This window comes from Photinus pyralis, unplaced genomic scaffold (genome assembly GCF_008802855.1).
Source record: "Photinus pyralis isolate 1611_PpyrPB1 unplaced genomic scaffold, Ppyr1.3 Ppyr1.4_LG9, whole genome shotgun sequence".
Lineage (NCBI taxonomy): Eukaryota > Metazoa > Arthropoda > Insecta > Coleoptera > Lampyridae > Photinus > Photinus pyralis.
The window spans coordinates 6,048,408-6,108,538 of record NW_022170878.1 but is presented as its reverse complement, the minus strand read 5'-3'; the positions used below and the strand labels follow the sequence as shown (position 1 = coordinate 6,108,538).

Genomic DNA, 60,131 nt, shown 5'->3' with positions numbered 1-60,131 from the left:
AAGAATGACAAGGAAGAGTTAAGTAAAGGGGGCGTGTAGAAGGCGTTAATGAAACGTAAGAAGAGGATGAATTGAGAGGTAAATAAGAACAAGTATAAATTGTGCACAACTCCTGTGCAGATAAAGCGCATTTTTTAAACCGAAATTGTTTTGTTCCACTCCCCCCCCCCCCCCCCCCGTACTTTGATAAGACAACAGAAAGAAGGGCAGTAGTTTGTAGAAAACGGTTCCTTTGTTGAGACCGTTAATTAGAATACAATGAAAGATAAAATTAATTTTTAACCCTCCCTCCCTCAGACCCCGTCGCTGACTAATCTCGAAGATCAGTCGCACGAGATAGATATAATTTGTACAAACCAATTTATTTCGATGAGACCTTTCATTAGAATACCATGAAGGGTAGAACATGTGCCCCCTCCCCCTCCGTCCCATTTTCTAAAGTTTAACTTGGCACCACTAAAGGCATGCGTATGCAAAATCAAAAACAGCATATAGGAAATAATTCGTGGGGGGGAGGGGGCCTTTTAGACAGCGAAATTTGATGACCGTCTGGCACACGTTCAAAGTATAAGCTACCTATTTCGCAAAAAAATTCAGGACTGTAGTCTCTAGGACCATTCCCCTAGAAATACTTCGAAACGGCAGAAGTGGGTCCGGACGGATGGACGGACAAAACGCAAACAATAGCACATTTTTTTTAATTCTTAAAAAATGCGCTAAAAAAGCGTAATTACGATTTGAAACAGGCACCAAAACAGATGCAAATAGAGAGAGAGAGAGAGAGAGATGCGAGAAAAGCGTAAATGAAAAGTGGGAGCGCAAAGGAAAACGAATCGCGAAGAAGACTCGATGGAGATTTAAATCAGACCGAAATGGGGAAGCAAAACAGGTAGAAGTATGGAAGACTTAAAGAAGGTGCGTAGGCGACGTATGGAAGAGGTGAAAGAGATGTCTATAGAGGACGTGAAGGCGTGAAGGAGGAGTATAGAACGGAGGCCAGGAGACGGGAATGAGACGAACAAAAACGCGAAGAGAGCCTTTTAGGAAGCGAAAAAAAATGGCGAGTAAATGTATATAGTGGGTTGGGTTGGACTGGCAGAGCGGCCTTGGTTGAAACTCCGCCCACTCAAAAATAAAGGCAAATCAAAAATAAGTAAACATCTTTTAAAATGGGTTTTTTAATGTTTGAGACGGATTTTAGAGTTCCCCCGAGTTCCTGACAGCCCAATTAAAGGTCCTGAAAGGCTCACAAAAGCTCTTACCGATTCCGGTCTCAAGGCGACGACCCTAAAAGCTTCCGGAAGACTCTTTAAGGCCCTCGGTGACGCATAAAGACCAATAAAATCTTTTATAGGCTTTTGAGTGCTCTTCAAGACAAACACTTCTAAGGCGTATTAAAGACTTTTATAAGTAGTCTAAAAACCAATACAACATTTTCAAAAACTCTTAGAAGGCTCTTTGAGTTTTTTGCTTAATCTTGAAAAGCTTTGTGTGTTGGAGGGGAGGGGGGTATTCCATATCCGTAGCGATTTTTATTCAGTATGGGGGGAGGGCATGGAATACCCCCTAGCCACAAAAGAGAGTTGTTCAATTTTGGCTGGGGGGCATTACATGCCCGTAGCGATTTTTATTCTAAATAATGGGGAATATACCAACACCAACGGGAGGGGGGGGGAGTTATAGGATACCCCATCCACAAAAGAGAGCAGATTATTTTTTAGTTACTCCTCTCTGGCTGGGAGGGTATTTCGTACCCCTAGCGATTTTTAATTTGTATAAGGAGGAATATACCCCTGGGGGCCATGAAATACCCCCTCAGCCACAAAAGAGAGTAGTTTAATTTTGACTTACTCCCTTCTTACTGCGGGCTACTACATGCCCGTAGCGATTTTGTAAATAAGAGAGAATATACCACCGGGGGCCATGAAATACCCCCCAGCCACAAAAAAAAAGTAGTTTAATTTTGAGTTATTCCCTTTTGCCTAAGGGGTATATTCCATATACCCGTAGCGATTTTTATTCTAAATAAGGGGGAATATACCAACACTAACGAGGGGGTAGGGTGTTATAGGATACCCCCAGCCACAAAAGAGAGCAGATTATTTTTGAGTTACTCCCCTCCGACTGAGACGTATTGCGTACCCCTAGCGATTTTTATTCTAAATAAGGGGGAATATACCAACACCAACGGGGGGTTATAGGATAACCCCATCCACAAAAGAGAGCAGATTATTTTTGAGTTACTCCTCTTTGGCTGGGAGGGTATTTCGTACTCCTAGCGATTTTTAATTTGTATAAGGAGGAATATACCCCTGGGGGCCATGAAATACCCCCCAGCCACAAAAGAGAGTAGTTTAATTTTGACTTACTCCCTTTTGGCTGGGGAGTATTACATGCCCGTAGCGATTTTGTAAATAAGGGAGAATATACCACCGGGGGCCATGAAATACCCCCCAGCCACAAAAAAAAGTAGTTTAATTTTGAGTTATTCCCTTTTGGCTAAGGGGTATATTCCATACCAGTAGCGATTTTTATTCTAAATAAGGGGGAATATACCAACACCAACGGGGTAGGGGGTGTTATAGGATACCCCCAACCACAAAAGAGAGCAGATTATTTTTGAGTTACTCCCCTCCGGCTGGGAGGTATTTCGTACCCCTAAGCGATTTTTATTCTGAATAAGGAGGAATATACCACCAGTGGATATGGAAAACCCCCCAGCCACAAAAGAGAATAGTTCAATTTTGGACGGGGGTTTTCCATACCCGTAACGATTTTTATTCTAAATAAGGGGGGATAATGGCACCGGGGGAATGGAATACCCCCAGCCACGAAAGAAAGTAGTTGAATTTTGAGTTACTCCCTTTTGGCCGGAGGGTATTTCACACTCGTAGCGAGTTTTATTCTGAATAAGAGGGAATATACCACCCCAACGACAAAAGAGAGTAGTTTAGTTTTGAGTTACTCCCTTTTGGCTGTGGTGTATATTCCATACCCGTAGCGATGTTTATTCTGATTAAGGGGGAATATACAAACACCAACCCGGGGGGGGGGTTACAAGATACCCCCAACCACAAAAGAGAGCAGATTATTTTTGGGCGGGGGTTTTTGCATATCCGTAACTATTTTTGGGATTGGGGATAATATCATCGGGGGAATGGAATATCCCCAGCCACAAAACAGAGTAATTAAATTTTGAGTTACTCTCTTTTGGCTGGGGGGTATTTCATACTCGCAGCGATTTTATTCTGAATAAGGTGGAATATACGACCGGAGGGTATGGAATATACCCCAACCACAAAAGAGAGTAGTTTAAATTTTGAGTAACTCCCTTTTGGCTAGAGTATATTCTATATCTGTAACGATTTTTATTCTGAATAAGGGGGACTCTCGTCATAGGAGAACTTGATAGTTCTTTCTCTATTACCGCTAGCACTATTATAATGTTAGCGAAAAGGTAATCAAATTTTCGTAATGCTCCCCGGTACTACGGTCTCTCACAAAAGCGGCCAGTATCCTTAACTCCTTTGATACTTTTCGAGAAAGAACAGTCGAATCTTCCTTTCCTGAGGAATATTTTTTACTATACAGGATCGTAGTTTTGCCTCTAAAATGATTCATAACTACCATTTTTGTAAAAGAACGTATTACCGTGGTGGGGGGGGGGGCGGTGTCTGGGAGTATGTAATACTCACCCACCCCTTCCCCCGCAGATAGTACCCTTGCCAAAGGAGGAATTGATAGTTCTCTCTATTACCCCTTTCACTCTTATGGCAGTCTTAGCAAAAAGGTACTTAATCGAATTTTCGTAATTTCTGTAATGATACTCCCCAGACCTCTCGGTACTACGCTCTCCCACAAAAGAGCTCGGCCTCAACTCTCGTGATACTGGTTAAGAAAAAAACAGTCGAATCTTCCACTCCTGAGTAATTCATTTTGGACAGAATCGTAGTCTTGTCTCGAAAATTATCGTGGGAGTGATAACTTTGCCGTTTTTTGTAAAAGAACGTATTGTCGGGGGGTCTGTGGGGTCCCCCACCCTGCAGGGAAAACTCTAGTCATAGAAGAACTTGATAGTTCTTATTATCCCTAGCCCATACAACACAGTCCTTCCACTATGTTACGTTCACTTTGGGCCAACGTGACAAAATTACCTTAGATAAGCACACGGTAAGCTCAGGCAAAGTAGAGGTGGGTCGGGGTGAAAATGGGGTCCTTCTATACACACACAAATAAGCCAAAAAGGGAAGGAAACAGTAAAAGTAATCCGGATAGGCGCCACTTAATCTTTGGTAAATTTAGAGAGAGAGGACTACTAAAGGGATGAACAAGGCAGACCAAGAGATCCTTGTTCTCGTCTTACTAAACTCAAAGGAATACACAATTATGGGGAAAACAAACAGTATTTGATGTATAAATGCGGGTAGTTTAGTAACAAAGATCTCAAAATATCACAAATCTGACACTGTAATATATCGATCTAGTATAACAAACTGGGAATTTAACATAATCTCTAATAAAACAAATGAGAAGCCAACACATAGCCTGGGAAAATATTTATCCAAAAGGGCTTCCGCAGAAACAACGGAGCTATAATCATTAAGTGACTTTCAAACAAAGTAATAATCACAACTCGTTAGTATCAACAACCAAAATGTAATCAAACGTTAAAAGGGAAAAACGACGAAAATAACTAAATTTACCTTGAACTCCGGTCGCAACCTTCCGAGCTCAGAGGACGCGAAACTGCAAATCTGAAACAGTCAGACACAAACACAAAAAAAATATAAGAAGGGTAGTGATTCGCGTTGCACAATATATCACCTAAGCAATGGTTAACGTAAGACACAAATGGTTATTCTTGTACGTAGAATTGCAATCAATACTAAAAAGAATCAAAAATTCAAATGACTTTACGACAAAACAAAATTTGGTTCGACTAAGGGTTGGTTTTCACAATCGGTGTGAGATATCAAAAAGTGACATAAAGGTTTAAGAGAAAAATACTATAAAATGTACAAATAAAATAACTGAATCTATCTTCAATGACAAAGCAATCTTATCAATTCAAAAGAAATTACACGAGCAAGTTCTTCAAAGTAAAATACATAACGTTAATTAAAAATTTACACAGTACCAACTCCACACGTCTCGTTAATTAAGTACTTGCGTTTCGGAAGAATGAATCGTAGGTCAACGAACTTCGTAAAATTGGGTCAGCAGTTCAAATATCGATTTCACATGAAATGGCGGTGATTCTTCAGTCAATTCTTCAGTCGGTAAGGTAGAAATATGTAGAGCGTTTTTGATTGTAATGGCGTCGAAACTTCAATGGAATTCTATTGCACCATATGGCAAATCGGGTATTCGCGTTTCCACGTCAAAATATCAATATACAGTCAGGAAAAAATTGGTAAAACCAAAATAATAAGTAAAGGCCGTATTAGACGATGCAATTTTTATTGCAATTTTTGCAGCAATTCATTGCCGCAAGAAATTGCACGAAAAATTGCTCCGTGTATGTTAAAATTGCACGTGCAATTTCTTGCACCAAATATTGCAGCAAGACATTCTGCAATTTTCTGGTTATAGAACTTGTTCTATTTTTCTTGCAATTTTTCTTGCAATTAGGAACTATTTTAGTAACATTTAATTTATAAAAAAAATAAAGTGGTATGCACTGGAGAACATTACCTCCTTATGCTATATACAGGTTTGTTATTTAAAGTTAAAACTGAAATAACCTATTTACGAGGAATTCAAAAATGGATATTGCTGCCGCATCTTTAGTTATTGCTTCTGCTGTTGCTCTTTTAAAAAAAAAGAAACAAAGAAGACGACGACATTTTTGGACCAGGCAGTGGCTTGTCAATAACGATTTCACAAAGGGAAACCTAAACTTACTCAATGAATTTAACGAACCTGATGGCCGTTTACACCGACATATTTAAGCCGGGCTTAGCTTAAGCGTAGCTTAAAATCCATGGCAACCATTGTCTCAATAATCGTTGCCATGGATTTTAAGCTACGCTTAAACTAAGCTCCACTTAAATTTGTCGGTGCAAACGGCCATGAGTGTGAATAAGTGCGTGCAAATATAAATAATAAATTGCACGGCCTTCAACAAAGGAAACGTCACAAAACACACGTTTCCTGGTCTACAACAGACGTGAAGTTGCTTTCAAGTATTTCCCAGTGATGCCAATTCCACTTTCATTGGCACCAATACATGATTAGAATTGGGTATAAAAAAATTGCCAAATAAATTGCATAGTGTAATCATTGCATCTTTTTGCAATATTTACTGCAATAATAGCAGCAATAGTTGCTGCAAGGATTGCAATAAAAATTGCATCGTCTAATACGGCCTTAAGAAAACTTAGGGAGTACGAAAGTAGCCGTAAAACGGCCTTAAACTTGTAAGATAAATCCGCAGCAATGCGTCATCAGCGAAATTGGAAGTAAGATGATAAGAGAAAACTTCACTAATCTTAGTACAACACCACTATTTAATCCCAAAAAAAGGTAGACGAATATGTCAAGTAAGTGTAATGGCGTGTAGTTCAAATACAAGTCAAGATCGAATCGAGTTCTTCAACAAGGACTGCACGCGTCGACAGTGAGTGGGAGAAGAATAACCGCGCCAATCAACTGAACACTAGACAAAAGATTTTTTAAAAGAAAACTATATCGCAAATAAAGGATCGGGTTATAATGTGAACACCTAGATGGCGTAAGGATTGCTATATAAAGGTAAGAGTTCGCATAATGTTATTCGAGGGGGATTCCATATAGTAATTCAAATATAAGCCAAAGCAAAGATTACACGGTAAAGAAAATAACGTCACAACTAGACGTCCACATTTGATCCATTTTACGTTACGACGTCCATGTAGCAACAGTGTATACGTACACAGGACGTCCATTGCTCCATCTTATGGGATATTTAACAGGTGGTCCATAAAATAATTACAATTTACGTCCACTGGACGTATGTTATCTAATACTACAAGTATATAAGGTACTTTTTAACACAGTAAGTTAAGTTTATAAATGACGGATTTAGATTATAGGTTATGTTTTGCCGATTTTTGACCCAATATAAAAGTACTATTTGTGTGTCAACCCTGTTCAGTGGCTACGTATTTACGTACAGGTATCAATTGTAAATTAGATCTCATTAATACCATTTTTGTTTAAGACATAAAATCAATCTCTATATGACCCAAAAGAGCAAAGGAAAGGATGTGAAATTTTTGTTACATTATTTTGTATCCCCGTTCTTTTAACAGTTTTTGAATAGATATCGTTTTCAATGTACGTGTTTTATTTGTTAATCTAGTGCAATATAAGAACTTCCATAGGACGTACAGTATGACGTACATAAGCTGTCCATATCGTTGACATTTGGATATACAGTGGACGACCAATGTACAAATGGTGTGTACCTATACCCGTACGTATACAGAAGGTCCACGTATGTACATACAGTGGATGTTTAATGTATGTCTGTCTGTTGTGTGGGAGCACTCTTATGGTAAACTTAATTAATTTGGAAATCGGATTTTGGTAGAGTTACAAATACAACTGCACGTTTTAAACTCGCCTTTCAATTTAGAAAGTAATCAATTGGCCCCTGACGTTAGGCAACCTTATCTACAGATGTGATAGGCGGGCGCCAGCGCGGCTCCCGTTTTGTTCGGAGACGTCATGGCAACATCCTCAGGAAGCACGCTTCTCACCAGATTGCCACAATTTTCTGTGTAACAGTAAATAATAAAGTTCAGTTCATTCGGATTTTTAATCACTTCAACATGTTTGTTTTAATCCCCGGAAAACAGAAACTTCCGGTAATTCCCTTACGTAATCCACCCCGTATGATACGGAACAAGTGAAAATGAGAGGGGAGAAAGCAAAAACATTCAACTTCTATCGACCTAACTATATACAGGCGGTACAATAACGATGGCGACCCAGTGACTGCGCCACAGCGCGGAAGTGTGGGTGTCGGTGTTTTTCTTTTGTTTCTTTACAAAACCAATCGGAGCACCCATTGATCCCTTAAACGAGTCCTTTTCGGGTAAGTTATCGTCACCTTTTTTTTTATTTAGACGGTTGATGATTATCGATTTTCCATTACTGTTGTTATTAAAGGGTTGGGCAGAACGAAATCTGTGACAGTTGCGACTGTTTACTTATCTACCAAAAAAAGGGTGGTAAAGCTCGTTGTCTACATTCTACATTAGACCCTTTCGCGCGTGGGTACTCAACTTTAGACGCGCTTGATTAAAGCGTTATAATCGTGACCAATTCCGTTTTGTTTTCGACCGTGACAATTTCACGGCCAACTATTTTTAGGTCGCGATTTGTACTAGAGCGAAGGCGAATAAATGCGGCAAAAAAAATGTAATCAAACAAAACGCCAAAACACGACCGCTCTAAACATACCTCAATTACCTGCCCGAAAATTTAGAGCACGGATATTTATATCCATCCTCTGGGAGAATGCGTTATTTTTGGGTCTCGCCGCGTACAAAATTTACATGCGATCTCCTTGTCTTACACATGTGTTTCCATTGCAGGCCGCGCGTAAGAAAAAACTCCGTCGATCAGCGCCAGTAATGAAGATTCAATCTAGAATGGCGGTGTCATGGATAGGGACTGGGCCGAATCTGTAGACGATTTAATTTGTACGTTCGACGGTGTCGGCGACAGAACAATGGACACCTTGGCGATGTTCGTGTTCGGGTGGATTTTGGCCGCCCTCTTCCTACTATGGCTCGGCAAGCTGCTGTACTCGAAGTTCGTGCTCAAGGAAAAATCGACCGATACGACCAAGACGAAAATCGAAAGTGCTACGACCGAAAAGTTAAGTGAAAAAGTGATACCGGCCGCGGACGTAATCGACGCGAAAGTTGCGAAAAAGCTCGGCGCGGGTGTTTCGAAAGGGAAAAGCGCGGCGCCCACGCCGCCCGTCAGAAAGAGATTGACGAGACAATCGCCCGGGCCCGATTTGAGAAAGGCGAAATTCATACCGGCACCGCAGTGTACCGGACCGGATAACGTCAGTGTTTTGTGGGTGAATGACGTTTTCCAGTGGCTTTACAATGACTTGGTTATCGTCAATGAACTACTAAACGTTTGGATACAGTTCTTGAACGATTACAGCAAGAAGTCGGTCACTGAGGTAAGCAAATCGATTGGGTCGTTCAACTGCACGGAAATTATTGGACTGGCGTAAGTGGATTAGCGCCAATGAAAGTGAAAGACTTCCCAAATACCAAAGGTCGCCCGTTTTCGGTTGGATGACACGAAAACGTACATTTCTGCGTGACTAATCCAATACGCGCTTATGTCATCGCCCAACTTAATCGTCCAAAGCAATTACTCTTTCAGTCCTGTCATATTTTTACCTTTCCCATGAGCCGTGAAATGGCATCATATTTCGAGTCATATCGTATTCGATCAAACACGGCCTTTTTTTCCCACCAGCTCCCCGAGGGTATGACCTCGACCTCGAATTACCGACACCTTCGGGTACTTGATCCGCAAGTTTCCTCGGTTTCCTATAGCTTTCTTCGCCCATGATTGTTGGGTTTCGCCGATTTCCTATGCTCCTTCGAAGTCAGTTCTTCCTCGGTTTTTAGACTATCGGATTCCCTAGTCCCAAGTAGATTTAATTTATGCTATATGCGATATGTATGTTTTTACTTTTTTACTAGAAGCGTCTATGGTTAAAATTTAAAAGAAAGATGTTTATAGTAAAAAAATTTGGGACTTTGCAGTCTGCGTATGCGCGTATTTGATATTTACTATGGGCGATGTGTTTGCTTTTGCAAATGACATCTGTAGTCCTCGATTTTTACTATATGTGATGTTTTTCTCTCGGTTTTTCTCTACTAGAAGCATCTATGGTTCAAATTTTAAAGAAATATCTTCATAAATACGGAAATTGGAACTGCGCATGCGCAGTGGAAAGAGCGTTAGGTTATAAATCCGGAGATTGGGTGTTCGAACCTGGGTTGAGGTGAATTTTTCATCTGTGGTGGAGATGTAAATTACCTTAGACCAGTTCCGAGCATTCTGCCGGCTACTCCAAATTAGATTTTCCTGCAGTTTTCCTAATTCGTAAGGTAAATACCGGAGTAGAATAGACCAACTTAAGACCTTCTGCAGAGGCACCTCTAAATAGCATTATGCGGGTCACTCTGTAATTGGGCGCATGCCTGTTGAGGGCCCAAAACTAAGAGAGGGATAATAAATAAATAAATAGACGGCGTATGAGCACATCGAGGAGCACATCTTGTTCAAAAGCATCTGTGATTAAAATTCCAAAGATATATCTATAAATAAGAATGCGATATGTTTGCCTTTACTCGAGCCTTTACTGGAAGTATCTATGATAAAAATTTCAAAGAAATATATTAATAAATAACAAAGTCAAGATTTTTCTTGCCTCAAGTGGCAGAGCTATAATCTACCGAATTCGAAAAGAACGAATTAAATATATTGAAAACTGTAGCAGTAGTTAAGGCCTCGGGCGGACAGAGAAAGTGGCTGCAACAACGCCCCCTTTTCGTTTGGAAATGCGCTAAAAATTAGTACATTCTAAGATCTTTTTTGAATCTATTGTATAATTAGAAGGGAAGTTCTCTAAAGCGCCTTCTAAAAACTGTCACTACGATTTTCCAAAAAAAAAACTAAAAGATTTCCAAAAATTTTTAATTTCGAAGGTTTACAAGGAATGTTTGTAATTTTTTAAAATATTTTTTAAATTTCCGAGATCTTTTTTGAATTAATGATATATAAATTTTTCTAAATTTAAATTTTGTAGAAAACTAACAAAATATCAACAACAAAGTTTATACAGAAATGTATAATTTTTTAAGAGGACTTATTGATTGAATTGATCATATATAAAATTTCCTAAAAACTGTTTAAAATAAAATATTTCTAAAAGGATTTTCCAAAAATGTGTAACATTTGCAAGGAATGTTTATGATTCTCTAAAATAATTTTTAAGATTTTTAGGAAACACTTTTTTTGAATCGACCATAAGTACATTTACAAGGAAAGAATCACTAAAGCGATATCTCAGATTCTTCAAAAAACTGTTTAATACATACCGAGATACATGCTTACTACGATTTTTTAGAAAGCGTCTAGAATATTTTCAAAAAGTCGTAAGATTTACATGTTTTTCATTTTTAAAAAATATTTTAAGATCTTTTTTGAATTGATCATCTTTAATTTTCCTAAAAACTTTTTAAAATTGAAAATTAATATTTCCAAAAAGAAAAAAGGTCTAAGGCGAGGTCTAAGGTTTACAAGGAAATGTTACTAATTTTTTAAAATATTTTTTTTTAGTTGTTCGTATATAAAGGAATGTTTCTACTTTTCTAAAATAAGTGGCAGACCCTGCGAACTTCTTTTTCTTGGGAGCATACCTGGCGAACTTATTACCGCCCATTAGTCAATGTTTCACCTCGCGCACCGGGCGAGTCATCTAAAAATCTAGAGGTACGAATTACGAAACTAGGATTTTCTAGAAAACTCCTAAAAGTATTCCAAAAAAGATTTTCAAAAATTTACAAGGAATTTCTCTAATTTCTTTAAATATCTTTTAAGATTTCTAGGAAGATATTTCTCGAAGTGATCATATAATTAGAAGGGAAAATCTCCAAAGAGATTTCTAAAAGATTATCCTACAGACTTTTCAAAACTACGGCTTTGTGGGGAAGTTTTACGAATATTTTTTAAAAGTTTCCAAAACATTGTAAAATTTGCAGGGAATATTGCGAGGAATACATAAATTCTAAAATGTTTTTTTTTTTAGAATTTCTAGAACGCACTTTTTTGAATGGATCCTATAATAGGAAGGGAAGGTCCTCGGGAAGGTCTCTATAAAACGTTTTAAGGAAGATCTGTAAAGCGATCTCTAAAAGATTCTTCTAAAAGCTTTTTTAAACCAAAATGTTGTAGAAAACTAGGAATATTTCCAAAAAGCTTTTCAAAAAATTTCTAAGATTTGAAGGAATATTTCTGATTTTCCAAGATAATTTTTTTAAAAAGTTTCCAAAAGATTAGTAGGTACAAGGAAAGTTTCAAATTTTTTAAAATTCCAGTGCATCTTTTTCGAGATCTTTTTTAAGATCTATTGAATACACTTTTTAAATCTCGTTTTAAACTAAAATTTTGTAGAAAACTTCCTCGAAACTTCTAGGATTTCCAAAGAATCTCTCAATTCTCGCCTAATCTCTACTACCAAAATAGCAAAGTGGCCCATACAATCCCACTCGATTTGGTACACCCTGTATATTCCTTCGCAAAATAAATTGCCTTTTGTAAGCCAAACAAAATACACATACGTACACCGTAAATATGACCTAGGCTCGGAGGGTCTCAGGAGTTGTGCAATATCTGTTCAAAAACTATATACAGGGTGCTCAAGTATACAAGTGAAGTGAGTACATGTGAAAGTTCTGTTTTGAAAACGCGAAAACTTATTTTTTAACGGAAATCGCCTTCTTTCTTTTCATCAATGGTTATTACTTTGCGACTTTCTCCACATATCGCTGATAAATTAATGCAATCTTCCTTGGCCAAGTAATCAAATTAATTTGTCTTTTTGATGGCTTGAATCCAAACCGACTAAAAATTATAAATGCTTACGCTGGCTGCATAACTCGCTGCATAATTTGCGCATTTTCAAAACTGAAAACTGTCGCATGTATTGCTGAGCACCCTGTATATATTTTATTAACTCATCTCATTCCGTAAGAATCCAATATGGCGTCCATAACAACTAAGAAAGTAATCTAGCGTGTCATTTCCGACCTTTAGAGCTAGGGAAAATGAAATCGAAATTTGACATTTTCAGTTTCTCGGTGAAATCTGATATTTTCACAAATTTTTCAAAAATTTCAAATGCGTTTTTTTAGTGACAAAAAGGGGCATCTGTGCCACGAATTTGAACCACCCTGTACAGTTCGTGCAGTTCAAGCCGCGCGGGCCCGAGTGAGTACGACAGTTTCTTGGGAACGAGAGGGGGTATATAAAATACTAGTGTGGAAGGCGAGGTGGAAGGGTTTGAAAGAGGCGTGGATGAAAAGGTGACGTGTAAAGAGGTAAAGCCGAGGGTAAAGGTTTGAAAGAGGCATTAGAGAGAGTCACAAACTGTGACTCCTACCGTAAGTTCGCCTCCTTTGACTTGTTATATTTAGTAGTACTTAAGTTTTAATTCCTTTAAGGCTCATCGTTTTAAAATTGGTTTTATTGGGCCAATCTACAGGGTGACCCATTTTCGAAAATTATTAGTACTATCGAAAAAGCAATAGAGGGCGTTTTTGGGGTGAACCAAAATTCCAAAAAAATTAAACAAAATTCAAAAATGTTAAAAAATATTTTTTGGTTTTTTTTTAACCTTCTTGGAATTTTTTTAAATCTTTTGGAATGTTTTGAATCACTTGAATGTTTTTTTAATCTTATGTTTAAAAGAAAAATTTAATATTGCTGTTTTTTAGATTAAAATATAAAAAATGTACAGGGCGTTCCATTAAAAAATGAGGTTAAATCCGATAACCTTTTTACCTGACCTCGGCAGATTATTCAACAAGTATTATAAAGAAACTTTTGTATAAAACATTTGTATCTCTTTTAACTAAAAAAATATAGGGTCAATCCGAGGGTCAATCTGAACTTGACATTTTTTGATTTTCCCTCGTATCTCTTCAGGTATGTCCATTTTGATTTTTCAAAAACGTATGCAAATGACGATAACACGTTTTGAAAACGTAGATTAATATCTCGATTAATATTTCGTACAGGGTGTCTCAATTTCTATGCATCATTCGATTTCGCTTGGTCATATTGATTTTTCTCAAATAGCAACGTGGCAATTTCAAAAAATGGCTCAATTACCTGACACATTTTTCACAATATGCTGTTGCTAGATACAAAATCGGGTAATATCGGAAAAATGTAAAGACGTAATTCGATTATAAGTATGTAACTCCTATCACTTGTGTTTTTTTCGATATTTTGAAGGATAAATCCTCTTTAAAACAATGAATATGGCAACCGCGCAATTAAAAAAATGCTCAATTCGTTTTTTAGCATTTGTTATTACACGACACACAAAGAAAACAAAAGTTCGGTTTCAACAGGATGGTGCACCCACGCACAACGCCCACATCGTGCGACAATACCCATCAGACAGATTTTCTATTTTCCAGGACATTGGTTCGATAGGTATCCGAGGATCTCCAAGGATATTCCGCGGATTTCTAAGGATAGTCAAAGAGGTCTGGTGAATCTCGATGGATGTTGGGTGTACAAAATTTTATCTTTCCCCCTCTGTCGATATGTCTCGGGAATCGTAAGGGGTAACTATGTTGGGAATATACTAGGGAATATACTTCAATTTTCTCTTTATCTGCACTGCACGGTCGACGGTCAGACCTGATGGGTAGAATTTGAGTTTGTACTAAAAGTGTATCTCGGAAAAATTACATAATTGTTGGAGTGAACCGGCATATACTTGAACTACGCCTTTACTATGTAGCCGATCTGTCTCGAAATTGTAGCTAAGAAATTAACATACATCACCTACGAATGTAACAGCTTAATGTCGATCAAAGTCAAAACCAAGTGGGGAATATAATGGCATATACGAGGGCATATACTCGTTGTTTTTTGCAAAATCGACTTTATTTTCATGTGGATATTGTTTTTATTCATTAAGATTGCAAGTCATTTTGTTTAATAATAATCATCGAGCCTGTTCGAACGATGTGGTAACCGCAATTATTTTCGATTATGGTGCAATGATGTCATGTCCTTTCCGAAACTATCGGGAAACATATGGTGTTCGCCTTTTTCGTGACTAAATACCTATTATAATATTTCAATCGCGTTTTTACAACCCTCGTTATTTTCGACGGCAGTTGGAGGGGGCGAAATTGAAAAAAAGGGTGCCCCACTTAAAATATTCATAGTCGAATGTTTGTACAAAAATCGTGACGCGTTGTGCCTTACGTAACGCACATCATATGGTGACCTCTTTCAGATGACATTTACATATTGCTTAATCTACCCCAGTCCGGTCTTGTTTGTGGCGATGTTAATTCGCTACCGAAACTAGTTTTCAAAAGTGCCGGTGCAATTCCCCATAGCGTCATCCACGTCATCGTTTCCCCTTTGCTATTTGCGGTCCGTGACACCATCGTCCAGACTTAGATCATCCGAATTTGGTATCAAGGCCGACCCTTTATCGCCAATAACAACGTAATCTTGCCCCTTTCTTTCAACCCGGTGCGGATCAAACTTCACGGTCGCCGTGACTAACCGCTTTTTCACATCGTTAAATTGCGGGCAGATAAACGCCCTCCCCCCTTTCCCCCCTTTTGTACAATTAGAATTTTAAATGAGCTAATGCAAAATGAAGTAAATTATAAATATTAATTAGCGCCAGTATTGCGTAATTAAACGTTGGTACTTTTACCGCAAAGTCGGAAGAGAAAGTGCTTCCTTGACCATGTCGGTATACCTAATCGATTTAACGCTTCTGGTCTGGGTGATGATAAATTAAATAGGAGTGGAGGTATTGTTATTACGATCGCTAATGAATGCGTTGAATTAAATTTTCTACCAGAATAACTCGAAAAACAACGCAATTGACCCCCTTTACTGTTGCTGCCAGTTCAAAAAGCACATTATCTGAACCGCGTGATTATGGTGCAATGCAATGATTGCAAGGGGGGAATGCACATATGCCACGATCACTCAATGTGTTCTATTTAAAATTATTAGTAAAAGGAGTATCTCAAGGTGCTATAGCAGGACCTATATTGTTTCTTTATAAATTTACCTGCGGTGTGAAAATTTGCATTCATGAGTACAATTAAAGCTAGTGACCTACGTGAAGCAGCCTTGATTATGAGTGTAAAGTCCGAGAGATGGGGACACATGAATTCATTATTGTACTATGCATATGGGTAATATGTCATACAAGACAAATAGTTATTAAATTTAATCTCAAGTGCTTCTAATAAAGGTAAACAAATCGCAAACAGTATAAATAAGAGAGCTGCGCAATAATAACTTTCTTATTTATAGAATTCTTTCTGTGAAATTTTAACTATAGATGACCTCAGTAAAATTAAATATATACAGCACAAGAGTAAAAATCAAATGTGCGCATGCTCAGATTGCGCAATCTCTTCTAGATTTTTTTTAAGTCTTTACTATAGACGTTTCTAGTAAAGACAAACATATCGCAATTAGTGAAAACCAGACTTTTGTATTGATGGAGATATTTCTTTGAAATTTTAACCATAGATGCTTCTAGTGAAGCCTAACGTGTTGCGCATAGCGAAAATCAAATCTGCGCATGCGCGGTCTCGGTTCTCTCCGCCTCCTTCACATCTGCATCCTCGCCATTGCATTACAATTCGTCTGCTTCAAATATCCTTCAATCCTCTGTTATGTTCTTCTTTTTCGACCCCTCCGTCTTTTCTTTGCGCCTCCTTCCCGCTTCATGTGCATCTTCTGACACCCCCTTTCCTCCCGCTTCAAATTGTCATCGTCATCACGCCTTTTTTCATCGTTTCCACGCCTGATAAACTCCTCTCCCTCTAGTTGCCTCACATCAACTCTTCACGCAGCCTTCAAGCTTTCTTCAACACACTCGCCCCCGTCTCATTCCTTCTCCAGATACGCATCATGTATACTTCACGCCTTTTTTCTATTTATTCTATATGTGATTTCAAGCCCTTTACATCTTCACCTCACGCATTTTCTGCATCTTCCTCTTATTTGCTTCAAAAGTTTCCTCCCCACCCCTTTATTCCTTCCATACACCTCCCTCATCTGCTTCGGTAATTCTCACTCCAATATTTTCGCTCTCCACGTTCTGTTCACGCTTCCTTCAAGTCTTTTCTGCACACTTTCCTTATTCTTTTACATTCCCTCCACCTCCAAAATTCTCTATCTCGCCTTGCCCTTTTCACTAACGCCTCTTTCAAGCCCTTCCGCACTAGTATTTTATATACCGCCCCCTCTCCTTCCCAAGGAACTGCCCGCGCGGAGTTCAACAGTATGCCACGATCTCTCGTGCGTTCTACTTAGTATTATTAGTAAGGAGTATCTCAAGGTGCTATAGCAGGACCTATACTGTTTTTTTTTGTAAATGCGAAAATTTGCGTGCTTGAGTACAATAAAAGCTGGCCAATGACCTACGTGAAACAGCCTTGATTATGAGTGTAAAGTCTGAGAGATGGGGGCACATAAATTCATTATTGTACTATGCCTATGGGAAATATGTCATACAAGACAAATAGAGTTATTTTTTTTTTAATTTTAACCTCAAGTGCTTCTAATAAAGGTAAACAAATCGCAAACAGTATAAATCAGAGAGCTGCGCAATAATAACTTTCTTATTTATAGAAATCTTTCTGTGAAATTTTAACCATAGATGACCTCAGTAAAATTAAATATATAGGTAGTACAGAGTAAAAATCAAATCTGCGCATGCTCAGATTGCGCAATCTCTTACTTCTAGATTTTTTTAAAGTCTTTACTATAGACGTTTCTAGTAAAGACAAACATATCGCAATTAGTGAAAACTAGACTTTCGTATGTATGGAGATATTTCTTTGAAATTTTAACCATAGATGTTTCTAGTAAAGCCTAACGTGAAAAACTGAAAATGTCAAATTTCGTTTTCATTTGCCCTAACTTAAACGGTCTAAAATTGACGGTTCCCGTTAGCACGTTCTATGGGCACTTTTTTAGGAGAATCTGAATCTGCTATCAGAATTTCCATAACACTAAGTGCTTCCTTATTTCTTATGGACGCTATATTGGATTTTTACGGAATGAGATAATTACGGCGTCGATGACAATATATAAGGCGTCATCTGCAATTGTCTAGCTATAATCGATATTAAGCGCGTCAACCAATGGTGTCGCAGCGAATGATGTGTAGATAACATAAAGGCAATGATATTAACACCGTATTATTAATGACCACAGATCAATATTCTCGTTTCGAAGACAAAGTTCAACGATACGGGAGGGCGCCATTAACATTCCTTCATTTACGCTAATAGAAATCCAAATTCGAAGTTAATAAAAGTATGAGTGAAACTGAGACTATTCAAATTTGAGATTTCAATGTGAACTGAGATGTTGAAGATACATAATTTTGAATAATAACAAGAAACATTAAAGGACCTGGTATGGGTCCTTGAGACACCCCCTATCTAACTGAAAACAATTTTTTTTCTTTAGAACTGCGATTCGGTACTAATTTTGTACTTTCTTTTCCAGCAAGGCGTCGGAGTGGAATTCATTAGGATACTTCCCGAAACGCACCCGCCGGCTTTAACGAATTTATTTTGCGAATGCGACACACGAGATGACGTGGTAAGTTGTTGGGTAACCGTTGCCAAATTGAAATCCATCGTACCTTGTAATTAAAACGTAATCAACCGTTCAAAGTTTCACTTCGTCGCTTGAATTACAAAGAGCGTTCGTTCGGCGTAAAAATCGCGCACTTCCCGACTTTCTTCTCTTTTTTTTTGTAGACTATCACGTGCGATTGCGAGGCGACGCCGGCATTCCAATTGAAATGCTTCCGGCAAAAGGGCGACAAAGTCGAGACGTCGCACTATCGGGTGAATGTCAATCGATTTCGGGCGCGCCTCAACATCTTCTGCGTCAGCGACAAGCTGCAGGCCGAGCTGAAGTGCGACGGGTGGCCGGAAATTAAGGTCGCCCTCGCGCCCGTCGGTAACATCAAGAATAATCTGGACGAGACCCAGCTGCAGGAGGTGATCAGGTGAGATTTCTTCTGGAACGAGACGAAGTTTGTCTGATCGGGCGGTGTTTTCAGCGACATCGTCGTCAACGCCTTGAGGAGTACGGAGGTGCAATTAAATCTCGGTTTGTATCCGACATGCCCGCGATTGGTTCGCCACGTCGCGACGCCTGGACACTCTCTGCCCGTGCATTATGATAGCATGGTAATTTTTTTACGTACACTTCTTTCTCGCCTTTTCACTACCTTTTGTTTACTGGAAAACCGTTTCAATTCATGAAGGACTAGCATTCCTACCTCCCGCCCCCTTTTCTATGTTTTTGGGAATTTTCTTGTCAAGGACTCGACATTTTGGAACCTGTTATTTATATAGTTTGGAAGAAAGAAGTCGAAGGTACGAAGCTCTGGATAGGACACGTAGGAAATTATTTTGTAAATTACAGTTGTAACTGGGAATTATGCTAATTTACAGTTGTAACTGGGAATTAGTTTATAATTTACAGTTGTAATTGGGAATTACACTAATTTACAGTTGTAACTGGGAATTATATTAATTTACAGTTGTAACTGGGAATTAGTTTATAATTTACAGTTGTAATTGGGAATTACACTAATTTACAGTTGTAACTGGGAATTAAACTAATTTACAGTTGTAACTAGAAATTAGTTTATAATTTACAGTTGTAATTGGGAATTACACTAATTTACAGTTGTAACTGGGAATTAAACTAATTTACCGTTGTAACTGTCAAGGATAATTCCCAGTTACAACTGTAATTTACAAAATAATTTCCTGTGTCCTATTCCAGAGCTTCGTACGAAGGAGCCGAGAAGCTGAGATGAGATTAAGTATTTGAGGGAGTCACTAATCTGAGAAATCCGAAGAAACCCAAGGGGCGTAGAAACGGGGGGGGGGGGGGGGGAGAGGTGTGCCGTCATTCACGGTAGTCTAATGAAAGGTCTTGTCGAAAGGAGTGAACATTTGGTAAATTTTGAGTCATCAGTCATTTTTTAGCTGAACGCCTTTACGTCGACGCCCAACCACACGGGCATGCCATTAATTCGAAGCGATAAGCGTCTCCTCGTTAAAGTGATACGTGCCACCCATCTCGGAGTGCAGAGCGGCTGTACTGAGCCGTACTGCGTTGTCGAAATGGACGAGCCGCCTCAAAAGAATCAGACCTCGGTGCAGAAGAGCACAGACTCGCCGTACTGGGACGAACACTTCTTATTGTACGCTGGACGCGGTGGCGATTTCGAATTTTTATTCTTGCGATTTTAGCGATCTATCTCCGAATACCGCCGAGCTGCTATTTGAAGTGTACGATCGTGCGTCGAAGCCGCCCCGTTTCCTGGGTCTCGGTATCGTAGGCGTGGAGGAGTTGCTGATCAATCCATCGCAAAGACAAATAATTACGTTGCAAAGCCGTCCTTACGAAAGCGATTCCGTTTCGGGAACGCTTACTGTTGAGGTAATTCTGCTCGCTGGGTTTACGCAACCTGCTCACTGGCGGTGATTCTAGTTTTTGTTCATCGAAGGTGCAGATATTCCAAACTTGAGTAATCAGCAGCCGTTTAAAGTTAAGGAAACTATCCGCAGTCCTTCGCCGAGTGGACCCATACGACACACGACCACTACTACATACCACAACGGTAAGAGTGCTCGCCACACCCCATTCGATATGGCCCCTCACTACTCAGATTCAGAATCAAGTTAAGAAGTGTATCAAAATTACAAGCTATTTAAGCCCAAGACTCAAAAAAAGCAAAAAAGCGGAGTTTGTCCGATTTAAATTAAGCGATTGGACAGTAGAAAAATTATTGTTGATTGACGCACTGTTGATCAGTCGCCTCTTACGACATGCAGTGGCTCTGCAGTAGGGTTATTCTTTCCCGACCCTACACGGGCAGATACCAAAACTCAAAATCTTCGATTTTCCATCGGGCTCCCGTTACAACTTTCATAATTAGTTTCACATTAAGCGAATTTATTGTGGGGGGGGGGGGGGCTACAAGTAGATACGACTAGGTGTGTGAAAAACTCCTAAATAGCGACTAGTAATTTTGATACAATTTTTGGATTGATTGTAGTAGTTGGCGGGTAGCTTCTTTGCAACGTTTATCTCGCAGATTCCTTAATGAACGGTGATCACCTCGCAGCTACCGCCATTAGCGATTTGGAGCACCATAAACCCCAGTACAACACAAATAAGAGCACGCTTGTCATTCACAGTGTCCAAAGGGTGAGTTTTCAATTGACGAAGGAGACAAAAATTCATTTCCATCTCTTCTAGCATCCATCGCAGCGTCTCGTTAAGGTAACTATACCATTTTTAGTCACCTTTCCTCTAAACTAACTAGTGACGAGTGCGACTTCTTTTTGACTAATTACTAACACAGGTCGAACTAAACCGCGAAGGCAATTGGAAGGAAGTCGAGCGTCTCGAAAAAAGCGTAAGCGAAACCGACGCGCCCGAAGACGCGCCGAACGGAATAATCACCGTTACCGATTTAAACGGTGGCGCCCCCGTCGCGACTAAACCATCGGACAGTCCGGTACGTAGGCGTTTCGTGTGATTTTAACTCTCCCCCCGCTTCCCCGACCGATCGATTAATCAAGTTGGTACACTTTCAGCAAGCCGAGTATTCGTCCCATCCGTCGGGAAATTATCTGTCGCCGTCGGCGACGCTCTCGCCAATAACGCCGCTGCACGACCAACATTTAGATTTCCGAGGACGGCCGAGGAAGAGGCGGGACTTCTTCGGCACAATAAAACGTAGGCTCAACAAATCGAAGGGACGCTCGAAGTCGGCCGGCCCCGGCGAGAACGATATCGGACGAGACGATTCGTTGAATCGTTCCATTTCGGCCGATCGACGAATTGATGGTAAGACGCTGATCCCTTTCCAAACGTAACTGCTATGTGTGACTAGCGATTTGTTATTTATTTGCTTCTGGGATTTCCTCTTTCAATTCGGACTATCTGTTTGATTTTTCGCAGGAAGAGAAGAAACGTCTAGGAGATCTAGTCTATCAGAAGCGTCGGGTTTGAGTAGCGCCTCTACAAGAACGTACGTCAACGAGGCGAGCACCTTAGTCTTGGAAACGATCGAGAACGGCGTAAAGAAACACTACCTGGTACCGTTGTCGCTCGCGCAAAAGTCGAAGTGGAGGAAAAAGGGCACCAAGTTGCACATTTTTAACGACCACACGTTTATCGCCAAGCATTTATCGGGGTAAGCGCGCGTCCCGTACTCGTTACCGACGCGCACATTAACGTTGCTCCCGTTGCAGTGGAACCATTTGTCAGGTGTGCAGTAAGAGCGTCGCCCGTCGAATCGGAAAGCAAGGTTACGAATGCCGAGATTGCCTCCTCAAGTGTCACAAGCACTGCCACGTCAAAGTGAACGACAACTGTCCCACATCTACCATCCTCAGCATTGAATTGTGAGTATAAATTGTCTCTCGTAAATGAGACAGTCGAATTAACGAATAATTTCTTTCTATGGGTCTCTTCTGCCCGTTTTGAGTGAATAAACAAACGGTAAGAATGAGTTGGGCTGTGCATGATTTGTAGTGTTCGTATGTATTACTGCTAGCTGGTTTTCCGGTCAAGTGCAAACCTGGTTAACCGAATTGTCCACAGGAGAAAACAGTTCTTAAAACCAAATTTCTTGTTAAACGATACAGCATTTTTTGCATTAAATACTAGTTGAAATTTTGGAAAAAGATTACAAAAAGATCCAAGGTTCTCAAGAGACAATGTAGAGCCTAAAGAATTGACAGACCCGAATGGCTTTAAAGGCTCCCGAAAAGGCTCCAAAAGACTATGAGCACCTTGACGCTAAGTGTTCTTCAAAACGTTCTGCCCGAAGGAATCTTTCCAAAAATTATGTTGTAAGTACTCTCAATGTCTTGGGGAAAACCAACTACCCGGAGGTCTGGATACCTCCCAGGCAGAAAAAGTGATTCAAGCTGCATTTCCCCAGAGCTACATGCTTCTCAAAACGTGCAGTCCCAAAGAGTCTTTCCAAAAAAATATGTTCGTCTTGAGAAAAATGTACCACCAGGGGGGTTATGGGGAGTAGGAAATACCTCCCAGGCATGAAAAAAGAAGGGCTTCGTTCACTGCCCGGTGCTAAGTGGTCCTCAAAACGTTCAATCCGAACAAAAAATATGTTCGTCTTGGAAAAACGCACCACGGGGGAGTCTGGGGGGTATGGAATACCCCGCAGGCATGAAAAAAGATTCAAACTACATTTTCCTACAACTTTCATAAGAACTTCGTTCACTGCCCGGTGCTAAGTGGTCCTCAAAACGTTCAATCCGAACAAAAAATATGTTCGTCTTGGAAAAACGCACCACGGGGGAGTCTGGGGGGTATGGAATACTCCGCAGGCATGAAAAAAGATTCAAACTTCATTTTCCTACAACTTTCATAAGAGCTTCGTTCACTGCCTGGTGCTAAGTGGTCCTCAAAACGTTCAAACTGAACACAAAATATGTTCGTCTTGGAAAAAACGTACCACGGGAGGGTCTGGGGGGTATGGAATACCTCCCTGGCATGAAAAAAGATTCAAACTTCATTTTCCTACAATGTTCATAAGAGCTTCGTTCACAACCCGGTTCTAAGTGGTCCTCAAAATGTTCAGTCCGAAGGAGTCTTTACAAAAAATATGTTTGTCTTGGAAAAAACGCACCACCGTCACAGTGGTGTGACCCCCCAGGCACGAAGAAAAAAGATTCAAACTCCTACAACTGTCATAAGGGAATTTTTGGAGTCCGTTGTATATTTTTCATGGTGGGCCCACAATAAAGCCCTCCGGCTCTGTCAAGTTACAATGGTAAAAAAATTAAAAATTGTTTTAAAAAATGCATGGCAAAATTAGTTAGGCCCCAAGCGCAAATTTCCACACTTTTTGTGTGGACAGTAGCCGCCACTAACAGTCCGTTTTCTTTTACAGGAGCTACATTGCCAATCCATACACTGACAAAAACATTCGTATGCTTTAACTAGGTAAAAAAAAGGTTTCGTCAGCATAGTTTTTATAAACGGGTAGTTTAGAGCGTTAGTTACAATTTGCACAAAACAAACTGTTGCTTTTGTTAAAGGGGAAATCTCACAAGGAGCGATGTTTTTTTATTTATTATTATTTTACCGACTTGTTGTGTACTTGGTGCATAGTTTAACTTTCGTTATTTTTATTTATTTGTACATACACTTTGTAATCATTAATGGGTATTTGTTGGCGATCGTCAGTCTCATCCCGGGACAGAGACTGCTACCAGTGAGAGGAAATTTTCCACAAAAAAAAACCTATTCAATTTTATGTGATTTTTTATGTACTTTAATAATTCTTACTTAATAAGCTATTTCCGCAAGACAACTTCATATCTACCGCTGAATTTTAAAAATTGTTCCTGTTGCGCTTCAAGCTTCATGCTTTGAAAAAAACTTGTACTCTTCAATCCCGTTTTGTTTAATATATGAGAAAGATATTTTAAACTGTTTCAAGTTTTAAATTTTATATAAATGTGAAGTGCCTGTATCAGAGAGGTAGCTGTAAATTCATTTTTTTCGTCATTTCGTTTATGAAGACAGAATGTGTACTTATTCGATATACAAAGTTAATGGAATAAGTCTTAATTTAGTACTAATTTTGTTAGTTGCATAAATAAATAATTTTTGTTTCTAGTTTGTTTATTGCTCCGCCAAAATCTACAGCAATATTACTAATTACATTGGTTTGTGAGGTGTTTTGTTCCTTGACGTTGTCCTCTTTCACCTTCTTCCTTGCTAGCCCTACGGTCACATCTCACATCTCCTGACCGGACTACTCTCTTACACGCCTCCTCTCCTTACACTTCGATCGCATCCTCTTGATTAACCCCATGTCTCTCCAAACCCCCTCCAGATTTTGTCACACTGTAATTCCAGGGCGAAGACCATAACTAAAATATGTCAAGGTCACATGCGCTGTCATAAAACAAATCAAAAATTCTCTAAAAGAAAGTCCTGGAAGGTTCCATGGCTCCAAGGATTTAATATTCCAAATATTTGTTCCAGAAGGAGCGGAAAGGTTCATCCGGTACTGTAACGTTGACTTACAGTTGGCAACTCTGTGGAAAAGAATACATAATAAGCAGAGCCATCTAACCTTTATGCCGAAACGTTTATGTTGGTCGTGAGATACGATCAGGATCAAATTCAGAGTTTTGTGCGTAAGAAAAGACAAGAACCAATTAAATACCGTGCGTAAATTTTAACTCTGATCATGCTTACAAATTCCATGTTCCTAAATTCTTAAAAAAAAACAAGTCAAATACGCCCTTGAGATATGCAACCAAAGCTACCTACTTTCATTTTTTTCAAATGTTTTTTCGTCAATATCTAAGTGAAATGTATGCAAAAGAAGAAAAAATGGAAATGTTACAGATGTATTTCAATAATCACGGCACAATTCACAACAGCAATAAATTTCATGTTGGTGTCTGAATTGTTAATGAATATTACACCTGAAAAAGAACGGTCGTATTGAGTTGCCTGGTCTCCCACGAAGGGTACAACACAGTCTCTAGATTTCGGCCCTGGAGACAGTCCAGACCCCTGAGAAATAAGAGAACGGCGAGGAGAGGATAGTTTAGATAGGATATATGGGGGAGGCGATTGGACTCGCCGCCTCCCCCGCCCATTGATCGCCTTTTACGATCTCCAGGATCGGAGTGGGCCAATTCTACCCCCGAACCCACAGGGGGAGACTGTGCGCTTTTATGTTTTATTTTTAAATTTATCCGCTGTGACTCAAACCGGTAAGTATCATATGATTCCTTCACCATTAAAAAAAAAGCAATATACTGTACAGTCGCCATTTTGAAAGTTTTTATCGTGTTTATGCTTATTTAAAAGGCGAGAATGCTTCCGCATTGTATAATAATAGAAGACAGATTTTTTTTTATAAAAAACACATGAAAAAATTCTAAGGAGATTTGATGACACTTTCCCGAAAGCTATTGTCATGGTAATTTTCGAAAGAAGGTCTGTGCTAAAGTGTATGTATTCCATACCCCCAAACCTTTCCAAAGTTTTCATTAACACCTGACACAATTCGTGGACACGAGAACAAAAATCCGACATGAAATCTCTATCCGAATCTCACAAAGGATTCGAATAAACACACAATTAATTAATTGACAATGACAACAATTTATTCCGAAAGACATTCAATGCAAAATTAAAACAAAATTTCTGAAGGAAAAAAAGCTTACAAAGCTTGTTTGGATACGATACCCCGCACGCGGGCGCTCGACAAATAAAATAAAAAAATCTTAAATTAAAAAAGGCTTGTGCAAAATTATAGAAAGAATCTGGCTCGCTGTAAAAAAGTTCTTCCCAAGTCTCATCCCTTGTACGTTCTGTCCTGAGCGATGTAGGTCTTTTAAAAAGCTAGCTGGTCTCTCCTATATCGATGGAAAAAAACTGTTACCGTTTTACAATTTCCCAAACCTTTCAAGGGCGTTTCAGGTTTACTTTAGTTCTATAGCATTCCGCCATTTTGCTACATGTTCTCTAAACGTGCTAAAAGTTCTGGAAATGGAGTAGCTAGTTTTGGAAAGATGCTACAGACGCTTAAAATTTTTTGGAAAAACCTCAATTACATTGAAAAGCGATTTAAAAACGGGGGCCAGCTAGCTCTGGAAATGGAATAAAAAGCAATAGAAACAAACTTAAGGGACTCTGGAAGACTGGAAGGTCATTTTTCGTCCGAAACGTTAGAAGACAGGATCTACAACGCTCTAGAAATGAGTTTGGAACAAATGCGCGTTTCACGAGAGATTTGGAACGTTAAAAAAATCTAAATATGATGGTCTTATTTTAGCTGCTCTTGGAAACACTTGTAAGGTTTTGGAACACTCTCTTGCTCTATGAGTCTTTGAAAATATTTTTAAAAATGACCGAAATGCCCTTGGAGATTTTTGACAGTTTCAAACGTAGTGAGATGCCCCAACCTTAGCAACGTCCTGTGAATATGATTGTCGATACGAAGCACCCTATACATCATGTTAGTTACACAAGCTGCCAACCTAAATCTGGTGGGATTACAGAAAAGGGAAAGAGAGCGAAGATGAGACGGATGGAATTTCTTGGAAGACCACATGTGTTTACAATTTCAAACACCTGCAGTCCACTTTTTTCTTAGAAATGCGTGAAATGCAGGGAATGGGCGATTTTCGGGTGGTTTTTAGGGATATTAACAGATCAAATTACCGCGTGGCTTGGGTTGGTCAAATAAATAGGATTTAACATGTGTCTTCATGATCTTTGCCTTGTAACCGGCTGAAGTGTAAAGTACCGTTTGTCTTGAAATATTTTTATACCATAATCATTGCTGTGTGCTTTTGCATTGTTATATAAGGTGAGGTATTTGCTTTATTCAATTAATCTATAAATGTGTGTAACTTGAATGCAGATTGTAACCCTTTACTTATGTACTTACAGAATTCAATCACTTGCACCCTTAATGTGTAACCTTTGTTGGTATTGGCAATCATGTTTCATTGTCGGTAGGGCTGTATCTGTGCTTTACATACTTGCATGTGTACATATTTAATTTGTGTATTGTGCTTTTTAGTCACTCTCGATTATTTCATTGCATTTCATTATATTTGCTTATTTGGGACTGTGAGTAATCAAGAGGCAAGTGTGCTTGTTTAGAGGGGATCGAGTTATTCAAGTTTATACGGCCTTGGTGAACCTAACACTAACATTTTCACTCGTTCCGAACCTAACAACTTTAGCCCAGGACTACAGGGTCTCCACTGGTCTTGGGTAATCCTCCCGCCCGGCGAGGTATATTTGACATCTCTTAGTTTTGTCCGATGTATGTGTTGTAATACCTGGGGAATGGCTCGATCCCATTTTGGTTACTCATAGCGTGTTTGTAGTAGTTACCCCGATTTCGAGAGGGCTCAAAAGTGCTGTACATTAGATGTTGTTCATTATAGGACTACTCCGAATTAGGTTTTCCTGCAGTTTTCCTAATTCGTAAGGTAAATGCCGGAGTAGTATAGAACCACTTAAGACCCTCTGCAGGTGGCACCGTTTTGGTATTAGCTTCAATATAAACTTAATCAGCTATTGCTTTTGGTGTTCCTTACCCATAAAACGCCCTCAGTGCCTGCTGAGAACCCAGTTATTACACAACGTAGGTGTCCTACATGACGATCACGATCTTAGTGCACTCGGAGTGGCCCCAGAGTGACAGATTCTCGCGGGAAATGTAAGCGAGAATATTCAAATAGGCAGCCATGTTAGTTTGGCATTCCCGCTACTACGGAATATGGTCCAATATCCCGGTGTGACTTGAAGTTGACGTTAGCTCGCCGAGATATTAGGAGGCTAAGATCATCACAGTAGTGAGGAGAAGTGCTCACTGCGGGACGGACCTTCTGGTAGCCTTTCGAAAGCGCTGAAATGCTTTGAAACTGTACTGAAAAGCGTTCACTAATCCAAGGCCTTACAATTAGCCTCCAATGTTTTTTGTAAAAGGGTCTACAAAGATCAGAGTAGGCTGTAGATTTGTTCACAGTTATGTAAATTATGGGGGGGGGGGGGAATAAATCGCAACAGCCAGATCTTCATTTGTTTTAGGAAGTTACTTTGGTTGCATAAAATTAGGCGTCTTTAGGAAGAGTTTTTGTCATTAATAGGGAAAATAATACACACAAACCCCTATGTCTACTTCTAAATGAATATCGCTGTATAAATACTTCCGATGAAAAAAGAGTTGCTATTAAGTCACCTTTGAAATTTTTGTTTACATATAGGCGACTCGACGTCAATTCTTTTTTGATCGACATTGGTAACTAACTCAGTTAATGTTGTGTAAATTGCTATATCATTGTGCTAGTTGTTAATGCTTAGTCTTAGAACTCTCATAAATATGATAATTGTTGTTATTTGGGGCACTGGGAGTGGGAGATACCCCCAGGCAAGGGAGATTTGATTCTAATCCCGAAAACACCTGCGAAATTCTCGGTGAGAGCCTGGTATTAAGTAATTTGGCACTTCTAAAGTTGCATTTATTAACAATTTTTGCCTTTACACACAAATACATTTGTCTAAGTTAAAATGTAGTGTTAAGTGAATAAAGTACAATTTTAAATTGCATTGCACAATAAATCACTTAACACGACGCAAAAAAACACAATCTAAATTGCATTACATGGTAGATCACTTTTTGAAACGATGCACAATTAGCTCTCCAAAAAACACCATGGTAGATAATAACAAACCACAAATGAATAACGCAAAGACACCACTGAGGTGCTCAAAAGAAAAAGCCACCACCTCCTCCTTAGAAAATGAAGTCTCTCTTCTTCGTCTCGGCGTAGACCTTTCTATCTCGGTCCAACTTGTCGTACAATCCAATTTCAGTTAGTTTGTCAATAATCTCGTTCATACTGTCAATTACGTAAGGGTAGCCCTCGGTCGCAAATACATTCAGGACAGTCGGCAACATTTTATTCTCAACAAAGTAAGGGGGACTCGGTACTTTCAGACTCAATTCCAATGTCTTGAGAGGTGTGGAGAATGAGAAGCTTTTATTAGCGTACCACATTTTTCCTAATTTCTGTGCGTAAGTAATTTTCTTACGTCGTTGATCTTACTCTTTAAATATATTTTTAGGGAGATATTTTTGAAGAAAATCCGCGGACTCGTAATCTAAATAAATGGAAAGATTCGTCCCCATCAGCTCCTCTAAGCTCTCAATAGGTATGTTTTTCCGTTGGTAGCGACATCAACAACCGCATTAGTTCCGCAAGGTACGCGGTTTGTATGTGTATACTGTATATGATGTAACACATGATTAAGAATCTTGAAGTTGAACCGTTGGGAATGCAATTGGAGCTGCCACAAAATGTGATACTGACAGTGTTCATTATGAGTATCCAAGCTCACATTAAATCGACAGATAACGTACCAAGCTACGGCGAATAACACAAAAGCCAGAAGAATTGATATCCAAACTTCTTTCTTGAAGGCAACTATACCAAAACCTCAATATACGATATTTTATCTGCTGGAGGAACAACGAATACAATGTTGTCTCTGGCAAACACATGACTGACACGATAATCGTGAAAAACATCAATCGTCAGTGACATATCTCCAAGTATAGCCCATTCTGGGAGATTGTAGTCCACAATAATGACCATAGAAATGTTTAATAATTCCCGCGTAACATTTAAGGTATAGTCTCTTGGATCGTAGTGGTACCGAAACTGAATAAAGTTGACTATAATTGAGAGGCAGCCATTATAGTTCCTGAAAGGTTTAGGAATCGTGTCCGTAATTGAACCGCTACAACTTTGATTGTGGATCACGTTTAATTGGCGCCCGCAAGCATTCAACGGGTCGTTTGGATTTGCCGTAAATAAGAGCGACTTGCTGCAGCTATGTAGGTCGATCGACAACACTGCGGCGTAGATGGCGTTTCTCTGCCAAAACCACTTCAGGGACGCTTTCGCTAAATCGTTTTCATCGGTTACCACTAGAAACCGTTCATTGTATAACGTATGTTTATTTTCTATCAAATAGGCCATGCTTTTCTTAAATGTGCTTAAGTTTGCAGATTGAATTACGAAATTGTAGAAAGGCCATCTCAGACGCCTCTTCTCTGTGCTAGTGTTAACAAGAATCTTGCTATTACTTACATGGAACGGTAAGAGATGGTTCGACATATTATGGTAAACGAAGTAAAGGGGTTGTTTTCCAAAAATCGTTTCAACAGCCTTCGCGCCACATACTTCCAACGACCGCGAAGACACGCCGATTCCAATTTGCGAATTGTGAATTGAACGCAGAAAAATTGCGAAGAGAACACAAAGTGGAACGCTGCCTTTCATTTCACGTACCCGAAGTTACTTCAAAAACAAATGACGCGAGGTAAAGTAAAACTCGAGCTAGAGCTTTTTAATGCAATCGATTATTGATTTTAGTAGTAATTTTCTGTTTGTGGAGTCTTTCAGTGTATAATTTCGTGTTGGATATCAGACCGTTAAAAACATAGTAATGGTATTTAATCATAAAGCTCGTGTTTACCGAGCAATTGAGTAATAATACAGTACAGCGCTAACAGTGGAAACAAAACCTTTCATATTTATTCGAATGTTCTGTCTTTATTTTATAGTAGACGTGTATAAGTAGATACCTAATTCAATTATTTCCACAGAAAAGGTCCAAATTTGGAAAAACCTTATAAGTTTTTAAAACGTCTAATGCCATTGAGTATATCCTTCCTTTGCTTTACCGTGTAATGTTATTAACTAATTATTATTAATTATTTGAGAGCCGCAAAAGGTTTCGTCCAAGAGCCTATAAAAATCTCCTAGGTCTTTATGAGCCTCAGATAGTGACGTTAGCATTTAAAAGCTCTTAATACCCCTGAAAAGACCTATCCGAACCTTTATAAAACCGTCTTTCAAAGCTTGTTTTATTAGTCTCTTGACCCAAACACTACCCAAGAGTCTCCAGAAAATTTAATTTGCAATCAATAAAGATAAAAAGAGTCGGGGTAACTACGGGCCTGTATACGTCAACGATCAGTATTAGTCTGGCAACATGTAGAAATGTTAATATGATTCAATAAAGAATATTATTCAATGATATCAATGAATAAAGAATCTTCAGATCTATTATTCAATCTGGAAAATTTAAAAAAATCTGCATCGACCGGGTATTGAACCCTGGTCCCCTCCTTGAACTCGTATAAAGCGATTGGCGAAGGTTTGATATCGCTGTCTCTTTTCGTTGTAGAGGAACAGACAGACGGACGACATAACCATCACATATAGGGAAATTGTTTCTTTCGAAAAATTCCCCTAAACACCGATGCGATGCTCCGTTGTGGCCGTACCCTTTAAGATATCAATTTGAAATTTGAGGGGAGGGGGGGGGGCATAAAATTGACAATACACTCTACGATTTTTTAGCGTATTTTTTAAGAATTAAAAAAATGTGCTATTGTTTGCGTTTTGTCCGTCCGGACCCACTTCTACCGCTTTGAACTACTTCTAGAGGAATCGTCCTAGAGTTCTGGAATTTTTTGCAGTAGGTAGCCTATACCTCGAAGGTGTGCCAGGCGGCCATCAAATTTCGCTATCTAAAAGGGAAACGCATGCCTTTAGTGGTGCTAAGTTAAATTTTAGAAAATGGGGGGGGGGGGAAACACATGTTCTACGGACTGGAGAGGGGGGGAGTGGAACTAGTTTTATCCTTCATGGTACTCTAATGAAAAGTCTCAACTAAAGGAACTAATTTCTACCAACCATAGCCCTCCTCCTCGACCTCTTATCGTGATCGGATGTATTCCCTTATACCTCAAGAACGGATTGTCGGAAGAGGGTACTCACAAAGGGCGATTGAGACGTCTCCAAGAAATATATCCATTGGTGATGTCAAAACAAAGGCTATTTCGGTTTAAAAAAAATGCGCTTTATCTGCACAAGAGTTGTGCACAATTTATTTAAATGAAATGTATGTGGGCATTTTCTCTCCCAGGCCTTGGAAGCCTCGTGGATAGATATGTCCGAGACAAGGAATAATAAAGGGTTGAGTGGTAGAGCAGACGGGGTCATCTTGGTACCTCCAGTCTGAATTCCGCCCTGTCTTACATAAAACTCAATAAATGTCATTATTATTATTAAAAATTACTCGCTAATAATCATAAACATGTTAATTGTTTTGTACATTTTGGGGGGAAACATAGCACCTGGAGTGGGGGCTATGGAATACACCTGGAAAAAAAAGTTTTGATTCCTTTCCCGAAAGCAACTCGGAAATTCTCGGTCCTTGGATTTAATTGGTATTGAATAATTTGGAACCTCTAAATTTTCGTTTATTAACAATATCTGCCTTTAACACGCAAATATATTTTATTATGTTAAAATTTAGTGTTAGTGAACAAACTACAATTTTAAATTGCATTGCACAATAAATCACTTCTAACGTTAAGCAAAAAAACCACAATCTAAATTGCATTACATGGTAGATCATTTTTTAAAACGATGCACAAATAGCTCTCCAAAAAACGCCACGGTAGATAATAACAAACCACAACCGAATACCACAAAGACACCACCGAGGTGCTCAAGAGACAAAGCTACCACATCCTCTTTACAAATGAAGTTGCTCTTCTTCGCCTCTGCGTCGAACTGTCTATCTTGATCCAACTTGTTGTACAGTCTCTTGTAAAAGTAATGTCCCTCGGATACCTACCACTGTAGCATAGGCAACCAACATCCCAGCCGACTAGTCCAAGTTGGATTTGCGGGTGTGGGAGGTAGTTAGGTATCTAATGCGGTTCGTTTTCAGAAGGTATTCCCACTTTGCCAAACTAAAAATAAGTTAGTAGAATGAAAATGAATGGCATCGATTTATTAGCTCAAAAGATCTGCGCTGCTTTAACCTATCCTTGGTTTAATACAATAGAAATTTTTACATTTCTTTCAATTGGTTTGGTGCGTTTTAAATTTGGAAATTGTTTAGCTAAAATAATGACCTTTTACTTTTAATTTTTTCGAGTAGATTTTCTTCTAACAAAATAAATGTGATGATTTTGTCGTTTTATACTGACATTGAAATTGAAGTCTCATTATTAATTACTCGGGCCTCCTAATGGAATGCGATTATCTGCACTGGAAGCGCAACAATGCCGTTCCTTTTGTAACTACCACCTCCCACTCCTTTCAAACCCCGGGATGGCACCCGCGGAAAAATTCAGCTGTTTTAATTATTTTTCCCTAATTTCTAATCATTTCACCTGCATGAAAAAGCCGGTTTAACTGGTAACTAATTTTTTTGTCAAAAAATATTATACCTATAACCTGGACTAAATATGCTTATAATACGCCTACCTACTCAAAAATATGCAACGTAAAAGCTCTCCTAAACTAAATTCGATATTAAATCAACCACGACCAAGTATCACAAATGCATATCATTTAATTTCTGATGCTAGTTACAAAAGAAAGGTATTGTTGCACAGTGCACTTGTAGGTCAATTAATCGCATTCCATGAGGAGACCTACTCGCAAGCAAGTAATTATTAATGACACTGGAATTTCAATGTCATTAAAGGACAAGAATATCACCTTTATTTCGTTAGAAGAAAACCTACTCAAAAAATTAAAAAGTGAAAAGCCATTATTTTGTCTTAATAGTCTCTAGCTAAACTATTTGCAAATTTAAAACGCACCAAACCAATTGTAAGAAATGTAAAAATGTTTACTGCACCAAGCCAAGGATATGCAGCGCAGATCTTTTGAGCTAATAAATCGATGGCATTCACTTTTATTCTACTAACTAGTATTTAGTTTGGCTAAATGGGAATATCTGCTGAAAATGAACCGCTTTAGATACCTACCTACCTCCCACACCCGCAAATCCAACTTGGACTACGCGGCTGGGATGTTGGTTGCCTATGCTACAGTGGTAGGTATCCGAGGGACGTTACTTTTACAAGAGACTGTACAATCCACTTTCAGTCAGCCGAACAATAATAACGGCCATGCTATCAATAAAGTACCCGCGATTCGTAGCCGCAAGCACATTCATGACAGTCGGCAAAATTTTATTCTCAACAAAATAAGGAGGAGAGGATACTTGCATATCCAATTCAATCGATTGCAATGTCTTGAGAAGTATACCGTATGAGAAAGTTTTATTAGCATACCAGTTTTTTGTTAAGTTGTGTGGGTTATCGTCATAGTAATGTTTACCTCGCACGCGTAACCTACCAAGTGTATTATTGAAATCTGACAGTTGAAACATGTGCGCGGACTCCAGATCTAACAAAATTGAAAGATTCGTGCTCATCAGCTCGTCTAAGCTCTTAATGTGTTTTCCCGTTGGTAGCGCCACTAGCAATCGCATTAATTCCGCAATGTACGCCCATTGTTTATTTATTTTATTTAAGCGCCTCGAGATGTAATCTTGGTGCTCAGGCAATAATACTGGACTTCTCTACCTTGATATATAATGTACTATTATTACTAACAGACTGTATAAAACACGAGCGGCCGATAAGAAGAAATAGGTTGCCGCTTTGTAATGACTGCTATTTGCGGAAAGCTCATTACTCTCTTCAACTGAAAGCTGAAGGTACGACTAGCTTTGCTGCCCAAACAGATATGGTTTTTGCATGTTATTTACTTCAATAGCCATGTCACAACTGTTTTTCTAACCACTGGTAATTATATTCCAGAAAATGATGGCAAAACGTACAAGTGGACCTAACGTATATATACGGTTTCCTTTTAAAGGAATTTTTCAAAAGAAATTGCCCTTATGTGATGGTTTTGTCCGCCCGTCTGTTCGTTCGTATATCCATCTGTTCCTCGTCTAAACTTGAAAACGAAAAGAAACAGCGACGTTAATCCTTCACCAATCGATTTCAAGGATTAGTGCTAAATATTGAAGGATCCTTAACTCGGTCCACCACGTTTTTAACGTCCATTTATTTCAACCTTGCAAAATACTAATAAATAAATTTGAATCTAGGGCATCATAATAATGCTCTTGGTCTATTTCCCAACGATCTTGGTGCATGAATAACGATTTTGACATGATTTGATCAGAATACATATGGTCAACAATTTGGTGGAAATAAACACATTATTATTATGGTCGGTGTTTCTTGTGAGAACTCAGGTCTAGCCTGGTTAACTAATCGCACGGATTAAAATCAAGTAACGATTAGTGTCTGTGTCTGTGAAGTTATGTAGGGTCCTTAAAAAAAAAAAATAAAAAAAAATCACACACGTACATTGGACATCTAGGGATAGTATGTAATTCGTACTTACCAACATACCTATTGCACAATAGCCAACGCTATCAGGAAAGAGGAAAACAAAACAAAACAAAACAAAAATCATTATAATAATTCCTGTAATTTTATTAAATGGAGTTTATTGTGTAAGTGTTTCTTTGGCTTTGCGTTTGGGTTGAATACGAGTGGGTTGTGATAACGTGGTGTGTTTCTGTGAAGAAGGAGTTTTGTGTTTTTTAATTGTATTTATGGTGTTTTTTTGTTCCTGAGGTCGTATTTGTGAGGTTGCTTGGGTTTTTGGTGGAGATATTGCAGTATTTTGTGAGCCTGTGGTACTGTTAAGGTTTTTGCGCTTCGGTTGTATACGAGTGGGTTGTTTCTGAGAAGAAGGAGTATTGTGTTTTTTAACTGTGCTAGGGCGTGTAACTTTATTGGATGGACCTGTCTTTGTAGTACATGTTGCGTTACTTGTATTTATGGTGTTTCTTTGTTCTTGAGGTTGTATTTGTGAGGTTGCTTGGGTTTTTGGTGGAGATATTATAGTATGTTGTGAGCATGTAGTTCTGTTAAGGTTTTTGCGTTGCGGTTGAATACGAGTGGGTTGTGATAATGTGGTGTGTTTCTGTGAAGAAGGAGTTATGTGTTTTTTAACTGTGCTAGGGCGTGTAACTTTATTGGGTGGACCTGTCTTTGTAGTGCATGTTGCGTTACTTATATTTATGGTGTTTCTTTGTTCTTGAGGTTGTATTTGTGAGGTTGCTTGGGTTATTGGTGGAGGCATTACAGTATTTTGTGAGCCTGTAGTGCTTTTAAGGTTGTTGCGTTTCGGTTGAATACGAGTGAGTTGTTTCTGAGAAAAAGGAGTATTGTGTTTTTTAACTGTGCTAAGACGTGTAATTTTATTGGGTGGACCTGTTTTTGTAGTGCATGTTGCGTTACTTGTATTTATTGTGTTTCTTTGTTCTTGAGGTTGTATTTGTGTTGTGGCTTGGGTTATTGGTGGAGACATTACAGTATTTTGTGAGCCTGTAGTGCTGTTAAGGTTGTTGCGTTTGGGTTGAGTACGAGTGGGTTGTGATAACGTGGTGTGTTTCTGAGAAGAAAGAGTATTGTGTTTGTTAGCTGTGCTAGGCCGTGTAACTTTATTGAGTGAGGGCGTCTTTGTAGGGCATGTTGCGTTACTTGTATTTATTGCGTTTGTTTGTTCAGGAAGTTGTGTTTGTGTGATTGGTTGAGTTAAGGGTGGAGATATTATAGTATGTTATGTGTCATGTTGTGAGTCTAAAGTGCTGTTTAGGCTTTTGCGTTTGGGTTGAATACTAATGGGTCGTGATAATGTGGTTTGCTTCAGAGGTGAATCTCTGATTGTAGTATATGTTGTATCATTTGTTGTACTTGTTTGGTCGGTAAGTTGTATTTGTGTGTTTGTTTGGGTTAGAGGTGGAGATATTACAGTATGTTGTGTACCGTGTTGTGAGCGAGTACTGTTGTTTACATGTATACGTTGTGGATCATTTGTGTATGTAGTATCTTGTGTTATGTTTAGAAATTTACGAACAATATGGCATGTGTTGATAATGACTGCTTTTTGTAAATGTTTGTATATGTTTTTGTCTAAACCTAATAGTTGTAAATTGGGGTGTATTGTCCTTGGTATAACTCCGGTAGCACTAAGAATAATGGGAACTATAACAGTAGATTTCATTCTCCATTGCGTCTTAAGCTCGATAGCTATATCGGTGTATTTACGGTGTTTTTCTGCATGTGTTTTAGTTAAGTTGTTAGTGTTGGGTATGGCAATGTCTATAATACAAATGGATTTTTGTGTTTTATCTATAAGTGTAATATCTGGTCTATTATTGTGGATAGTTTTGTCTGTGAGTAGTGTCCTGTCCCAATATAATTTGTGTGTGTTGTTTTCAAGTATGATCTGTGGCGTGTATTTGTAGTATGGTGTCGTATCTGTTATGAGATTGTGTTTAAGTGCTAATTTTTGATGTATGATTTTAGCTACCTGATCATGTCGATGTTTGTATTCAGTTTGTGCGAGTCGTGTGCATGCCGATATTATATGTTGGATTGTTTCTGATGTTTGTGAACAGAGTCGACAAGAATCATTTGTCACTGTTTTGTCTTTATGTATGTGTTTTTTATAGTTACGTGTGTTAATGACCTGGTCTTGTATTGCTAACATGAAACCCTTAGTCTCCGGGAAGACATCACATTCAGACAACCAACTGTGCGTTGCTATAGAATCAACACAATCCTGGCTAACCTCTTGTGGAAATCGTCCATGTAAAGGCTTTTGGTTCCATATTTGTATGTTATTTGTGATGTATGTAAGTTATTATTATTATTATTATTATTATTAAAAAAGTATCAAATGCATGGCTTGGGTATCAAGATAATGCTGTTGGTCTTTTTCCTAACTATCTTGGTGCATGAATAATCTTTTGACATGTTTTGATCATAATACATATGGTCAATAAAAATACATCAAATTCATGTTTCCGGCATTGAAAGCTTTTACAACTCTAAATTCATGTGTGAAGACTAATTTTGGGTACATTTTGCTCTAAAACTTTATACCTAGACCATAGAGAAGAATATTGAATTGTTACATATCTAAGTGTCAGGGAATAATCTAGCGACAGTCCGAACTCGATACATGACCTAGGCAATGAAAATATGTTGATTTCTATTATACTGAGCCCACAGTGTTTCCTGTTCCCGTTTCACTCGAAGTCCTATAACTTTGTTCCTGTTGAGCCAGCTTCCTGAAAATCAATAGCGTCCGACCCTCGATACGACCTTAATGTCCAAAGTATCTACTCGTACGCCATTTCAACATGATCGGTCACTTTTAAAAAGAGTTATAGTGCACACGGACGGACGGACAATACAAAACTATAAAAGCTCTGAAGATCCTTAATAAATTAGTGTAATTTAGAGTTTTAACAAATAATAATAGGTATAAAGGTAACGAAATACATTTCAATTGAATTCAGCTTTTTTTCGACTTCTAATAAGCATTGTTTAAAGACTTTATAATAAAATCCATACATTCTGGGTAAACTCCCATACAAATGAATACCGAACGATCTTCGAAATTGTTTTTGGCTCGATAGTCTACCTCTACGTAGCTGAAAAACAATAACGACCTTTCTGATTTGTGTTAAAATTTTCAAAGGAATATGGGACGTTTTTAAACAACGTTATCGTGCACACTGACAGACAGACAGACAGCAATACAAAATACTCACCCCGGAACAAAAATTATTATAAATGCGAATTCGCTTAAACACACAATAGGTAAAAACAAGTAATACGCATAGGTACGTAATTTATTTATTATAAGCGCAGTGGAAAAAAAACGGTCTAGAGCTTCAAATAAAGATTAAATAAAATATGTGACTCTTTCTCTTAACAGGAAAGTAAAAGGAATTTGCTGTCGAACTAAACATCAGCGTTTTGTTTATATAGTATAATCGTAGCCGTATCGAGTTACAACTTGCATTTTTACTCAAGGTCGCCTCAGTTACGCTGTGTAGCCGATCGGGTTACATTGAAGGAGAGCCATCTGTTGATGATTTTTGCAGGCCTTACTAAAAAGTCTGTAATGATAAAGCGCAACCTTTCGTCGTAAACTGTCACTACTTATTTAGACCACGATAGTAGCGCCAACTGGATTTTCTAGACCAGAACTACTTATTTCGTTCAAGCAAAGATCATACTACTATGATCTTTGGTTCAAGTAATATTTCCATAAGGTTGTTTAACTATAAAGTATTTAAACAATGTTGTTTAAATACTTTAGTACGCCGTTTGTATGTGTATACTGTATATGATGTAACACATGATTAAGAATCTTGCAGTTGAACGGTTGGGAATGCAATTCGAACTGCCACACAATGTGATTCTGACAGTGTTCATTACGATACCTAGTACTCATGCTCACTTCAAATCGACAAATAAGGTACCAGGTTGCGGCAAATAACACGAAACCCAGAAGAATTGATAACCAAACTTCTTTCTTGAAGGCAACTATTAAAACCTCAATATACGATATTTTCTCTGCTGGAGGGACAACGAACACAACGTTGTCTCTTGCAAACACAGGACTGACACGACAACGTTCAAAAATACCACGCGACAGTAACATATCGGCAAATATATCCGGCATTATCAATGATTTGGAATCAACAAAGACGAAAGAAATGTTTAATATTTCCCGCGTAACATTCAAGGTATAGTCTCTTGGATCAAAGTCGTACCGCGATTTAATTAAGATGCCGACAGTTGCGGAGCAGCCATTATAGTTCCTGGTAGCTTTAGGAATTGTGTCCGTAATTGAACCTATACAACTTTGATTGTGAATTACGTTTAATTGACGTCCGCAATCATTCAACGCGTCGTTTGGATCTCCCGTAAATAAGAGCGACTCGTAACTGCTTTGGATATCGATAGCCAACACTGCGACGTAGACAATGTTGATTTCCCAAAACCACTTCAAGATCGCTCTCGCTAAATCATTTCGGTCGGTTATCACTAGAAATCGTCCATCGCGTATATTGTTCTGGTTTGTATTGCACAAATATACCATGCTTTGCTTAAATGTGCTTAAGTTGGTAGCTTGAATTACGAAATTGTTGAAAGTCCATCTTGCAACCATCTTGCCTCCGTCGCTAAGAAGAATCTTGTGATTACTTACATGGAATGGTAAAAGATGGTTCAAGTTATCATAGTAAAAGCAAACAGGTTCTTCTCCAAAAATGTTTTCAATAACTTTCGCTCCACACAGCTCTACTGACCGCGACGACGCACGAATTCCAATTTGCGACTTGAGAACTGAACGCAAACAAATTGCAAAAAGAACACGAAATAGAATACCGCCTTTCATTATACGGATCCGAAGTTACCTCCACAAATGACACGAGTAAAGTAAAACTCGAGCTAGTATATTGTTTCGTGTAAGTAATTGATTATTGTTTGTAGAACCTTACTTCGAACAGCTCGTCTTTACCTAATAACAGGGTAATAATAATAGAGCGCTCACAATCGAAACACCACATTTCATACTTCTTTGAATTTCTGACGTCTCTAACTATATACATATGTGAACTATTTCTACAAATTTTTAGGCTTTCTTTAAACAAATTTTTGAGTGCCCTTAACAATCATTAATAGTTATTAATGAAACGCGTGTATCGTGTTACGTTAAAAGCAGATTTTAGTTACACTACTTCCATTAATCCCAGTTATATCGAACGTCTATTTATATTTATGTTAATTTCCGGTTCAGCTACATAGAAAAGCTACACACAGAATTGTTATAATGTTCACTATTTACAATATCAATCACGTAGAGAGGGCTGCTCCAAGGAGATCCTCATCCGCTAACGCTATGTTGCTCGTCATCGGTTGACTGGAGGTCTTGTGGAAGTTTACGTTTCAATCGTCTGTGAATTTGTTTTTCACCTAGTGAGTAGCTGACAGCCCCTGGACATTCTCTTATTTTGGTATAATATGTTTTAATACATTTTTTAATAAATGATTGTATAGTGCACAGTCTAAGATCGTTGTGCAGCTGTGTGTTACGAACGAACCAAGGCGCGTTGGTGGCAATCCTGAGCACTTTGTTTTGGACAGTTTGTAGTCTCTTGATTATACAGTTGGATGCAGCTCCCCATACTGGACAGGCATAGGTCATTGTTGAACGTAGAAGGGATGTGTACATAAGGAGGGAACATTCAGGTTTCAACGGGGAATTTCTGTTCATAATAGGATATAGCTGGCTTAGTCTTGAGTGACATTCGTTAAGTTTTTTGTTTATGTGGAACTTCCAAGTAAGTCGCTTGTCCAGATAAACTCCCAGGTACTTGACGGCAGAGTCGGGTGGGTTCCAAGGAATGGACTGGTCGTTTATTATGATGTTGGGTGGCAGTGTAGGGAATCTTAGAGTGAAGACTTTGGTTTCACATTTGTTCGAGTTTAGTGATATAAGTATTCCATGATTTTAACCACTTATTTATTTCAACCATACTAAATTGTAGGTGTTGAGCTGCGATGTTTATGTCTTCATTTTGAGTAATCACTGCGGTGTCGTCTGCATACATTGCAATAGTTGAGTGGTTCATTCGAGGAATGTCGTACATGAATATATTGTAAAGGATGGGTCCTAATATTGATCCTTGTGGAATTCCGGCCGAAATGTTCTTAGTAGAGCATTAATTCTAACTTGAAATCTTCTGTTATCAAGAAAAGATTTCAGAATGACTACTAAGTAGTTTGGTAGATTAATATTTAATATTTTGTATATTAGACCATCTAGCCACACAGTATCGAAGGCCTTAGCTATATCGATAAAGGCAATGAGCGTGTGTTGCTTTGATTCGAATCCTCTTTCGATAATTTCCGAAATTCTTGTAAGTTGGTGACAGGTAGAGTGCTTTGGTCTGAAACCGAATTGAAAAGCCGGAATGATGTTGCTTATTCTACTATTGAGCCTAACTGATATACATTTTTCGAGGAGTTTTGAGAATGTCGTTAGAAGGCTAATAGGCCTGTAATTATTAGGATCATTGGGTTTCGTACCCGGTTTATTAAACATCACAATATGTGCAATCTTCCATACGTCTGGAAAATATCCTGCTCTAAGGCATGCGTTGTAAACCGCAGTGAGATAGTGTGTAGTTTTTCTCGTGAAGTTTTTAAGGATAATATTTGAAATTTGATCGGTTCCTGGAGCTTTTTTAATTGGTAAATTTTTAATGTACCGAGCTAATTCAGTCGGGGTCACTGGTTCTATGGTTCCAACAGTATTGGGTATGTTTTCTGCAATAAAGTTGTTGATTTGTCGTGTTCTTTCAATCGTGTCATCAGAGATTGTAGTTGTGAATACTTTCTCTAAATGAATTACAAAGAGCTCGCATTTTTCTTCATCTGTGGTTAACACAATATCATTGTGTTTCAAAGGTGATGGAGTTGGTGATTTTCTTGTTATTCGTCTAACTGCCTGTCACATTGAGGGATCCTTGGGTAAGTTCTTTATAACGTGAGGTTAGTTCGGCGCTGTAAAACTCAAACCCCGCCGCATAAACGGCCAGCTAGCTCAGATTCTTAATTAAAAGAAGGGCTCGAGATGAGAATCTTCCACAGCGGTTTGTTCGTTTGGGCATATAACATAAGTTCTGATCTTTGGTAGTTACTAGAAATGATTAGTTGAGCGCCACCCAATTTTGCACAAATTCTGACCTCTCCTGTATAGAAATTGGGAAAACACAAGAGAGACAAATAATAAATTCACTACGAGCAATTCTGATTTATTAATCCTGGCAAAACGGTGCAGGATCGGCAAATAAAATGTATCTTCAATACGACAATAACAAATACTTTAAATGACAAAAATAATCCCCAAATAAATTCATGAACACTTCCATAATAATTACGTTACCAGACCCCTACAACAATGATCGAGCAAAAATGTAGTTAAAATTTCAATGGATTCAAAGATTGAATTAAGTTAGCCCGAATAACAACTCATATAGGCAACACTGGGTACAAGTAAATTAAAAATCTTACCTTGAATAACACATACGCTGTCTTCTCCGAAAAAGAGCTCTCCTTCGAAGTTCCAGTTCTGTAACACAAAAACAAACCCCAAGCTACAACGCTCGGAACGATTATATGAGCCGGAAGGGCCAAAAATAGCTTACTCGTAGCCGGCTCGTTTACCCATATGTTAAATACAGGTGCGTTGCTCTTGAAGAGAGCCACGACCTCAAACACTAGACGTGAACAAAATACAAAGCTCCAATCATAAATCGTCGGAAGGTTACACTAGATTAACGGTATTGAAGCAAATAAAAAAGGTTGTGTAAAAGATCGTATCTTCCGAAAATTCCACAATCAGCTGGTCGCTCCCGGTATCGTTTAGGTGTCAGCGCTTATCTACTCGGTGGTACGCCGGATAGCTGCCGGCAATCAACAGGTGTTCGTATCGTACTCCGGAATATTCGCAAGATGCAAATTCATTTACTATCCCAAAATTATGCCAGGTCAATGTTCTCCGCCCACAAGAATGTGCAAGGATATACTATAAACTATACCATACAAGGATTCGTCTGTACAAGGATTGACCGGTACAAGAATTCATCTACTACATGGACCCCCTAAAAGTAATGAAGATGTAACACTCCCTTAACGAGATTTTTAATAACATACCTGAAATCGTCAGGAGGGTAATGAAAAATACTTAAATCAATGAAATATGGGAATTATCCAACCTCAAATTGTGAATCTGAAAGAATTTTAGATAACATAACGTAAAAGAAAACCAACGCCATTTCACTTACATGTAGGTAGGGCGATGAACTTCAACCAGATATAGTCTCGCAATGGAGAAAACGGCTTCTGAGTTACACTACTCGACAACGCCAATAAAAAAGGTAAAATTGCCAGAGATTTCACGTGAATGATGGCAAATATTACCCACTGGTTTAAGAAGAATTCACAATGCCACGCTCTACAAGTACAACCTCGTTGGCTTCAAACCGGAAATGAAGTGAAAAAATAACGCGATTCTGCGCGAGGAAAGAAACACGCGTACAAGTGACGCCATCTCACCTATATCCTACCTAACCTAGCAAGCGGTAATTTTTGAAATTTGAATATGAATAAACTAAACTGTTACATCTTGTATATATCTCCTGTAGGTACTTAATCTGTGTGTGTCGAGGGCCAGCTTCACTTGGCGGTTTAATTTGATTTAATACTTGCTTCTGATGTGGTCTTCTCCACCTTTGCCATTCTCTTCTTATTCTGTGTGTGATAGTTCGGCTTCTTTTGTGGGCGCTAGATAATTGTTGCTTCTTGAATGGCGATTTTAATGGCATTCTGAAGTTTGGTTATTGCCGTATTTATATCTGAAATAGTCTGCAGCGTTGATGGACAGTGAGTTGTTTCATCAATGTTTTCTTTAAATTTAACCCAGTTAACTCGGCCATTGATGAGTCTTGGCAGCTGTTTTGCTTCATATGGCGTCTCAGTGAAGGAGATGATTATCGGAAGATGGTCAGAGTCTAGGTCCGTAGTTACGGTTTGCGAGATAGGAAGTCTATTGTTTTTGTGTAAGATGATACTTAGAATATCTATGTATCATTCAAAATGTACCAAAAGGTGCGTATACCTACTCATTTGCAACAAAATGCCCCGAACGAACCAAACGCGCCGCGCGCGCTAAATAAATTCCGACAAACATTTTGCTGGGGAAATTTGGGCTCTTTGTAGAGTTTGCGGTATTTACAGCGTTCCCATCAAAATTGGAAAATGTTTGGCGCATTCTATTCAGTTTGAGTCAACATACTGACGACAAATTTTGTTGCAAATAAACGCACCTAAAGATCAAAGAACCTCAATTTTCACAGAAAAAAGTTGGTCGGAATTTAATTAGTGCGCGCGGCGCGTTTGGTTTGTGCGGGGCATTTTGTTGCAAGTGAGTACGCACCTTAATATTAGTCCAGGAAATAGAGTCTGAAAATGGACCATTTCCTGCAAAACGAGAAGTAGTTCCAATTTTTTTTGCATGTCATAAAAGAATATCTGGTGGTTAAGAATCCAAGTTTTCGATCCCCTACTCCTTGTGCTTCCCCCGTACCACCCTTAAAACGAAAGAAATGTGGTTGGTTTTTAAGTTTTTCAATCATATCTTTTTATAGGTTCATTTTACATAAAAATATTGTTATCAGAAATTGTAGACTATAAAATTCTACAGACTTTGATATACACTACTTTTTTGTGAAATGTGTATTAAAAACGATATAGAGCTTCAGAGTTGCTTATATTTTTAAGAATTCTAAAATTCGTATGTAGATGTTTAAGCAAATTTTATACTTTATCTCTATAATTAAGAGTTTTATGAGAAACTATCTTGAACTTACCGTGCTATACATCCCCCTATGCTGCACCCTTACCAAAGGGGAGACATAATAATTCAACTTTTTACCCTTGCTAGTGGGGATATTTGAATCCTGTGAGATTGTAGGGCTTTCTAATATACGTTTGAAACAAAAAAATTATCTCACTTCAGTTCAGCTTCATCCTTCATCCTCCCCCCCCCCCCCCCCAACCGCTGAAATTAAAGAGGAATAGAAAATATATGTAATAAGCGTAAGCGTTGTACTCTCTGACTAACTCCACAATCGCCACAATAGCGTTTAAATATTTATTCCACCGCGCGGGGGGGGGGGGGGGTGAAACATAACTGAAGTGAGACAATTTTTTTTATTTCAAACGTATATTAAAAAGCGTTACAATCTCACAGTGATTCAAATATCCTCACTAGCAAGGGTTGCAAGTTTCATTATTATGCATCCCCTTTGGTAAGGGTGCAGGGTAGAGGGGTTTATACCACGATAAATTCAAGATATTTTCTCATAACTCTTAATTATATAGATAAAGTATGAAATTTGGTTAAAACATCTACATAGAAATTTCAGATTTCTTAAAAATATAACCAAATCTCAAGCTCTATATCTTTTTAGCTTCCTAGCATGTGCTAGGTAGCTATTGCGATAGCCGTTTTTTGAACATTTCAAAATTTCATCAAATGTCGACGTTTTAGACCATTTTAAGCAACTTTTAAAGAATAAAATTTTTTTCCGTCTGTATGTACGTACGTACGTACGTACGTTTGTTGGCAATTTTCTGAGAAAACGGCTCGACGGATTTTGTTGAAATTTTGTATATATGTTTTAGGCATACCGAACAGAAAAATAACGGGCCGGATTTTTGAAAAAAAATTTTGGAGCGCCGTAACGGCATCGAACTTTTTTTTTTCAAATAGCAACCTAAAATTTTTATTCTATTATTTGGAAGACCTTATTTTCCTGTGTACAACCTACAAAAAATTGGGCCGGGTTATATTATCAAAAAACGGAGAAAAAAATTGTCAAAGTCAAAAAATTGTGTTGCATATGTGCAAAACGCAACGATCTTGTTTCTGAAGCAATTTAAACGAAATTTCTATGGTAAGTCCCTTTAATAAAAGCAAACAAAATTCATGCGCAAAAATCGTGTTGCGCATGCGCAGAAATGCAATTTTCTTATTTATGGAACAATTAAAACGAAATTTGGATGGTAGGTCCTCCTAATAAAAGCTAACAAAATGCATGCGCAAAAAATAGTGTTGCGCATGTGCAACATCCAACTTTCTTATTTATGGAGCAATTTTAACGAAATTTGGATGGTAGGTCCCTCTAATAAAAGCAAACAAAATGCATGCGTAAAAAAACATATGTTGGCCATTTTTGGTTTCAGCTAGGAAGCTATTCTGTCAAGAATTTGACACCTGGTTTTAATAAACATTTCACAAAAAAGTAGTGTATATCAAAGTTGTGTAGAATTTTATGGTCTTTCTGATAACAATATTTTTTTCTAAAGTGAACCATTAAAAAGATATGATTGAAAAACTAAGAAACCAACCAAATGTCAGGAGTTTTGAGGGTGGTACGGGGGAAGCTCAAGGGGTGGGAGGTCGAAACTTAGATTCTTAACCACCAGATGACTGTCTATGACATGCAAAGAAATTGGAACTACTTCTCATTTTGCAATTTAAAACCCTCTATTCCCTGGACTAGGTATATACGACGGTATTAAAATTCAATGCTAATTACAAGTATGTCGGATGGAATATAATGGTAGAGAATCATTACTTTAAGTAGTTCTACGTTCTCGCAAAGATCGTCGTTTTTTATTAGGTTGGATGTATCATTGAAAAAGTGTAGTGTGTTTGGCCGTTGGTAAACGTCGTTTGGCACCGTGGACGTAGAGAAGCGATTCTAAGGGAGGGTCCGAGCTATGCCGAACTCGCCTTCTGCTCGCTCGGCATTGGTGTGCAAAAAAGTGTAATGCGTGTTTGGCCGTTGGTATACGTCGTTTGGCACCGTGGACATAGAGAAGCAAGGAATCTAAGGGAGGGTCCGAGCTATGCCGAACTCGCCTTCGGCTCGCTCGATACTGGTGTGCAAAAAAGGGTATTAACGAAAAAATTGGCATTAAAAACCTCGACAATATACTTAGGTCGTATGTTGCTATATACGACGGTAAAAAGCATCCTCGAGAATTTTTACCAACCGCAAACCTCAGGTTAATTCTTTAAAAAGACCATTTCGACAACTACTGCCCTGGCATTAAACTTTTCATATTTGTATTAATTTCTAAAATCAAGTCTCGACCTATGACACCCCTTTGTTTATTTTGAAATGGACTCGTCCATCAGTTTGACGTTTAGTTTTTTTTTAAAATGGCGGACAATTCTCATTTTATGGAAATTAAGGAGAATACGCCTTTTCGTAGCGACAAAAGGGTTCCCACACATGTGGATGGAATTCAAAATCGTCAAAACGCCATCCGCTTCACTGATGACGTCATCGGTGCATGATTTAAGGGTTTTTTGCAAATTTAAGGGTGAAGGAGTGTATCAATCAAATTTTGACAGTATGAATGTCAACTCAACTTTTCACAGACTACTTGACTCCGTTGAGAAACTTGAGTAACCTCAAAAAAAGCCGTGACCTTGAGATGTCTATATCCCTTTAAATACCCTGTATATTTCAACGTCGGATGCAACCGGTCAAGTAGTTGGAGATTCTGTGGACATGAGCCACCGCCATCACCACCTGTCGATATTTTTTTGGTAGCTTCCGGAGGATGTTTGGGGATTTTAGAGTGCTTGGCGTCATATCATCACTTGTTGTTTGTTAAAGCTTGTTGGTGGTGGGCGTTATTGTATTTTGAGTTGTATCCATAGAGTTTAGCTTTATTTTTGGTGTTTGTGAGTTCAACAACTTTGGTGTCGGGTAAAGTATTTTATGTAGTTTACTCTTATGTACTTATATGAATTGTGCCATTTGTTAAATCAGATATTTTCCAACCACCATTGTGCTAATACGTAATTTACAACATGCGAGGTGTTAACTAATATCCATGTGCTTGTGGAAGTCTACAATATCTCAGGTTTAGACCACGTTACTCAGTTACACGGTGCATGGGGGTGTACCTATGTCGAACCTCGACTTCCGTGAAGTAGGGCATGCAATGCTAGGTGTATTTAGTTTAGGGTGACTCGTAACATTCGCGAATGTGTGTGCCTTGTTGTATGTAACTAATATCTTTCTACCGTGAGAGGGAGCTCGGACGCTAGAATAGAAAGGTGTTCTAGAGCTAAGGCATAAAAGAATCCGAGGGCCGTCGAAACTCCAACTTTAGGGATGAAGTGCTGTAACAAAGGCCATCCTGCCCATGGGCGGCGACCCATCTCTTAACCACCTTCAGTTTTGTGTCGTTACGAGACCGATGTCCGGGGAGTGTTACGAAGCACAGGTAGTAGTTCCGGAAGTCTGGGTTTTATACCAATGTCATTATGTGGAAACTGAGCATAATTGAGGGCTCCACAAGCACACTGAGTATGGTCATAACTGCCTATTGTTACGTCACAACATGAATAATAGATCAGACGTGTTCTTACAAACTTCACACCATCCTATTCGATATACAATGATACGAATAACTAGTAAGGTGACTTATATCAATAAATGCGTGAGTGTGTTGCCCCTAACAATCTTAACTGCGCTACGGGCTGATAGGCAAATATTCCGGCCCAATTCCTAACAATATAACCGTGAAACAGGAGGGCAATCAAGCTAAGACGCTGGCCCTAACCTAACAAGTAACCAGGTTCACCATCCAATGACTAACTAAAAAGTGAGTTACCTTCTAGCCGTGATTAAAGGAAAGTATGTACATGACATGTTGTGACGAATACTCTACGCATACTGTTCAAACGTACCCTGCTACTTGAATTCATGAATTAATTAAGGTAGTGTTACATGTTCTGCTTAGGTGGTGGTGGTGTTTTAATTTGCTTGTGATTAACATAGTTTGGGTTTTATTCACGGCCAAGGTTTTTCTCAAGTCGCGCTCTTTTTCGCCTTGGTAGTCTGCTTTTGCGAGAGTGCGGCACCTTTAGGTTTTGCTTGCTTTGCTTTTAATGTACCACATCCAAATTCCGGGTTTTTCAGAATAAGGGTAACGTAAGGGGGCCCTACCGTAGACGATCCAATCACGTTTTGTTTGAATTTTAGGCGGGAACCATGTTTTGATACTGGGATTGCAACGTTGCCACTTTTCCGTGAAATCTGTCATTTTCATTTCGAGCCTGGGGGTGGGTTAAGATCAGTACAACCTTCAGTTGCGACCTACCATTATATTTATATTTTGCGTGTGGTTTTTCCGCTCATTCATAATAGCATAACAGCATTTAAACATTAAACATTAAGAAGCTTTAAACGCATACCTATGGAGAAGCAATTTTACTTTTATTTAGCATATTCGGACCTTAGCGTCAATTAATAAAGGTCCGAAGATGCTAAATAAAAGCGAAATCGATCACGTATAAGAAAACATTCATTTATTACTATAATTACTTACTTTTACCTTATCTACAAATAAAACAACTTTATTGAATAAAATCTTTTGAATTTTTACATTTTCGCAGATCAGCTCGGGGTTACGGAATAATGCAAAACAAAATAAAAGTGTACGCTTGTAGTAAAAATTTGTCACGCATCAATTGGACCTCCCCAAGTTAATATTTACAGCCATTACGGCTGGACAGTACACCCGTTCCGTTGCCCGAAAATACTTGATTTCGTTCCACGATATCTTAATTCTGAGTGAAGATGAAGAAGGGGTCGAATATTCCTGTGAAAGGTGAATGCTTTAGCTAGACAATAACGCCGGGGTTTACTAAAATGCTTTAAAATAAGCTTTTTTTTAAGGGCAACGTCGAGGGCTGTTAGGGTGTCATATTTTGGAAAAGAAAAAAAGAAATAAATTTTCCTGGCGTTATTGCCTAGATATTAAGTTTACGAACGTATCTTAATTTTGGAAATTGTTCCAACTTCATTTATAGATAAGTTATCTTGGAAAAACAACTTAAAAGTTTTCCTCAAAAGCGCGAAAAAATAGCTTCCGCCGCATGGCTGGTTTTATACAGATAGAAAATATGCATTATAATTGGACTAAGTTTATGTTTTTACCATCGAACACAAATTAATATTATAAATAACCAAATTTGGGGATTGACAATAGGCAACTTTACATACTCCGTTCTGTATGTACTGTCCAGCCTTAAAGGGGGACCAGCTGTTAACCATCAACCAAAAATATTCAAAAGCGAACTTTAATTTGTTGATAACCAAATACCACCTTATATGTTAAACAATTTTATTGAATAGAATTTTTTGAATTGTTACATTTTTGGAGATCAGCTCCATTATAATTAAACGTATCTGGATGCAACAATGTACTTTCCGAATGGAGAGTATAATAATTATCCTCATTTAAGATATAAAAAGATGATTATCTTATGGAAATGATGTCTATAAATAGCTTACAGTGTTGCCCCATGTTGGACGCAATAATATACCAACTTTGTAAAACGTATACTTGAAAGCGTATACTAATTTACCGCCCCTAGCTGCAAAGTGCTGAACTAAAAATATACAACTTCGTACGTATTGCAACTATTATGGCGTCCACTAAAAATTCGTTATCTATCTCGAAAACGGCAAGAGATGTCTCAAAACTGATTTGTGCTATAGGAATCTGTTAAACCGGTGCATCCTTCGTTGATAGTATTTGAATGATAAAATGGCGGGAACATGGAAATACAGGCGATGCCTTTATTGCGTCCGAACGCAATAGTTCGAAGGACGCAATAATGTGGTAATTGGTAAATGTATGGACGCAATAATGATAGAATGATGTATATATTATATAATATTCCTATAATAGTTATTTATGTATTAAGGGTATAATAGTGATGTTTATATTCTCGAGGGCGACGAGTTAAAAAGCTCGATGGCCGATAGGTCCGAGAGCTTTTAAGTCGCCCGAGAGTATAAACATCTACGCACCCAAATTAATAAGAAAAAGTGTTTTCCCGAGAAATTTGGTGTAGTCAATTTTTGGAAAAAATAAAGGTAATACACTGCCTTTTTTGAGCCCCGAAAAAAAAATTGTCTCAAATCGACCCGGAAAAAAAATTTTCTTATAGAATGTGGCCTATAGAATCCATAATTTCAAACAGTTCCAAGATTGGGCTACTAGTTCAAAAGTTACAGCCCTTTGAATTTTTTTTTCGAAATTGGTTTCTAGTCTATAACTTTTGATTGAGAAGTCTGATCGAAAAAGTACGAATTGATTTGGATTCTACGCACCCAAATTAATAAGAAAAAGTGTTTTCCCGAGAAACTTTGGTGTAGTCAATTTTTGGAAAAAAGGAAGGTAATACACTGCCTTTTTTTGAGCCCCGAAAAAAAAATTGTCTCAGATTGACCCGGAACAAAAATTTTCTTATAGAATGTGGCCTGTAGAATCCATAATTTCAAACAGTTCCAAGATTGGGCTACTAGTTCAAAAGTTACAGCCCTTTGAATTTTCTTTCGAAATTGGTTTCTAGTCTATAACTTTTGATTGAGAAGTCTGATCGAAAAAGTACGAATTGTTTTGGATTCTACGCACCAAAATTAATAAGAAAAAGTGTTTTCCCGAGAAATTTTGGAGTCGATTTTTGGTAAAAAGGAAGGTAATACACTGCCTTTTTTTGAGGCCCCGAAAAAAAAATTGTCTCAGATCGACCCGGAAAAAAAATTTTCTTATAGAATGTGGCCTGTAGAATCCATAATTTCAAACAGTTCCAAGATTGGGCTACTAGTTCAAAAGTTACAGCCCTTTGAATTTTTTTCCGAAATTGGTTTCTCAGTTTATGCCCGTGGTATACAAAATTTTATGTCTTACAAATAGTTTTCTTCCTCAAAGTAAATATTCGTTTACAAAATAATTCATTATGTTTGATCAAGTATGCGTGGTTCGAATTTGTTAATGTGATTGAAACCATCCAAACGTCAAACGTAATTTTAAATAATTCAATTTATGGTAAATGAGGAAGAAGTTCCAGAAACTATTCGGAATAAGGCCAATCTTGTGATTTAGTAGGTATTGACAATTAATAATTGACTTTTTTAATTTTCAATGACCTGCAAATATTTGTTTGTTTTGTCATTAAGTATAAATGAGTTACTATGGCGATACTTAATGCCCTAGGGCATAATAGTTATTTATGTATCAAGGGCATTAAGGCGATATTTATGCCGAGGGCCTCCGGCCCGAGGGATTGTAAGTCACCCGAGGCTTAAATATTGAGTAATGCCTGAGGTGCATACAACATTTTATTTTTCATCGTTCCAAATAATGCATTTCCAATATACAAATGTAATGATTATTGTTAGTGCTTCATACGAATCAAGTAGCATCTTTTTTTATTACATAACTCCGTCAATATACTTGACAGGCAGTTTGAGGACACGAATGATACGAGGACTTTCAAGCTTATATTTGGCCATTCCAAGTTGCGTATATACATTGTATACAATGTTACCGAAATAAATATTTTAATTACTTTATATTTACGGATTTAAACATACCATTAAATAAGCTATACTTGCCGTGAAATAATCGGGCTTTTTAATTGTGTAGCCGGTTAATTTTTGTACTTTTACTTGCAGGTTGTTCCTAGAATAATACGGAGAAATAATTCCTATTGTTGATATAGCAAGAAGCGAAGGAATACATAGGTGCTCAGGTACCACCCTACCTGCCCAAGTTATTTCAACACGCTATGTCAATTGTGTATTTATTACTTTGTAAAACTCAAAGAAGCCGGGAATTTACAACTTGGTTATAATTAAACAATGGAGTGTCTGCCTTTTACGTTTTACCTGTTTATGAAAAATGTAATAGGTACCTAAATCTCTCTCTTCCCCGCGTGAAGGCAAATGTTATGATGGTTCGGCCGAAAAGTTATACAAACTGCCACTGCTTGTTAGCACTCGCAGCAAGATACAAGTGGTGTTATATACATTGTTCAGTTGTAGTTTTGTTATAAATAAGTATAGTTATATTAGTTTAGTTGTGTCCAAAACGGACGAAATTACTGGTGTGTGTGCGTAAATTTTTCTCAAAATTTTGTAACGGTTTATTACAACTCTTACGTTTTGGTAAGTTTAACATAGCGCGTACTGGAAAAGTTCACCTACATCTAGCTTGCGTATTTATTATAGTGTTTACCATCATGGATCGAAGGAAAAGATATACTTCTTCCACTTATCGTCAGAGTAAAAAGAAAAAAATGCAAAGGTAAGTAAGTTTCAATACATGGTGTATCATTAGTGTAATAATTAGTCCATGATCATACTAATACGTAACGAATTTGGTGGAAAGGGGTCAAAATAGGGGTAGATTATGTTTCGTTTGGGACAAGTACCTACATATATTACTAAGGGATTATCTAAGTTTTATAATAGGACCTTTAGGATTTTTATTGACTTTCGAAACAAAAATTTGCATTTGCATTACCGAACAAGTAAAACAAGTAAAAAGAGTAATCGTAAACGATTTACGTAAAGCGATTTTCAATCAAGTATAATTGTTATTATATTGGTTTCCTGTAATATCTTTGGTAATAAAATGCATCAACAATGTATTAGAAATATCTTTTCACCGTTTTCAGAATGCGGAACACCAAATTGGACAGAACGAAAGACGTCCCCATGCCATTACCTTCTTTTTCCCAAACATTAGAAGTTTCATCGACTGCTTATGCATTTCCGTCAACTTCACAAATTACGGTCGAACAAGAAGACGAAAATATCGAGGAAAACATAGCATTCGAACCGGAAAATAATAGTCCCGATAATATTGCTGATATGCCAGGATTACAAGAAAACATTGTAGGAAGGAGAGTAATTAACATAGCCCATTTTTTTAGACAAATTCTGACAAACGAATTACATCAACCATTCAATTGCTCACTAGTGAACATGGAAATTATGCAAGAAAGACGAAATGGACTTAAAAGTGAGTTTGTATTAAAGTGTAAAATGTGCGGTGTAATACAAACAATTAGTTCAGAAAATTGTACTGATGATTCCTTACTAGATATAAACACTAGTGCCGTTTTAAGTGCTATATCAACCGGAATAGGGCATTCTAATTTGGAAGAAATTCATGCTGCGATGGCGATTCCGTCAATATCCAATCGACTGTACTCACAACACCACAGTTTGTTGGCCGAGACTATCCACAAGTCTGCTTGGATGGAAATGGAAATAGCTGGAAAAGAGGAAAAAAGAATGGCCGAAGAAGTTGGCGAAGTCGATGAAAATGGTATACCATTAGTATCGGTCATCGCGGATGGGGCTTGGTGTAAAAGATCTTATGGAACGAATTACGCTGCAAATTCCGGTGTTGGGTGTATTATAGGTGTAAGATCTCAAAAACTATTATATATAGGCATTAGAAATAAGTATTGTATAGTTTGTGAGCTGTATATGTCAAAAGGAGTTGACATTCCGGATCACACCTGCTTCAAAAACTGGAAAGGAACTTCTACGAGTATGGAAGCTGATATTATTGTAGAAGGGTTTCGGCGCAGTATGGAAATACACGGAATCATTTATAATAAGTTAATTGGCGATGGCGACAGCAGTGTCAGTAAAAAACTTTTGGAAGCAAAACCTTATGGAAATAGGGTTGTTAAGAAAGTAGAATGTCGCAACCACCTACTTAGAAACTTTTGTAAAAAGTTGGTTACTTTGACCAAAAATACAAGAAGCAGCTATTCAAATACCAGTGTGCCACCCTTATTACGACAAAAATTAAAAACCTCCGTTATGAGATTGAGAATGGCTATCGTAAAAGCAATAGATTATAGAAAATCGGAGAACGTCGATGATAACGAAAAAACAAATAATTTAAAAAAGGACATCACAAATAGTCCTTCTCACATATTTGGTAGTCATAGCGAGTGTGCACAATATTTTTGCAGTGGAGCCAAACAAAACGAGAGAAATTTCGTTACTCCAATGAAGGAATGCGGACTATTTCAAGATATTATGTCCTGTATATATCGATTAGTACACAATGCCGAAAGTTTAATCTTAAACATGACAAATAATTACGCAGAGCAGTACAATGCCGTAGTATGTAAATTTTTAGGAGGTAAGAGGATTAATTTTTCGCGAAAAAGGGCATATGAAACCAGATGTGAAGCGGCTGCCATGTCATATAACACCAAAGGTGAATTTCATAATGTTATTCATAAAGCATTAACTGGCCATAGTCCTAGTACGATTACTAAAACATTTATACAAAAAAGAAACCGAAAAAAAAAGTTAAAATCCAAGCGAAGACTTATTCCCGAAAGTCGAAGAAAAAAAACAAAACCTATCGAACTTGAAGACGAAGATTATGGTCCATTGGCTGCTGAAATACCAAACCCTGAAAAGAGCGACATGGATCCAGAGTCATATAACTCCCAAAAAGCCTTATTCGTCCAAAAGTTAAAAAAGACTAACGCGGAAATAAAGGACATTGAATTTCGTACTCGTGGGCAAAGTTCCAATACTGTGTGGAAACAAGAAAGATCGATAAGATTGACAGCCTCAAACTTTGGTAAAATATGCAAAATGCGCTCTACTACATCGTGTGTGAGTAGTGTGAAACTGTTACTGTACTCCTCATTTACATCGTCGAAATCTACTGATTACGGAATTACCCACGAACCTGTGGCTAAACTATCTTTTGCGAAACAATTTGATTTCAAAGTAAACGAATGTGGTTTCTTTATAGGAAGTGGGGAATTGTATTTCTTAGGTGCTAGTCCAGATGGGGTAATAGATAGTGATACTATAATAGAAATTAAATGTCCTTATTCTGCACGAGATTCCACTATTGCGGACGCTATAAAAAATAAAATCATTACGTATGCCACAATAGAATCAGGACAACTGAAATTGAAAGGGTCCCACAATTACATGTATCAAATCCAAGGGCAATTGGCAATTACGAATAGGAAATTTTGTTACTTTATTCTTTGGACAAAAAAAGATATGATGTTTGAAAAAATAAAAAAAGATGAAGTATTTTGGCAAGAAAAGATGTTACCTAAATTGCATAAATTTTATTTTAATTGCCTTTTACCAGAAATTGTGGATCCTCGCTATACACGAGAACCTCCAGACAATGTAATAAGAAATCCCTCCAGGAATTAAATTTGTTTTACTATTGAAACGATTTAGACGATCCGAGATTAATTTCGCCATAAATAAAACTACTTTTGCAGGGTGTTTTTGTGAGACTGAATGACCTCCTATTGCTAATTTTTACAGTTTCAATGAAAATGTAGTATATTTTTGAATAATCAAACCTTAGCTCCTGTCAGACTCGTAAGGTAAATTTTGTTACCGTAAAGTAGGTATCAAAAAACCATTCACAAGTTAACAAATGCAGATTATTAAAATTTAAAACTTTTGTGAAAACCCTCGTATATTAATGTAACATGGTTTTATACTTGCCCGAGATATTTAATCATCATTTAACTGAATAAAATTTTTGCGAATACAATAGCTGCTTTTATTTTAATGATGTCGTATCTCCACATCGTAATATGATACTTTTATTACATACAACACTTCTGCGGTCTGCCGTGTGTTGCGCCACTCATCTATACCGATTTTAGCAAATGTAAGGGTCTCAAAAATAAGATGCCATTAGTAAACCAATGAACGGAAAATTATCAAAAAAATTGAACAGGTTCTTGAATGTACACTTTATCTGGGTAAATGCGCCTTTTTTTGTTTTTTGTCTTGGATTTCTATATCACTTCGTTCAAACTTTCTCTAAAAACGCGAACTTTACAGGCTTGTTTTGGGTAAATAAATAAAATAAATCGGAAAATAAGCCTTTACCCATTTAGTTTAAAGTGTCTACTATCATGAAATCAAATCGCTTTCTCGTAAGTTTAATAATAACAAAATGGCACCTTATTTTAGAACACTCGAAATGCTACAGTAAAAGTGAGCGGTAGATCCCTCTTAAAGTTAATTACCGAATTCCAAGGGAAAACTATGCCACCATTTCCATTTCATTATAAAATGGTGGGTAATGAAAGTGTACTTGCAAGTAAGCAATGTGGTTTTTGTAAAAAAGGTACTGTTACCAAGATAGTGAATTGTAACACATGCTTTCATAGAAGCTGCTCCGCAAAAAAAACCAAAAGCTGTTGTGATAATCCCAACCTCGTTGAGGAAAATCTGAATGATAACATGGATAACCTAGAAAACACTATAATGGCAGAAGATAATGCAACTGATACTATTACAATGGATGCAATAAAGTTTGAAAATAAATTGCTTAAGCAGATGAACCTTGATCTCAGAGAAAAAGAGAAACTATATAAGGAAAAAATCGAGTACCTGGAACTAGAAATCACTCTTTTGAAAGACCACCAAAAAAAAGAAGACGGTAATACAGGGGAGATAGCTTCGGTTAAAATAATCTCCGATACAATCAGGGATGAACTAAAAACTTCCCTTGCTGAAAATTACGCTAATCTATCTCGTGAAATAGATATGTTAAAATTGGCAATGGAACGCCAGACAAACGATGCTCCAAAGGATACCAAACACACGACAAAAGGGCAGACTAGCTACAAAGATGTTCTGATAGCATTGAACCCTCCACATCCCAAACCGGCAACTCCAACAATAGTAAACAAGGAATCGTCACCATACTGCAAGCAAGCGACATACCAAGAACAGAACATTCTACAGCTCGAAAAAACCCAAAGAAACATAATGAACAAGGTACTACACCTGCACGATACTGGCCACAATCAATACGCAAGTGGGAAAAGCCCAGTGGGCAGTGAATGTGAGAATTTTACACTAGTCGAAAGAAAAACAAGAAAAACGAGAGCGAACAATGAAAATGCAAGTATCGTGGTATCAACGCTTCAAACCGAACAACCCAAAGCTGTTAAAACGGAAATACCAAAGAAAGCATTTCCGAAACGAGTTGGAACAGCTGCATGCTCCCAGGAGGGCTTTTCGGGCATACAACGAAAGGTGTGGCTTTACATATATCGAGTAAAGCCTCATGTAAATGAAGACATGATCCATGCCTACGTATCCAGCAAAGACGAATTAAAAGACGCAGCAGCGGAGGTAAAGGAAATCCCCTCAGAGCCTGGTAGATTGAAGAGGTTTGTAGTGTCAGCACCATTCGCCTTAAAAGATGTACTATACGACACGAACTTTTGGCCTGAAGGAGTCGGTATCAAAAGGTTCGATTTTTCAAAACATCCCAACGTGGCACCCAGAGGAGCGGATTTTCCCCAGCATTAAGCGCAGGCAACAATATCATCAACCAAACTACAACGATGAGCATACTCCATATAAACATTCAGTGTTTAAGCAACAAGATATCTATCCTTGATGCTTACCTAGCGGATAAAACCATAGCGATACTTTGTCTAAATGAACACTGGTTACGTTCTAGTGAACTCGAGTGCACATGTATCGAAAACTATAATAGTGCCTCTTCTTTTTGTCGGAAAATATATGCTCACGGTGGGGTTGGCATATATATCAGAAGTGACCTTAATTATACCCATTTGTCTTTAAATATTGCAAAGATGTCTCTTGAAAAGGACTTTGAAGTTGCTGGAATCTGCTATAATGGCATCCAAATAATAACTGTTTATAGGTCCCCGCTAGGCAACCTGGACGTATTTTTGCATTGTATGGCTGATTTACTACATAAGCTGAAGTGCACACAGGGAATCATCATCACAGGAGACTTCAATGTACACTTTTCTAGACCTGATTCCAGAGTGAGTAAGATGCTCAACCTATTTCTATCTTTTGGTTTAAACAAAACTGTCTTTGAGAACACGCGTCAGGATTCATGTATAGATAATATTTTTACTAACCTCGATTCTCACAAATACAATGTAAAAGTCCTGCAACCAGATCTCTCAGACCATAGTGCCCTCATGATCACTTACACCGCAGTTGTACCGGAGGATACATCTTCCAAAGAACGCATTATCTACAAGCCAATTACACACATGGGACTATCCAAGCTTTATAACACCTTGGAACAAACAGACTGGTCATTCATTTCCAGTACTAACAAAACTGTAAATCACAAGTTTGCTTCATTTATTGACATTATCACAACAGCATGTGACATGTCTTTTGGAAGCAAATCTAAAGTAAGTGCTCGTAACAACAGACAGTCATACAAAGTACACTGGTTTAACCATCATATAAGAAAAAGGAGAGAGGTTCTTCATTTTCTAACATTTTTAAACAAGCAAAACTCAAACATCGTCAGCAACGAGACATTAAAGGATTACAGGAGGATCTACAGAGCTGAAATTAACAAGTACAAAAAACAGGCTAATGATAACCACATGAAGAAATCTTCCAACACTCAAAAAGCTGCATGGGACATAATACAGAACTACAACCCAGTAAAACAAAGACAAATTCCAAACACTCTGACAGCTGACATA

General features: G+C 38.1%; 2 protein-coding genes and 1 long non-coding RNA gene across 13 annotated transcripts; all 3 read left to right on the top strand.

The window, feature by feature from the left end:
• The first annotated feature begins 7,804 nt into the window (after positions 1-7,804).
• LOC116180453 lies at positions 7,805-24,516 on the top strand. Of its 5 annotated transcripts, XM_031500437.1 has the most exons (16): positions 7,807-8,080; positions 8,583-9,187; positions 18,331-18,426; positions 18,588-18,841; positions 18,896-19,025; positions 19,836-20,053; positions 20,103-20,292; positions 20,344-20,473; positions 20,951-21,063; positions 21,115-21,138; positions 21,221-21,376; positions 21,456-21,708; positions 21,823-22,057; positions 22,116-22,268; positions 22,331-22,365; positions 23,786-23,906. In XM_031500437.1, exons 2-15 carry the CDS (start codon positions 8,651-8,653, stop codon positions 22,356-22,358), a joined length of 2,517 nt encoding a protein of 838 aa, XP_031356297.1. In that variant the 5' UTR covers positions 7,807-8,080; positions 8,583-8,650; the 3' UTR covers positions 22,359-22,365; positions 23,786-23,906. The 5 variants fall into 5 exon arrangements, with proteins under 5 accessions (XP_031356298.1, XP_031356300.1, XP_031356297.1 ...); XM_031500438.1 differs by lacking the exon at positions 22,331-22,365 and having other exon boundaries at positions 7,805-8,080; positions 20,981-21,063; positions 23,786-24,516; XM_031500436.1 differs by lacking the exon at positions 22,331-22,365 and having other exon boundaries at positions 23,786-24,516.
• Positions 24,517-29,367: 4,851 nt separating this feature from the next.
• LOC116180195 lies at positions 29,368-53,482 on the top strand. Of its 7 annotated transcripts, none has more exons than XR_004147090.1 (5): positions 29,368-29,458; positions 29,509-29,645; positions 29,705-30,396; positions 30,448-30,768; positions 53,278-53,482. It is a non-coding gene; the product is annotated as an uncharacterized LOC116180195 (long non-coding RNA). The 7 variants fall into 7 exon arrangements; XR_004147091.1 differs by having other exon boundaries at positions 29,695-30,396; XR_004147095.1 differs by having other exon boundaries at positions 29,509-29,652.
• Positions 53,483-53,696: 214 nt separating this feature from the next.
• Positions 53,697-55,753, top strand: LOC116180744. Its single transcript, XM_031500867.1, has 3 exons — positions 53,697-53,908; positions 54,282-55,035; positions 55,736-55,753. The coding sequence occupies exons 1-3, from the start codon at positions 53,844-53,846 to the stop codon at positions 55,751-55,753; spliced, it is 837 nt and encodes a 278-aa protein (XP_031356727.1). The 5' UTR covers positions 53,697-53,843.
• The last annotated feature ends 4,378 nt before the right edge of the window (positions 55,754-60,131 follow it).

Excerpts from the sequence above, each read along its gene's own strand:
- LOC116180453 (XM_031500436.1), top strand. The coding sequence starts at position 8,651 with ATGGATAGGGACTGGGCCGAATCTGTAGACGATTTAATTTGTACGTTC. Across the intron at positions 18,427-18,587 it reads GCGACACACGAGATGACGTG|ACTATCACGTGCGATTGCGA; the intron begins GTAAGTTGTTGG and ends TTTTTTTTGTAG. Across the intron at positions 22,058-22,115 it reads ATCGCCAAGCATTTATCGGG|TGGAACCATTTGTCAGGTGT; the intron begins GTAAGCGCGCGT and ends CTCCCGTTGCAG.
- LOC116180744 (XM_031500867.1), top strand. The coding sequence starts at position 53,844 with ATGGATCGAAGGAAAAGATATACTTCTTCCACTTATCGTCAGAGTAAA. Across the intron at positions 53,909-54,281 it reads AAAAAGAAAAAAATGCAAAG|AATGCGGAACACCAAATTGG; the intron begins GTAAGTAAGTTT and ends CACCGTTTTCAG.